Genomic DNA, 72,089 nt, shown 5'->3' with positions numbered 1-72,089 from the left:
GATTAGAGATTTAATCTCAGCTATTGAAGACTCAACAGAAAAAGTATAAGAGGAGGCTTGAGGGTCAATTGGAGGCACACCAAGTTGATCAGTCAGTTCGATTTTCTGGAGCGGGGTTTGCTGAGAGAAATCGAACCAGTGATCTGAGTTGTAGTGAGGGGCAGTGAGTGCATAGCAGATAGGCAGAGATAGTGCTGGAAGACCAGCACAGAGGCAGAGAAGGCTACATAGAGGTAGCAGGAGCCACAGAGAGGGCTAGAGTGACTACGCAAAGGGCGAGGGGGTCTGCGTGGGTGATGCAGAGGGCTAGGGAGCTAGCGGAGAGCATCTGTAGGCTGACGCAGAGGGTTCTAGGCTGACACAAAGGCCAGTAGGGTTGACGTAGAGCCTCAGGGAGGTGTTAGAGTGATTTTCGTGGATGAGACTTGCCGAATATCTGCTTTCGAAGAGAGATATTACTGCCAGATTGATTTCTCTGTCTGGTGAGCCAGTTTGACACCCAGTTGTATTCAAGAAATCTACATAATAATAAAACCCTCAGAATTGTTGCACGGGTTTTTCTGGGGACGATTGTCCAAAAATAATTGTGCCCCTTGTGTGTTTGTCTATTTCTTTCAGTTGATGATGTGTAGATGGTTGAGACTGCATTTGTGTTTATTTCAATATTTATATGGGTAAATAACTTGTTCAATAATTAAACAAGTAGGTGAAATAAACCAGATAGTTCAGGAAAATTTCTAACGAGTTAGACCTAGAAATTTCAACATGGTATTGGTGAATTGCAGATCACAGGAGAGTTGAAGGCACCTTCTGAATCAGAGAATTTGCAGTAGAAACAACCGTTCCGAGAGATAGTTATTCCTAGGCAGAAAGCAGCAGAAAAGGAGTGACACAGAGGGCCTGCATCATCATTCCGAGCCAGAGAAAGGGTCAATGCAAAAGTAGTGAGGGGCTCACAAAGTGTTACGTCATCGTGCTTAGCCAGGTAGGAGTGACGCAGTTGGCTAAAAATGCGATTCAGCCACCGACGGGATTGCGCAGAGCTAAGAGGCTGAGTTTCTTCAGTTGCTGGGGCACAGGAAGCTGTGGGCAAATTGTGGATTGTGAAGCTGGTGGGGTGTTGTTGCTGTCGAAACAGAATAGTACTTAACGGGACAGAACCAAGGTAAAGGGAGTCGCTACCTAGGCAGATTTCCAGCCTAGAAATCCAGATCAGTATTGCAAGAGCAAATGGATTGGAGAGGAGTAGTTCGTCAGTTGGCAAAAGAACTTCTAGGAGGGAAGTAGAGACTTAGAGGGAATCGAAGAGAACTTGAAGGAGGGAAGTAGAGACTTAGAGGGAGTCGAAAAGAAGAGCAGAGATGGAAATGAACGGATTGAGGGATCAAGACAGGTTGGACGGAGCATCCAACTTTTTCATCTGGAAGGCTAGGATCCTGTCTGTTTTGGATGGACATCGCATCAAGGCCTTCGCCTTGAGAACTGTGGCTATCCCAGTCGACTCAACTAATAACGAAAGGTATGAAGATGTGATGGCCAAGGCAAAATGCATAATCTTTGATGGGGTCAAGCATCATGTAGTGCAACATATTGCCGAGAAGAATACGGCAAAGGAAATGTGGGATACCTTGACGACATTGTATCAAGGCACTTCCGTGCAGAGGAAGATGCTATTGGAGAATCAACTGCGGTTGTATGAGATTAAGAAGGGGGAGCAGATAGAGCAGGTTGTAGGAGATTCGGGATCAACTTACATAGGGGCCACATCAGATCAGGGGTTAATGGTGAGGACCACCCTGAATGCAGTCTCCGAGGAGTAGGAGACGTTCGTCCAAAGCATTTTTGGCGGAGTAAATCTTCCGGGATGGGAAGATTGTGGGAAACTCTTCGTCAAGAAGAGATCAAATGGCTGACCAAGGCAGGAAGTAGCAGCAAAGGAGGTCGAATCAAGAAAGTGGAGGAAGAGGACGCGGCTTTGGCATCAACAGGGCAGCAAGGGAAGAGGAAGAAGAAGGACATCTCCAAGATAAAATGCTTCAACTGTGGGGAGCTGGGCCATTATACAACATAGTGTCCCAGAAAGAAGAATAAGGGAGAGGCTTCTGACTCCAAGGCAGCGCCAGCTAAGGCAGAGAAGGAGGTAGAGGGTGATGACGACTGTGCCATTAGTGCTCATGTACCTTTAGGGAAGAGGTGGAGAGACATTGAGATGTAGTCAAGAGGACTACAGGAGATGTGGGGCAGGATCCTTGAGGTACCCAAACTCTTGGTTCATATCCAGCTATGGGAGCCCTGAAGTGACAGTAGCAAGATGGCGATGTCAGTAGAAGTGGATGCGGATGACGTGGCAGAAAGTGCTAGAGTGCAGGGATCTGGAGCAGTGCAGTAGGAGTTGCATCAGTGTGAGAGGCACAAAGGAGGTTGCAGCAGTGTAGGAAGGCACAAAGGGTTTTGCAACAGTGCAAGAGGCACAAAGTTGTTGCAGCAGTGCAGAGTTAGTAGAGGGAGCATAGGATAGTAGCAGAGAGAGCTTCAACATCAGGAGGGTTTCTAGCCTGACAAGGATGTTAGTAGTTGGATAGATCAGTTACCATCGTCTGGGTAACTGAGTTGTAGTGTAACAGTGTTGGAATTTTTAATTCTAACTCGTTAGAAATTCTTTCTGTACTATCTGGTTTATTTCACCTACTTGTTTAATTACTTAACAAGTTATTTAAACATATAAATATTGAAAATAAACACAAGTACAGTCACAACATCTACAGATCATCAACTGAAAGAAAACAAGCACATAAGTGACATCGTTATTTTTGGACAAATGTCCTCAGAAAAACCCAATGTCGGAAAAGTGGTGCAGCTATTCAGAGGGTTATATTATTATGCAGTATTTCTGAGTACAATTGGGTGCCTAACCGGCTCACCTAACAGAGAAAAATACACGGCAACAATACCTCTATATTTGGAAATAGGTATTCAGAAAACTTGTCCCATGAAACCCTCTCCGACATAACTGAAGCTTAGCGCTGGCCCCTCTGGCCTCTGCATGAGCCTCCTGCTGACCTGCATCAACCCCAGGACCCTCTGTGTCAGCCCTCTAAGCCATTGTGCAGCCTCTGGGGCCCTCTGCGTCACTCCAACAGCCTCTGCGTGGATGACGCAATCCCTCTGGCCTTTGCGCTGTCTCTGCTGGGCTTTGCGTAGCCTGGACTGACTGCTGCTCTCGCTCTCTTTGCTTCTGCGCTGGTCTCTCAGTATTGTCTTTGCCTCTCTGCCTCGTACTCACTACCTCTTGCTGCTGATCACTAATTCAACTTTTCTTAGCAACCCCGCTCTAGTAAAATGAATGACTGATCATTCTAGTGTCTTCTCCAACAGACCCACAAGCCTCTTCTCATACTTTTCTCGTTGGTCCTTCAACGACCGAGATTAAATTTCTAATCAATGGCTAATATTATATTTGGCTTGATCCATGACTTTTGGAACCTTATAACCCAGTTCTATATTAATACCCATTAACATTTTATTTTTCCTAAGTTTAGACTTAGGAACTCCATTAAAAATATTAATTATTTTAATATCTCCCAAACCGGGTACAATCTTTCCAAACCATTTATGGGTCTTGGAGATCTCATGTGCTTTAGCCTCTCCACCAATTTTCATGGCTAGAGCACATCCGATGCTACCCCAAATCAACAAGCAGTTGCAGTGGTAGTGCTATAGGCAGCACGATGCAGCATGACGAGAGAGGGCTGTAGTGCAGATGCAGTGTTGGGAGAAAGGACCAGCAGCAACACGGATGTAGAGGGAGCTGTCGTAAAGATGTAGCAGTGGTAGTGGTAGAGCCATGAGCATCATTATAGGATGCAACAGTGCAGAGGATGTTGGGCAGCAGGTCAAGCATCAGCATAGGTATCGGATGATCAGAGTGATGTTCAGTGGTTGAGCATTACTAGAGCACATTCCTCGCTAAGAGGGATTGTTGATTTCGGGTAGCATCGGATGTGATCTAGCCATGAAAATTGGTAGAGAGGCTAAAGCACATGAGATCTCTAAGACCCATAAATGGTTTGGGGAAATTCTACCCGTGAGAGAGATATTAAAATAATTAACATTTTTAATGGGTTCCTAAGTCTAAACTTAGGAAAATAAAAATATTAATGGGTATTAATATAACATTGGGTTAGAAGGTTCTAAATGACATGGATCAAGCCAAATCTAATCTTAGCCGTTGATTAGAGATTTAATCTTGGCTGTTGAAGGCTCAACAGAAAAAGTATAAGAGGAGGCTTGAGGGTCAGTCGGAGATACACCAAGTTGATTAGTCAGTTTGATTTTCTGGAGCGGGGTTTGCTGAGAGAAATCAAACCATTGATCTGAGTTGCAGCAAGGGGCAGTGAGTGCATAGTAGAGAGGCAAAGATAGTGCCAAAAGACCAGCGCAGAGACAAAGAAGGCTATGCAGAGGTAGAGAAGGCTACGCAGAGGCAGCAGGAGCCGCGCAGAGGGCCAAAGTGACTGCGTAGATGGCCTGCGTGGGTGACGCAGAGGGTGAGAGAGCCAACCCAGAGCATTTGTAGGCTGACGCAGAGGGTTCTAGGCTGACACAGATGCCAGGAGGGCTGACGCAGAGCCTTAGGGAGGCATTGGAGAATTTTCGTGGAGCAGACTTGCCGAATATCTGCTTTCGAAGAGAGGTATTATTGCCAGATTGATTTCTCTGTTGGGTGAGCTAGTTTGACAACCAGTTGTACTAAAGAAATCTGCATAATAATAAAACCCTCAGAACTGCTGCATCAGTTTTCCCAAGTTGGGTTTTTCCGGGGACGATTGTCCAAAAATAATGATATCCCTTGTGTGTTTGTCTATTTCTTTCAGTTGATGATCTGTAGATGGTTGAGACTGCATTTGTGTTTATTTCGGTATTTATATGGTTAAATAACTTGTTTAGTAATTAAACAAGTAGGTGAAATAAACCAGATAGTGCAGGAAAATTTCTAACGGGTTAGACTTAGAAATTTCAACAATACATATATGAAAGCTTAAACGATTTTCCACAGAACAAAAGTTATTTCGAACAGGGGCGAAGTAGGTCTATAATCATACAATATTTGTTTTGATGCATGATATTAACAATACTAATTAATATTCCATCAAACATTAGATAATATCCCTGTGTATATATTCAATAAACAATATTTACAACACCATTATACCAGGTTGGATAATGAAATCGTGCAAGTGCAGGTCCTTTCAAGATGTCATTGTTACATCTTTGAATTATTACAAGATGTCATTGTACATCTTGAATTATTACGATCACTTGATTCCAACATTTAATGAGCTTGCATAGTATGTAACAGAATCATATAACATTGCAATAATTAGTGGATTCATTTTTAATCTCAACCTATGTCCTTCCTTACCTGTCTGCATTTAGCTTGTTGAATATAGGCAAGATTTGTATTTTGTAGATGTGAGAAAGATTTGAGATCTATGAGCACATGTAATCAATGTGTCCATTAATTTTATCAAATTTTTCATGATGCATCTCACAATAGTATCAGTAGATTAAAATCCTTGGCTGTGTGGAGTCAAAGGAACCTTTTTTAGATATGCAAATACGCGAAAAACCAACAAAATGTTGAAATTTCTAAGTCTATCCGTTAGAAATTTAATCTATATTCTTCTGGTTTATTTCTTCTACTTGTTAATTATGAAAAAATTATTTAAGACGTAAATAACGAAATAAACACAACACAGTCTCAACATCTACATATCAACAGCTAAAAGAAAACAAACACACAAGTGACACTGTTCTTTTGGTCAACTCGTCCCCGGAAAAACCCAATGTGGGAAAACTGGTGCAACAATTATGAGGGTTTATTATTATGCAGTATTTCTTTGAGGAAACTTGGGTGCCAAACTGGATCACCCGACAAAGAAAAACAATCGGCAGTAATACCTCTCTATTCGGAAATAGGTATTCAGAAAACTTGTCCCACGAAACCCTCTCCAGCAACTTTGAAGCACTGTGTCAGCCTCCTTCTGCTTTGCGTCAACCCTCTGAGGTACTGCGCAGCCTCTGGGACCCTCTACGTCACTCCTGCTACCTTCTGCGTGGATGACGCAGGTCCTCTGGCCTTTGCGCTGTCTCTGCTGGGCTCTGCGTGGCTTGCTCTGGCTGTTGCTTCTCGCTCTCTACCTCTGCGTTGGTCTCTTGGCACTATCTCTACCTCTCTATTCGGTACTCACTGCCCCTCGCTGCTAATCACTGATTTGACTTTGCTTAGCAACCTTGCTTTAGCAAATCGAATGACTGATCACTCTGGTGTATTTTCCAACTGACCCTCAAGCCTCCTCTTATACTTTTCTTGTTGGTCCTTCAACGGCCGAGATTAAATCTCTAATCAATGACTAAGATTAGATTTGGCTTGATCCATGACTTTTGGAACCTTCTAACCCAGTTTTATATTAATACCCATTAATATTTTATTTTAGACTTAGGAACTCCATTAAAAATATTAATTATTTTAATATCTCCCAAACTAGTTAGAATCTGCCCAAACCATTTATGGGTCTTGGAGATCTCATGTGCTTTAACCTCTCCACTAATTTTCATGGCTAGATCACATCCGATGCTACCCTAAATCAACACTCCCTCTTAGCGAGGATTGTGCTCTAGTAGTACTCCAACTGAGCATCACTTTGATTATATGGCACTGGTACTTGTGCTGATGCTAGGCCTCCTCGCCCAACATCCTTTGCACTGCTACATCTTGTACTTCTATCCATGGCCCTGCCACTGCCACTACTGCATCCGTATGGCAGCTCCCTCTACATCCGTGCTTATATGGCACCGGTACTTGTGCTGATGCTAGGCCTCCTCGCCCAACATCCTTTGCACTGCTACATCTTGTACTTCTATCCATGGCCCTACCACTGCCACTACTGCATCCATATGGCAGCTCCCTCTACATCCGTGCTGCTGCTAGTCCTTTCTCCCAACACTGCATCTGCACTGCAACCCCCTCTCATCATGTTGCATCGTGCTACTGCATACTGCTACTGCACTGCAACTCAGTTACTGAGAAGTAAGTAACTGATCGTCCCAACTACTGACATCCTTGTCATGCTAGAAACACTCCCGATGTTGAAGCTCTCTGCCGCTAACAAGTGCTCCCTCTACTGACCTCTGCGCTGCTACAACAACTTCCTGCATCTCGCACCACTGCAAACCTCTCTATGCAACACTCTTCGTGCCTCTCGCATTGTTGCAGCCTGCTAGTCTCGCGCTGCCCGGGGACTCCTGCACTGTAGCACTCTCTGCCGCTTCATCCGCATCTGCCTCTACCGACATTCGCCAGTGCTGCTACTCTCTCTTTGGGGCTCCCATAGCAAGGTATAATCCAAGAGGTTGGGTACCTCAAGGAACCTGCCCCTCATCGCTTGTAGTCCTCTTGACTACAACTCAATGTCTCCCCACCTCTTCTCTAGAGGTATATGAGCACTCATGGCACAATCGTCATCCTCCTCAACCTCCTTCTCTGCCTTCACTGGTGCTGCCTTAGAGTCAGACGCCTCTCCCTTACTCTTCTTCCTCGAACACTGGTTCGCATAATGATCTAGTTCCCCATAGTGGAAGCACTTGACCTTGGAGAGGTCCTTTTTCTTCCTCTTCTCCTGCTTTCTCGCAGATGCCAGAGCTACATCCTCTTCCTCTTCCTTCTTGATCTAGACTCCTTTGCTGCTACTTCCCGTCTTGCTTAGCCTTCTGATCTCCTCTTGGTGCCCACAATTCTTCCCAATCTGGAAGATCCGCCCTGCCCAGTATGCTATGGACAAACGTCTCCCACTTGGAGATTGCGTTAAGTGTGGTCCTCACCAACATCTCCCCACCCGGCGAGGCCCCTATGGAAGTCAGTTGGTCCTAGATCTCCTTCAACTGATCGAGGAAGTGATCTATCTACTCCCCCTTCTGTATTTGGTATGACTACAGCTGATTCTCAAGTAACATCTTCCTCTACACGGAAGTATGCTTGTACAACTTCTTCAAGGTGTCCCACATTTCCTTTGCCGTCTCCTTCTCGGCAATATGTTGGACCACATGATCCTTGACCCCATCAAGGATGATGCATTTCACCTTGGCAATTGCCTCCTCGTACTTCTCATTATCAGTCGGGTCAACTAGGATCGCCATTGTTCTCAAGGCAAAGGCCTTGATGTGATGTTTATATAGAATGGACAGGATCCTGGCCTTCCAGACCACAAAGTTGGATGTCCTGTCCAGCCTGTCTTGATCCCTCAACCCATTCATGGCCATCTCTCTGCTCTTCTATCGACTCCTCTGAGTCTCTCTACTTCCCTCCGGAAGTTCTCTCTTCGACTCCTCTCTACTTCCCGCCTGGAAGTTCTCTGGTGGACTCCCTCTGAGTCCCAATTTCCCTTCTGGAAATCCTCCTGCCAATTGCCAAGTTGCACCTCTCCGATCTTCTGTGCACTTGCAACAATGATCCAGATTCCTTGACTAGAAATCCACCACGATAGCAACTCCCTCTACCTTGGTTGCCCTGTTAGGTACTGTTCTGCCCACAGTGCCCCACCTGCTTCGCTCCTGCAAACTGCCCACAGCTTCCTATTCCCCAGTGACTGAAGTACTGAGCCTATAGGCTCTGCGCAATCCCGACACTGGCAAAACAGCTCCCTCAGCCAACTGCATCAACCCTCCTGGTCTCTTCGTGGCTCTGTGTGAGCCTCTTTCTGCCCTCCTCAGCCTCTGCGCTAGCCTCTCTCTGGCCCAGATTGATGACACAGTCCCTCTGCGTCAACTCTTCTTCTGTTGCTTTCTGCAAGGATCAACTTTTGTCACTCGGGACAATTGATTCTGCTGCAAATGCTCTACTTAGCTGATGCCTTCAACTCTCCTGTGATCTGCAACCACGCTCTGATACCATGTTGAAATTTCTAAGTCTATCCATTAGAAATTTAATCTGTATTCTTTTGGTTTATTTCTTCTACTTGTTAATTTTGAACAAGTTATTTAAGACATATAAATAATGAAATAAACACAATACAGTCTCAAAATATACAGATCAACAATTGAAAGAAAAGAAACACACAAGTGACACCGTTATTTTTGGACAACTCGTCCCCAGAAAAACCTAATGCGGGAAAATCGGTGCAACAATTCTGAGGGTTTATTATTATGCAGTATTTCCTTGAGTACAACTGGGTGCCAAACTGGCTCACCCGATAGAGAAAAACAACCAATAGTAATACCTCTCTATTTGGAAGCAGGTATTCAGAAAACCTATCCCACGAAACCCTCTCCAGCAACTCTGAAGCACTGCGTCAGCCTCCTACTGCTCTGCATCCGCCTCAAAACCCTCTGCGTCAGCCCTCTGAGGCACTGCGCAACCTTTGGGACCTTTGCGTCACTCTTGGTGTTTTCTGCATTGAAGACGTTGGCCCTCTGGCCTCTATGCCGTCTCTGTTGGGCTTTGCGTGGCCTGCTCTGGCTGCTGCTTCTCGTTCTCTGCCTCTACGCTGGTCTCTCGGCACTATCTCTGCCTCTCTATCCAGTACTCATTGTCCCTCACTCCTAATCACTGATTCGACTTTGCTTAGCAACCCCACTCTAGCAAATTGAATTACTGATCACTCTGGTGTATTTTCCAATTGACCCTTAAGCCTCCTCTTATACTTTTCCTGTTGGTCCTTGAACGACCTAGATTAAATCTCTAATCAACAGCTAATATTAGTTTTGGCTTGATCCATGACTTTTGGAACCTTCTAACCTAGTTTATATTAATACCCATTAATATTTTATTTTTCCTATGTTTAGACTTAGGAACTCCATTAAAAATATTAATTATTTTAATATCTCCCAAACCAGTTAGAATCTGCCCAAACCATTTCTGGGTCTTGGAGATCTCATGTGCTTTAGCCTTTCCACCAGTTTGCATGTCTAGAGCACATCCGATGCTACCCCAAATCAACACATAATTGTTCCAGAACTTATACTACTCTACTGTTCATTTTACAAGATTCCATTCATTCGGATTTTTAACCAACTTCCAAAGCAATCGTGCTTCATAGAAGGCAATATATGATGAAATTCAATAACTTGTACAGAAAATACTAAAATGCACGTATTGGCAGAAATTATATGGGAAAGAAAAAGTCTCAAATCCAAGGAAAAATAGGTCCACGATGGCATGAGCTAAATTGGGTTTGCATAAGCAATTATTAACAACTTGAGAAGTCATCCACAACACTAATTGCTATTATATTTGTACATATTTCACTTCATCAAGACTAGTAGTTAAACTCCACAAGAGTCAAAACCATAAGCACTAGGTCACTATTAAATGTTTAGAAGCCTAGCCTTAGGAAAGTCTGATACCAGCTTTATGAAATGCCTAGTCCCCATTCACAATTTATCTAGTGGGAGTGTTTTGGCCTATAAAATGATAGATTGCATTTTTAGCACACATTATTCCATCAGTTTACAACAACCTACCATGCATAGAGTTGGAACTTGGCACTCGTACCAACAATCCATGGATGTTTAGGTTATTACAGTCAATACACCATTCAGTACTGTGGAGATTTAGATGGGCACTGGGACATAATTAACGATTCACCTCCCAGCCATTGACAGATTGCCATTACAGTCATCACCCCCTAGCTAATGAAGACTGTCCCAATGACTATACCTCCAGGGATTCCAGAGAATCCACTATGATCTACAACCTTTATTTATAGGTTAATACAGGGATTCCAAAGGTAGACTTCCTCCACCCATCAGTTATTAAGGGGTTCTAGAGGCAAGATCCTCCACCCTTAGGTTGACTACAGCAGTAACTCCACCCTACACAGGGGACCCAAAGTTTAATGAGGTCTGAGTACTCATCAAGGAAGGCTAATTTCAGGGCAACCAAAGGCCTCCACCCATTGGCCAATGAGGGGTTCTAGAGGTAAGGCCTCCACCCTCATTCAGTTTTGGGCCTACTAATCCACTAGTCATAAGTTAACCCATCTTATTTTAGCAAGTAATGCCCAGATTAGGAGATATAGTTTCTCTAACATTCACTTTCATAGATACCATTATGAAACTCAGTCAAACTGCCTTATTTGAAATCAATGCACATAGTACTAGCCTAAAATACCAACTACTACAGTGAATAGGTTTATATAGTTATTTGGCTCTACAGTCTTGTATTCCAATGATGCCTCCAAAAGGAAACAAAGCAAAAACTAACTTAGGGTTTCACCAGTGGCTTCCTAAATCAAGAATTTCTATAAGTACCCCATTCCTGGCCCCAAACTGGTATTGCTTAAGAGGGCCACTTGCACATGGAAAATAGGTGTTGCCCCAACTAATACTTTGCTGAGTTCGTTATGCCCACACACTTATAGGCACAGAGGTCACAATCACTTCCTTGTTGGGAAACATGTCTGCTGGCAACTTGTAGACAATAATCATAGGATCAAAGATGAAAAGAAGGGTTTATGACATTGCAGCCCTGGTAAGCCTGTTTTTGCCTCCTATAGGAAGAAAAACAACATTTTAATAATAACAGATTGAATACACCCAGAATCAAGGCAACTTAACAGCATAAATTGATATCATAAGTTATAAAATGACCCTCTGTCAAGCTAATTCCACACATACCTTGCCTATTCGATGCACACTAAGACTGATATCTTCAATAGTGCAAACAGAGAATTAAGTTGTTGGGCATAGATTACAAGTGAATCATAGTGACTAACCTTCAGCTCTAAGCCTGTTGAGGTGAAGATGGTTCACCCTTCTCTCTTTGTGTTGCAACACGCTTGATTCTGCTGTGAATGTGCCCTTTCTCCTGTGCTCCTTGTTTCAATTTTTCTTCTCCAATGCCCCTTTTCCGCTAACTTCCTTCCCTTTCTACTATTCGAATCAGACTTCTTGGTTAGTTAGGGTTCCTAGGTAATTAGGGCCAGCCCAACGGTCTCGCATGAAAACCCCGTAGGCAAATGAAGTCTTCAAATAACCAAGTGCAATCATTTTCTGGAAGTTTCCAATGGTCACATATATAAATAGACATATTTATACATTCACAATAGCCATATGAGATCCAAATGCATTTACATTAGCCATATATAATCTAAAATAACCAACTGCATTCACATTAGCTACTTGTGAAATATGAAGTCACCAAATACATACATTTTCTTGAAATAGTTATATAGGGTTTATAAAAGCCATGTACATGCCTTATATGTATTCACATTATTTCCAATTAATAACTTGGCATTTAAGCATGTTCATACATACACATATGGATAGGCACGTTTACTAACTGACAACTGAATAATTACAATGATTCTACCAATGCAAGGTGATCAAATAAATGTACCATGACCGAGACCATCAACACAACTTCTACCTAATTGTAAGATAACTGGGGTCATCACAAAAATGCACTCCTTTCAATTGCAAACACATGTTGAAACATATGTCAACCTAATCCTACAATGATTTCAATTAGAGATGCCCATGAAGAGCCTCCAAAATTCCAACTAAGATTGCAAAATGACATTTCTTTATTGGTAGTGCACGCTTCAGAAACAAAATGCAAGCTATGCATTGCAAAAAGATAACCAAGTTCCTGAATTTGGCAAGGATGTTCTTCTTTACCAAATGAACCATGGACTCCCTTCATCTATAAAAAATAATTTAAGTATAATTTTTGCATCCAATTTTGGTTTTCACCATCACTTTATCTTGGAAATCCTTGAAATTCAGGATTGCAATTTCAAGGGATAATATTGGCTTCGTTTGTTGAAAACATCCCCCATGTGGGGTGCATGAGAACCTCAGGATATCCAATCATATATCAAAAACTAATTACCAAATCTTCTTTTGCACCAACCACATTTAGACAAATGTTGTTTTCCTTTTAAGTGTTGCTTTGGCCATGAAGGTACCATCCACAAGTATTCGTCCTTCATTGTTTGTAATTGTCACTTGTTGTCCATACATGAAGAGCATCCAAAGTCTGCTAACAACCTTCACCCCTTCCTTATTATCCTCCAAAGTGCTTTCTACCTTAATTTTTGCTAGGTGCAACGATGCATTCTATTGCCTCAAAATCTAGCAAGTCTTGTGAGAGGCCTCACAAGACAAGAACTAGACCAAGGGACAACACTTGAGGTGGAAGATCACTATCACCACAACACACTGCCTCCCACTCCTTAGTGGATTTTCACCACAAGGGAGTCATCCTGGTATTAGTCACTTAATAGGTATTCTAAGGCAAAGGTTCAAAGGTGATAGATGGGATTTGGCACCCATACATCTACATCCTTGAGTTAGGGCCAATTTTTTTTCCCTAGAGGTTGATGCAACTACAAGAAAGATAAAAGCATAAGATGGCCCCAAAAAAGGGGAAAGAAAAATCGAAATGCAAAATATGGCGATGACATAATTAGCGTGTGGGTAGAAGCCTAGCATGAGCTCTACCCCCCTCATTAGCCATCACACAGTTCCTGAGAACTAGACGTTTCATCATGTTGTAAGGAACCCTTGCATGTCTCAACATTGATGAGCAAGAAATCGACTCATCCTTATAGGGTAAATAAATGCTATATCATAGAAGGAAAGCTTGGACATTTTAGCTATGCTACATATGAAAGCATTATCGAAAAGAAGTAAAAGGAGGGGTAGAAAAAGCAGGCCAAGGAAAGGGGTAACTCATGCCTCCATGATTTCTACCACCATACACCTATACACTCAGGATGGGGACCTCCATCAGCTAGTCCCATGACCATGGTACTTTGCCATGAAGTTTTTCCCCTCCATTGCCATTATTATCACTAACAACTATGAATTTAAGGATTTACCTTGGACATGTCACCTCCCCTTAGGGGATGGAAGAACCTAATAGGGTTAATTACCTAGCAAACTCTAACAAGTTAGGGAACACTTTTGTGTGACTTGGTCTCATTAGATATTTGAAGGTGATCCCAGCTTGAAATCTTACTATGCCCTTAACAATTAAGAATGGTCCACTATGATGCATCTATGGCCATTGTCTCTAATGAGTAATTTCTTTCACTTGAGTTTGAGATGGTTCTGCTAGGTGGTTCTTCACAGAGCATCAGAGGCCTTCAGGGCACACTCATTCCATGCCTACTCCACATGACGCCTAAGCTGCAGTACACTTTTGGAGAGTAGTGGTGACCTTGCGGATGTAGTGTTTTCCCTATATAGTAGAGGGCACACTCATTCCATGCCTACTCCACATGATGGCCATGTCGTACTACAATTTCAGAGAGTAGTGATGACCTTGCAAATATAGTGTTGCCTATCATATCCCCAATAATTAAATTTTGGAGAGTAGTGACGACCATGCAATAGGAAAAGAAGGCAACTTAGGAAAGGTGGGTCAAAAATTAAAAGGGATGAATGTGGGGGCCACACAAAAAGGAAAATCAAACCCATAGGAGGAATTTGACCCACATGGAGTGAAAGCACTCAAAGGGGGCTCGATTTGGTGGGGATCACAGGGGGACGAAGAGAGCAACTACAAAAAGCAAAGGCAAGATCATTTTTGGGGTTCCTTGTTCATTCATCTAGCTTGAGAGTTTGCTTGTGTTGATAGCCAAGTCAACTGAGGCTTTGAGCACAAGAATTTCCAAGGAGAAATTCCAGCCTCTCTTTTGGTGGACTTCGAGTGCCACCCTAAGGAGGAATTTCAAAATTTAGTAGGAGGTGAATTGGATGGAGTTTGTGGTATATTTCAGCTCTTTTCTAAGCCAGTTCGAACTTCTAGGGGACATAGGAGTCAAATTCGTACCACCGAGTTGAGGGAGATTCAAGGGGTATTTTGACCAGAGAATTTAGCTTAAAAATTCACTCAGGTTGGACCAACAATTGTGAAGGTTTCCAGGGGTGGGAGTTGCTGCTTTTGAGAGAGCCAAACACGAAATTTTAGGGCCTATGCAGTAGCATTTCTGGGTAAAATTCATGGGGCTGGATTCATCCCACTTGGGTTGGATTTTGGAAGGAGATTCATGTGAAAATTTCTGAATCTACACATCATAAATCCTACTGCAATCACTGGTTTATCATATCCTACTTGTTTTTACATTCAACAAGTTATTTAATTAATTAACCATTGATGAAAAACATTACTGCAAACTACACTGACATACAAATCTTAAATTGAAATAGATATGAGACAAACACACAAGGGACATCGTTATTTTTGGACAATGTCCCCGGGAAAACCCAATGCGTGAAAACCGGTGCAACAACTCTGAGGGTTTTCTATTATTAAGCAGTAGTTCTGAATACAACTCTGGATGCCCTCTCATTTATCTAGTTATAGAGATAAAATATACAGGCAAAAACCTAAGTGAGATTACCTCACTTCACCTGGCAAAATATCTCCGATTCGGTAACTGGAATGACTATCCCCTGATACAACTGCGCTGCCCCTTCATAGTAGCCGCGTGGGCCTGCGTGGAGCACTATGAGACTCTGCGTCAGCTCTGCGCTGCCTCCTCTACCTCCTGGAGCTCTGACATCAGACTTCTCGGCTGATCCTACTGCTCCCCAGCTGAATTCAGACTTCTGCAGAAGGGAAGCTCTTCCCATGCACTGGCACTGCGTCAAGCAATGAGTGGGCCCTCCTGGCCCAGCATCAGTCTCCCTTGGTCTGCACTGCCTCCTCTAGCTTATCTCTGCCTCTCTCTACTGTGTATTCGGGGTCCCAGAGAAGATCCTCCAACCCCAACTATCCCCACCCTTCTACTGCAACTCAGATCACCTGTTCGATTTTCTCAGCAAACCACGCCCCAGAAAAATCAAATTTTTTTTTATCACTTGGTGTATCTCCAACTGATCCTCAAGCCTCCTCTTATACTTTTCCTATTGATGAATCAACGACCGAGATTAAGTCCCTAATCAACAACTAAGATTAAAATAGACTTGGTCCTCGTCACTGAGAAGTTTCTCACCCATATTCTTATTACTACCCCTTAATATTTTTATTTTCCTAAGTTTAGACTTAGGAACACCATTAAAAATATTAATTATTTTAATAACTCCTCATTCGGGTGGAATTTCTCCAAACAATTTATGGGTCTTGGAGATCTCATGTGTTTTAGTGCCTCCACAAAATTTCGGAGCTAGAGCGCATCCAATGCTGCCCAAAATCAATAATTCACTCAATTCTTTCGACAGAATTTTTCAGGGCACTCCCACAGCTATTTGAGGAGTGGAAGTAACATATTCAACAATTTCAGTTGTGGAGGACACAAAAATTTGCGAGGGAGGGTGTAGCACCAAATTTAGGTAATTCTGGGAGGTTGGAATTAGCCCAAATCATTTCCGAGTTTTGTTGGACTAGCCACAAGGAGTATACTCCTAATTTTTCAGAATTTTTGAAGGTGGTCTGGACCCTCAAACTTCAGTTCACCTACTACAGCAATGCAAAAAATTTTCTGGGTAAAATGCACGACTTGGAGGAGCCATTTGGGAGGAGATTTCCAGCTATTATCACCTAAGTATTTGCTTGCTTCCACAGCAAGCTGAGGTGCACACTTTCTATCCCCCATTTTAATCAAATTCCATGGTTTATCAATAAAATGGCCCAGAATCATTGTTGTTGCCCAATGGAGTTTTAATTTGTTGTTGCATGTGTTATTTCTAGGATTTTTATGGTTGTTCATATGTTGTAGCTAGTGCATGTCTTTGGTATTCTACCGTAAATTTCTGTTAGGAATATTACAGTGGTATCAGAGCATGTTCCTAACTAGTGTGGGGAACAAGAGCAAGTGATGCCACCCAGATATCAAGGGGTTGTTTTTCAGAGGGGTTGTGGAAGAGGAAGAGGCAGGGGCCAAGGTAGAGAGGAAGCACTAGACCCATTTTGTGATACAAAGGTGGAAAACATAAGGGGGCACATGGATAACCAGGAGGACAACGAACAACCCATACAGGGAGGTCAAAGCCAAATCCTGGAGGAGTTGCTGAGAATGAACCAGCCGATGTTGAGACAGGGGCAACTTATGATGGACATGATGTAGCAAGTGATAGGTTTGTAGGTAAATGGGAGGCTAGAGGTAGAGCCCCAAAGTGATGGGGGTTCCAAAGCAGGGGGAGGAAGTTGTACATATTAGCCCATTCACACCCCTCTGTGTGGCCAGACATGTTGTCCCACGATGCCTCATTTATGGATGAGCCAAAGCAGGAGAGGGAACCTGACCTGGTTGTAGATTTGGTCAACTCGGTTGCATCAGGTATTGATGAGTATGAGGGAGTAGACCCCAGGACCAAGAGAGTGATGTCCTTTGGGGAATATATTCACCTCAAGGAGAGGCGTACCACAGGGACAGAGACACACTATAGAGGGGGAGAGTCTAGTCAGGAGGTGAAAAAGATAGCGAGGAAGGTCACACTCCCCAATTATGGTGGTCCGGCCAAGAGTTCAACTAGGGCATGGGTTCAAAAGCTAGATACTTACTTTCACCTGAACGCCATGCAAGAGACAGAGACAATCCGGTTTGCTACACTACATCTAGAGGGGGGTGCACAGGAGTGGTGGTCCACGGGTTAATTACGTTGGGGCACATTCACGTCACCTCTTACACTGAGTTCACCCAACGACTGATTGAGAGGTTCGAGAGGAAGGCTCATGAGTTACATTTCAAGGATTTGGCCCACTTGAGGTAGACAGGCATCACAAAGGTCTACATTTCAGAGTTCTAGAGGTTGGCCGTGATGGTATCAGATATCTCGGAGGCCCGATTGATTATGTTGTTTGTGGAGGGGCTAGCTAAGCCATTGCGTGGTTGCGTGAGGGCCTACAAGCCCACGTCCTTTTTGGACACTATTTCTAGGACCCAGGACATAACGCAGTAACCAAGACTAGGGCCTTGGTGCCCACCAGACTTACTGCCTCACAGGGGAGTCGAGACATTTACCCACCTCAGAGGGAGAGTGGACGTGGCCATTTGGATGAGGAGACTAGGAGGGATCTTAAGAGGAGGAAGTTATGCTTCACGTGCTAGGAGCCTTGGGCACCAGGGCACAAGTGCACCAAGGGCAAGGCCCATTACATTGAGGTGTATTCAGACAGTGAGCCGGATGAGGAGGTCGAGCTAGGGGCATACCAGGGAGATGAAGGGGCACAGTCATCAGGGGGAGCACCACCACCACCTCATGGAGAAGGACCATTCGCTCCATCTGGGGAAGTTCTAGCTTCACTTAGGGGAGTTTCAAAGTACTTGACACTCAGGATCAGAGGTATTGTACAGGGGCAGCGTGTGTCAGTCCTAGTAGACAGTGGGGCCACCCACAACTTTATCGACACCCAGATGGTGGAGCAAAGGGGCATTCACACATAGATATTTGAAGGGTTCTTAGTGCTGGTGCTAGGAGATTGGACGATGCAGTGCACGAAGTATGTCCCCAGCTTGACTCTGGCGATGGGGAACTATTCTGTCATTGCCCATTTCTTTGTGGTCGATGTTTTGGACACCAATGTGGTGTTGGGCATCCATTGGTTGTACTCATTGGGGATGATCACCATTGATTGGCAAAAGTTGGTGATGGAGTTTACGGGCCCAGATGGGAAGCCGGTAGTGCTAAGGGGAATCAACTCCTACCCACCCCAGACAGTCTCCGCTCATTGGATGGAGGTAGATTTGTGACATGGGGACATAGAGTGGGCAGTGGAACTAAGGATTTCAGAGATAGGGACTCAGACACAACCAGTTCATCTAGACATATTAGCCTTGCTTGAGAGGCATCAATGGCTTTTTGGGGAGATTCCTCTAAGCAGACCATCAAACAAAGTGTTCGTTCACACGATTGAGCTGGAAGAGGGGGTGCACGCAGTCATTACTACTCCCTACAAGCACCCTAAAGCCTATCGGGATGAGATCGAGAGGGCGATACAAGAGTTACTGGGATTGTGGCACATCAGGCCTAGTTCGAGTCCCTTTTATTCTTCCATGGTGTTGGTGAAGAAGAAGGATGGGACCCTCCGCATGTGTATAGACTATAGGGCCCTCAACAAGAAGACGTTGAAGAATAGATATCCCATCCCGCGCATTGATGAGATGATGGACAAGCTTAGAGGAGCAAAATACTTCACTAAGATAGACTTACACTCGAGGTATCACCACATCCGGGTGAGGGAGCAAGACATCCCAAGACTGCCTTTCACTGTCACTCTGGGCACTTTGAGTTTTTGGTGATGCCCTTCGGGCTAACCAACGCACCAGCCACATTTCGGTCTTGTCTAAACCATGTATTCCATGGGTAGTTGTAGCATTATGTTCTTGTCTTCTTTGACGACATTCTTATCTATAGACAGACTTGGGAGGAGCACCTCCAACACCTAGAGGAGGTACTGCGCATACTAGAGGAGCAACAACTGTATGCGAAGATGTCCAAGTGTGAGTTTGGATTGACTGAGATGTTGTACCTTGGGCATGTGATAGGGGAGGATGGAGTGAAGGTACACCAGGAGAAGATTAGGGCCATCCTGGATTGGCCTACGCCCAAGAATGTGACAGAGCTGAGAGGATTCTTGGGCATTTGCACATACTACAAGATGTTTGTGAGGGGATTCTCATAGCTGGTAGTGACCCTCACGGATTTGACGAAGAAGGGGGATTTCGAGTGGACACAAGTTGCATAGGAGGCATTTGAGCGCCTCAAGAAGGTAATGAGCAATTGTCCCTTTTTGGCTTTGCCGGATTTCACATGGCCATTTTTGCTGGAGTGTGATGCCAATGGTGAAGGGATTGGATCCGTATTAACGCGGGGAGGTCACCCCATAGTATTTGAGAGCAGGAAACTGCTTCCCCATGAGCATTTGTACTCTATTCATGATAAGGAGATGCTAGCACTAATGTATGCACTGGCCAAGTGCATGCAGTATCTACTGGGAAACCGGTTCAAGGTGAAGACTGACCACAATAGTCTTCGATTTTTCGTAGAGCAACAAACATTGCAGGAGAGGCATCAAAAATGTTGAGCAAAATGCAGGCATACAACTTTGAGATCGAGTATGTCAAGGGAAAACATAATGTGGTAGCAGATGTACTTTCCCGGAGGCCCGCGACACTCTCTGATGGACATAACATAGGACTGGAGGGCGCAGTTACTAGTGGACTACTCCAAGAATCGACATGCATGTGAGATCTTGGATGGTACCCATGGGGATGATAGGTACAGGGTGATGGATGAGATCATATACTACAAGGATAAGATCTATTTAGTACCAGGGTCGTAGCTAAGGGAGAAGATCCTATGAGCTGCACATGATTCACCCTTGGTAGGGCACCAGGGGTTCCTTAAGATGTATAGGATAGTTAGAGAGCATTTCACTTGGCGGGGGCTCAAGGAGGACGTCTTGAGGCATGTGCAAGAGTGCGATGCTTTCCAGAGGAACAAGGGAGATAACACACATCTAGTAGGGATTTTGCACCCTCTCCCCATTCTTGAGTAGAAGTGGGAGAGTGAATCGATGGATTTTATCACGGGGCAGCCAACCAGGGTCGAGATTGCATTTATGTGGTAGTGGATAGGCTGACGAAGTTCGCTCATTTCTTTGCCATTCTGGCCAAGTATTCAACTTTTCAGGTGGCTGAGTTATTTTTCAGGTAGGTGTTTAGGCTTCATTGGCTGCTTAAGACTATCGTCAACCATAGGGCTACTAGGTTCATGAGTAGGTTCTGGCAGGAGCTCTTTCGCTTAGTGGGTACTAAGCTCACCCCCAATATGAGTTACCATCCTAAAAAATGGTCATACAAAGATCGTGAACAAGTGGTTGGAGGGCTACCTTCACAACTATGTGACCGGGCAACAAAGAGCATGGGTGAAGTGGTTGTACCTTAGGGACTATTGCGTACCATAGGTCCATAGGTATGACGCCTTTCCATGCTCTTTACGATTATGATGCACTAACATTTGCTGATGTGATCTTTGGAGATAGCAGAGCCCCAGGGGCAAAGGATTGGGTGCAGGAAAGCCAAAATATCCTTAGAGCTCTTAAGGATAATTTACAGATTGCACAAAACCAACAAAAACTATATGTATACAGAGGCCGAGTGGAGAGGCAGTTTGAGGTGGGTGACTTGGTATTCTTGAGGTTGCAACCATATAAGCAGTGCACGTTCAAGCAAAAGCCCCGTTTCTATGGACCATACATGGTGACTAGGAGGGTAGGTGAGGTAGCATATGATTTGGAGCTACCAACCGGGAGCAAAGTGCACAACGTCTTACATGTTTCTTGCTTGAAGAAGGCCTTAGGACATGTCATAGCCACCTCAGAGTTATCGTCTCTAGATGATGAGGTGCACTTGGTTTTGACCCCGGAGACCATCTTGCAAGAGAGGGAAAGGAGATTCAAGAATAGAACTATCAAACAATCCCTATTGAGGTGGAATAATTTACCGGAGGAAGATGCCACGTGGGAAGGAGAACAAATTTTGCAGCATCCGACACTTTAGTTTCTTGAGGACAAGCAACATTTAGGAGGGGAGGACTATTATATCCCTAATAATTAAATTTTTGTCCAAGGAGCATTCCCAATTTTATAGTTTTGTTTTCTATTAAAATATTTTGGTGTTGGACTTAGGAGTTGGGTTAGAAGATTTAGAATTGAATTTTTTGCAAAAGGAAAAGAAGGAAACTTAGGAAAAGTGGGTAAAAAATTAAAAGGGATGAATCTGGGGGCCACACAAAAGGAAAATGGAATCCATAGGAGGAATTCGACCCACATGAAGGGAAATCACTCAAAGGGGGCTCGATTTGGTGGGGAACACATGGGGAAGAGGAGTGCAACTACAAAAAGCAAAGGTAAGCTCATTTTTGGGGTTCGTTGTTCATTCATCTAACTTGAGAGTTTGCTTGTGCTGATAGCCAAGTCAACTGGTGTTTTGAGCACAAGAATTTCCAAGGAGAAATTCCAGCCTCTCTTTTGGTGGACTTCGAGTGCCACCCTAAGGAGGAATTTCCGAATTCAGTGGGAAGTGAATTTGCTGGAGTTCGTGGTATATTTCAGCTCTTTTCCTAACTAGTTCAAACTTCCAGGGGGATGTAGGAGTCAAAGTTGTACACTGAGTTGAGGGAGATTCAAGGGATATTTTGGCTAGAGAATTTAGCAGAAATTTCACTCAAGTTGGACGAGAACTTGTGGAGGTTTTTAGGGATGGGAGTTGCTACTTTTGAGAGAGCCAAACATACCATTTTAGGGCTTGCGCATAGCATTTCTGGGTGAAATTATTGGGGCTGGATTCATCCCACTTGGGTTGGATTTTGGAAGGAGATTCACTCAATTCTTCCGGGGGAAATTTTCAGGGCATTCCTATAGTTGTTTGAGGAGTGGAAGTGACATATTCAACAGTTGTGGTTGAGGACATAGAAATCTGCCAGGGAGGTTGTGGCACCAAATTTGGGTAATTCTGGGAGTTCAGAATTAGCCTAAATCCTTTCTGGATTTTTTGGATTGGCAACAAGGATTATACTCCTAATTTTGCTGAATTTTTGAAGGTGGCTTGCGCCCTCAAACTTCAGTTCACCTACAATAGTAGTGCAAAAATTTTCTGGGTTAAACGCACAGCTTGGAGGAGCCATTTTGGGAGGAGATTTCCATCTATTCTCACTTGGGTATTTGCTTGCTTCCATAGCAAGCTCAGGTGCACACTTTTCATCCTCCATTGTAATCAAATACCATGGTTTATCAGTAAAATGGATCAGAATCATTGTTGCTGCCCAATGAAGTTTTAGTTTGTTGTTGCATGTGTTATTTCCAGAATTTTTATGGTTCATATGTTGTAGCTAGTGCATGTCTTTGGTATTCTACTGTAAATTTCTATTAGGAATATTACATTGCCCCTTTACAACAGAGAGTTGGGCACCTTGATGATCCCAACACTTGATTGACACCTCTAATCACCCTTAGATGCTGAAACGCTAAGCTCACTTTGCTTAGCATTGGAGATTCTTGAGTATGCACCCAATAGACCTAGCATTCCCCCAAGTTGGGCTTGACACTTTTTGATGGGAATGCATTGATTCAAAGTCCAAATGATGTTGATCATCCCTGGGATGATTAGGGAGGGCTTGTACCATCTCATGGAGCCCCAAAACTAGAGAGAGATTGCACCGCATTGTCTTGATGTCACCCATGTTGATGACACAGGGAACTCAAAGTTGGCTTTTGGACACATGGATATCTTTTAATGTTTGATTTGAGGAATATTCCTCAATTCATGGTTGATTATGATGGTTGGAGATGCATCCAACCCACTGTCTTGCATTTTTGGAACCTTATTACCCCTAAAAGGGCATGGTGTCATGATTGGATAGGATTTTCAATCAACGTGTGGGAAATTAGTGGCTTATTTTATTGTATTGAGCTATTGGGTTGGCTTGAAACCCATTTACTTCATGTTCACTCAAAATTAAACTTGTTATAGGGCTTTTAGGAAATTTAATGGATGTGATTGAGCCCATATAAATAGAGGATTGCTCCATTCTTATTTCTCATCATCATTTATGGATTTTGACCTCCTTTAGAGAGCTTGACTTAGCCTAGATGTAACTTGTTACTTGCGGAGATGTGATTTTTTTGGAGCTATTGCTATTGGAGAATGATTTATGTCTTTTAGGGATTGAAGAGAGATTTTTCATGGAAACATTGTAAGTGCAATTGCAATTTTTTATTGTTTTTTCATGTTATGAATGCATGCTAGGGTTTTTCTTATTCCATGTCTAAATGCATATATTTTACGGAAAATCTTGCTTGATCATTGCATGTTAAATTTGTATTGCTTGAATGCCATAGAAGACCTCCTAGAAGACTTTACTTAATTTCTCCCCTCATAAAAAGATAGCTAAGGTTTATCATGTGAAAACTAGGGTTTTCCCCTTACTCCAAGCATAAATTTATTTTATCTTAAGTTTGGCCCTAAAGACTGTTGGCATTATGGCACAGGTTTGGCACTATGGCACAGGTGTTGTCCTTGATGGCAACTCACTCAAAGGGAAAATCATAGTTCAGGCTCTCAGAATGAAAGAAAATGAGGTATACGCAGGTTCATCTTATTAAAGTTGCGTATACACGCGGGTTTACTGATCAAAAGGCGCGTATACGTATGCACGCACTTTCATGCAAAGAAAAGCGTGTACATGTGGGAAAACTTATGGTTGGTCCATGGTATTTAGTCTGACATATTTGAACCTATGGTTTTGGTCCTTGGTATTGCATTTAAAGTCCCTAGTATTAGTTCTCAATGGTTTTGGACCATGGTTTGAGGAAGGCCTAAGAATATAAAAACGGAAGGAAATCATTTGGCAAGGAAATCGACTCATGTGTTGAATATCTTGAGAGGAGCAAGATCTGGAATACTAGTGATTGGTTGGTGAGTTACAGCTGGATCTGAATCAAGGAGGAACCTGAGCATTACACGATGGTTAAGATCTATGGATGGGTCGAGATCTTAAGGCTTGAATAGTAGTATCATTGTGTGATTTTGATCTATTATATTTGGTGCATGATTAGATCTATAAATCTGATAATCTGGGTATAACTGATGTCTGATTAAGTAAAAGGATAAATTATCTTTTATAGATCTGTACGTAGGTTCGACGCAGAGGAGGCAGGTTAAGGAAGTGAAGACTACGTATACTCTGGTTGGCTTTGGCATAACTGCGTATATATGCATGTTTCTATTGATGAAGTAGCGTACATCTCTTGAAACGTGTTTTAGCTGCTTCTGTTTATTGCTGCAGTGTTCTGGGTTCAGAACTGGTGTCTGGTTACTGGTACTGTTTGCTGGTTACAGCATTCTGAAAAGTTATTGGTTGATTTAGTATTTGTACAAAGGAGATTGGTTGTTGCAGATCTACTTGATGTTTGATTGATATTCATGGATCCAGTCTGAAAATTTATGAAACGTGGTCCCTGGAAGAAAAGAGAAGGTTGAAGCCTTCTGTAGGTCAGCACCTACGTACTAGTACCTCAACTAGTACAAGAGCTAAGGGGGTTGTAGCTCCCTTCCAGGAGAAGCTGGAGAATGAGAGAAGGTTGTAGCCTTCTGCAAGTTGAAGCCTGCGTACTGGTATAAGACTACACCAGTACAGAATCATTGTAAAAAGAAGTTTCTAATTGAAAGAAGATAGAGACATATTGCAACAGGTGGTTTTCACCCACATTGGGTTTCCACCTTATATCTTGTGTTCCTTTGTGTGACTGTCTACTCTACTTTTCTGTTCCTGCTTACTGTTATATGGTTCTGACACACAGATTAATGTTCAACATCTGAAGAATAAATTAAATTATAAGTTTGGAAGTTATACGCGAGTTTCATTAGTCAGAGTTGCGTATATACGCTGTTTTCATTCACTGAAGTAGCGTATACAAATCTTTGTATAAGTTGAAAAAGAATCTGACATAATAATACTGATTCACCCCCCCCTCTCAGTATTATTTTCAACAATTGGTATCAGAGCAGGTCCTTCAGAAGAAGCTCGATCGCTTGAAGGAAGATCTATCATCATGAGCAACTACAAAAGAGAAGCATCAATCAGGCCACCAATTTTCGTTGGAAGCAACTTCGTCTATTGGAAGGTAAGAATCACTGCCTATCTTCAATCTCTTGGTATAGAAGTTTGGGATATTGTGGAAACAGGATACACTTTTCCATCAGCAACTCCTACAGATACGACTGGGAAGAAGCAATATGAAACAATGTTGCACGAAGCGGGAGCGAAGCGGAAGCGTTTTTGGAAGCGGAAGCGTCATTTTCCAAAAATCTAGGAAGCGAAGCGTCCGCGGAAGCGTCTGCTATATATATATATATATTTATATTTTTTTGCATTTATACTAAAAAAAAACATCCCAAATAGAAAATTAATTGTAGAAGACATGAAAACATGCATATTTTTGCATAAATCAAGATAGATATGGCATCCATGATTCCATTGTAGTTACGAGTATGTACAACAATCATCTATATTCTAGCTATTACAAACATACATCAAATTTTTAAGCATATTATAAAACATAAGACATTTAAGCATATTATAAAACATAAAACATAGAGCATATTATAATTTATCTGGCAAGTGAGCAACTATCAACATTTGTCATGTCCAAAATTTAAATAATAATGTTTAGAAAATATGTCACTTGGTCACCGCCAAGACAAAAAAGGTTCAAAATTCAAATTCACAAGCCTACAAGTCTAATGAGTAATCTATGACAAAAAGTAGTAGACTGTGAATATATCTACTAATCTCTCCTCCTTCCACCACGAACAGAACGTGTCGGCGGGCGGGGGCCTCCACGTGGTGGCAATAAAGAAGATGGTGCCGGTGGAAGTTGTGGAAGTGGCTCTGAAACTGATGAAGAAGAACCCCTTGCTGTTGGTGTTGAACCATGGAACCTAGGAACCAAGGGACCAGATGGGGGTGGGGGTGGCATATCAACACGATCATCATCATCCTGGAATCGCTCAAAAAATTCATGCCAAAAAAAAACACTAGTTAACAAAAAATTAAAAACATGAATTAGAGAAATGCTTTATAAGGAAAAATTGGAAAATTCATACCATAATGGACATACCTGGATAAGAGCATCCTCTAATTGCTCTAATCACAACACTCCATCCTCCAAATTGGGCTCCTTTGGATTCTTGTCCCAAATCAACAGGTCTTTATTAGACTTTGCATCTTCACAGTAATGGGACAACAATCGAAAGTTGTAATGAACATAAACCAAGCTCTCTGCCCGGTCTAAACTCAACCTGTTCCTTTTAACACTGTGGATGAAAGAATAAGAGCTCCAACACCTCTCTGTAGAAGAAGTGTTTACCACCTGTGATAGCACCTGCAATGCCAAAGCCTGTAGAAGTGGAGTACCCCCTCCATGCATGTTCCCCACTCGAGAGAAGAAAAAGTCTCTCGATCTTTAATTGCATGCATGCTCCTAAATGGACCAGTGTTAAGTGTATAGTTGCTCACCTGTCTCCGTACCAATGCAGCCTCCTCATCAGGGATTAATTTACTCAATGCAGCCATATATTTTTTGTGAACCTCTTGATCTTGGTGTGGTTTTCTCTTGCTTTCCCCCCTAGGTGCTGGTGTTGAAAGCCATGATGGATGATAGTATTTAGGTGTCAAAACATATGCTAATGCATGCAATGGAACATTTAGCATTTCCCATCAGTTTTGCACCTCTACACGAATATAATTGTACAAGGTGGTATCTCTAGGCTCAACAATGTCTTTAATCTGCCCCAACATGCTATCCATTTGCTCATACACCTCCCCAATTACTGGTCGTTCTGAATCTGCAAACTTGATCATGTAATAAATTGGTTTGGTGAATTGCAAAACATATTTAACCTGTGACCAAAAGTAACTGTCAAGAATAGTGTCCTTTACTGCATTAGCACCATCTATGTTAGTGTTAATTTCATCCCATGTTTCAGCACACACCAGATTAGTTAAAGCTTGTCTCACCTTCACTAGCCGCCTAAAGGTGAGGTAATAACTAGCAAATCTTGTCTTTGCAATTTTAAGCAACTGCAACTTGGAGTAAGTGCCATAGAAGTAGTTTACCCTTGTATGCCCTGTGATGAATTTAATGAGCTGCTTCCCTCTCCTGTAAAGCTCAGTAATCCACCCACATTCTTTGCGCTTCACAATGTCATGCATCAAAAGGTTCAATGTGTGAACTAGGCACCCAGACCAAAAGATGTGTGGATGAGTACGCTCAATAATTTTTCCTGTTGCCTTACAATTTGCTGCATTATCTGTGATCACTTGAACCACATTGTTCAGACCAACATCTTTGATTGATTTCAATAGGAGTTCTGCAATGTTTTGTGCAGATACAGTGATGGAGGAGGAGTCATGACATGTAATAAATACTGCACCACTAGAAGAAACACCAAGAACATTTATCAAATGTTGGTTTCTAATATTTGTCCACCCATCTGATACAATGGATACCCCAGAATCTACCCACTCATTTGTAAAACGTGTCAAATCTCTTTGAACCTTAGCTTTTTCTCTTTCTAATAACATTGTTCTAGCTTTCTCATAGTTGGGGGCCTTGTATCCTTTTGGGGCTTCATTGATGGCCTTTACCATTTCATGCCAATAGGGAGAGCGAAGCACATTGAATGGTACACCGCAAGCACAAAGAAAACGGACTATCTTTCCATCCACATCATCCCTCCCAGCAACATTAAGGAAATCCCCTATTGTTCTTCTACCTCCAAAGCTTGCAGAAGTACCATGAGGAGATGAGCAGCTACCAAATTTAGAGGTTGCACTTGATTCAGAATGAGTTCTTTGTTTCTTGTTTTTTTGTTGTGCAACCATATCTATTTGGATGTATTTTCTTCTTTTTTCAGCTGAAATGTTTGGGCAAATTTGTACCCCCATAGGACCCTTTTTTTCATCACTGTCCAGCACCCCACAAAGATGCCTCCTCAAACGGGTATATGAACCACAATATGGTTTTCCTTCATGACAACCATGAGGGCACACAAATTTGTAAGATCCACCACCCTTTCCCCCATCAAGTTTGGTCACATAGTTCCACAAGGGTGTTGATGTAGCTTTCCCATCTTGTGTTTCAGTGTCCTCTTCAGGTTCATCCCCTTCCTCCTCATCATACATTGGGTCACTCATATTGGGACCACTGTCCTCTTGTGTTTCATCCCTTCTATTTCTATTCCCCCTTGCCATCATTAAAACCAAGAGTGGAATGATACATATAAGCCAAAATAACACCATCTTGAAATATGGATATAGGTGGTGGACAGCCTGTAAGTAAAGGAGCAAATAGAAACAATGGGAAAGAGTAGGAGAGGGAGGAGAAAAATACAAAAAAATTGTCAAAAAAATAAGGGAGTTTGGGGTTTGAACTTACCTCTTTAGCTCTTGCAGATGAAGTCCTCCAAGCTCTTGCTCCAAGCTCCTCCTCCTTCTCCTAGCTCCTCCTCCTTCACTCCTCCAAGCTCTCCTCTCTTCTCCTCTCCTTTCCTCTCTTCTCTTCTCCTCTCCTCTCTTCTCTTCTCCAACTCTCATAAACTCAAAGTGAGAAAATGAGGAATGAATGGGGGCTTTATTCTTTTCATTCCTCACCTTAATCTCACTCTAACCTCACCCTAACCCACCCCCTTTATGTTAGCATAAATTAAAAAAAAAAAAAAAAAAAAAACGTTTTTTTTGCCTTGCGCGCGGCCTCCTTTCCGAAGCGTACGGAAGCATACGCTTCCTCCTCCAAAGCGCCACGCTTCTGAGGCCCGAAGCGCTGTACGAAGCGCGCTTCGGAGGCTTGGAAGCGCCGCTTTGGGCCACGCTTCCTAGGCGCTTCCGTACAGGACGCGCTTCGGGGCTTGGATCCGCCAGGGGGGGCGCTTCGTGCAACATTGATATGAAACAAATGCAAAGGCGGTCAATACTCTATTAGGGAGCCTATCTCAATCAGAATTCGTCAAGGTTATGCAGCTCAAAATCGCAAAAGAAATATGGGATAAGATCGTTCTGAGCTATGAAGGAGATGAACAGGTAAAACGAGCAAAACTACAAACTCTCAGAATTCAATATGAAAATCTCAGAATGTACAATGATGAAAGTGTGGCTAACTATTTCCTACGTATAGATGAGATTGTAAATTGTATGAAAAATTTGGGTGAAGAAATAAAAGAAGTCGTTCTGGTTGAAAAGGTTCTAAGATCTTTGTCTTCTAAGTTTGAATCAAAAGTTTCCGCCATAGAAGAAAAACAAAATCTACAGAGCCTTACCATGTCACAGCTACACGGAATCCTAATTGCTTACGAAATGAGAAAAGGGGGACCATCAGACAAGAGAGAAGCCGCATTCAAAACCTCAGGAAAAGGAGATTACAATGACTCAGGACATATGTCGGAAGAAGAGGAAGAATCAAATTTTGTCAAAAACCTTCAACGGGGTTCTGGAAGATTCAGAGGTAAGCTCCCTTTCAAATGTTTTGCTTGTGGAAGAGTCAGTCACTATGCTGCCAAGTGTCCTCATAAAGATAAGCTTGACAAAGGTAAGGAACTAGTTAGATGGAACAGAAAACAAAATGTAAGTAAGAAGAGCTATTACACACATGAAGACAGTGATGGACTTTCAAATAGCGACAAAGATGAACAAGGTAATGATTATAGACTTTTGATGGCTTTTGAAGATGATGATTTCTTGGATGCTATAGATGAAGAAAGTCTTTATGAAGAAATTTCTAAACTCAAAATTTGCTTAGAGGAAAAGAACATGATTATAGATACTCTGACATCCCAACTTGCTGAAATGGAGAAACACAATGAAAAGTTAGAATGTGAAATTGTGGGACTTAGAAAGGACATTGAAAAAACGAAAGCTCTTAATCTTAGATTTGCTAAAGGATCTGAAACTTTAGATGGAATTATCAAAGTACAACGTTCTCCTCTAATCAAGACAGGTCTTGGGTATACCAAAGAAAAATATCAAGCATAGAAGCCATCTACCTCCAAAAGTTATCTTGAAGCTGCAAGGAGAAGTGAGCAGGTTGATAATCGACAGCAAAGGCCCAATGGAGATCACCAGGGAAATCAGGGACAATTTACCTCAAGAATGAACAAAGACTACCAGGTAAATCAAGGGCAATCTGCTTCAAGGATGAACAGAAGCTACAACCCATCACAGGTAAATCATTCTCAATTTACCTCAAGAATGGATGTCAATAGAAACTACAATCATTTGGTTGGTAGCAATCGCAGGAGTTTCTTCAATGGCCAATGTTTCTCTTGTCATAACTTTGGTCACAAAGCAGCTCAATGTGTTGCCTATAAGACAATCATGACTAGAGAAGCTCAAAAACAAAGGAGTATGACTGGGATCATGAAAAGGACCTACAATAACTTTTCTGCTCTTGAGAATGAAATAGAATGTTCTATTTGTAACAAATTTGGTCATGAAGATTCTGAATGCAAGAGTAGGTTTCGACAAATAACTCAGAAGGAGCAAGCTTCATTAAGTCCCAAAACATGGAAAAAGAAAGAACCGCTACCAGAAAGATGTGGGATAGCCTTATATGTGGAAGGACAGGAAAATCAATGGTACATCGACAATGGATGCTCAAAACATATGACAGGTGATAAAGATAAACTTCAGTCATATAGTGCCTTAGAAAAGGAAAAGAAGGTCTCATTTGGAAATGACACCCCTGCACTCATAAAAGGTAAAGGTTCTGTTCTTTTGAAAGAAAAGGTCAAGGCTGGAAATGTTATGTATGTTGATGGCTTAAAGCATAATTTATTAAGTGTCAGTCAAATGTGTGATCAAGGAAATGAAGTAATATTTCGATCAAATGGATGCATTTTTCGTGAGCTTGATACAGGAGAAACAGTGATCAAAGGCATAAGAACTCCAAATAATTTATATATACTCAAGGGAGGACAACAACAATGCTATCTAAGCAAGAATGATGAACACTGGCTATGGCACAGAAGATCGGGGCATCTAAGCTTCTCACAGATAAGGAAAGCATGCAAATATCAAGCGGTTCATGATTTACTTGACATCAGAATTCCAGACAATACAATATGCAAATTATGTCAATTTGGTAAGCAAACCAGAACTAATTTCCCTGAGAAGGAACGATTAGCTAGCAGGCCACTTGAACTTGTCCACACTGATGTATGTGGTCCATCTAGGAAAAGGTCACCTTGAGTAGAAGAATACTTTATATTGTTCATTGACGACTTTTCCAGGATGTGTTGGATAGGACTTATGAAGCATGAAGATGAAGCTTTCGAACAGTTCAAATCATTCAAAGCCTTGGTGGAAAACGAATCAGATCGCAGAATCAAATGCCTCAGGTCTGATCGAGGAGAGGAATTTACCTCGAATGAGTTTTTCAATTTTGTGAAGAACATGGAATAAGAAGGGAATTCTCTACTGCAAGGACTCCTCAGCAAAATGGAGTAGTGGAAAGGATGAACAGAACGATTCAACAAATGGCTCGTGCTATGCTTGATGAGTCTGGAACTCCCGCAACCTTCTGGGGTGAAGTCGCATTTGCTGCAGTTACTATTCTCAACAAGACAAATGTCCGGGTAAACAACACTCAGACTCCTCACGAACTATGGTATGGTAAGACTCCCACAGTAAAATACTTCAAAATTTTTGGAAGCAAATGCTACATCAAGAAGACTGATGAAAATCTTGGCAAGTTTGAACCTAGAGCAGATGAAGGCATTCTCCTTGGTTACTCTCCCCACAGCAAAGCATACAAGTGTTACAATAAAACACTTGGAAAAATTGTTGAAAGTGTTGTAGTGGTTGATGAAGAAGGAAACACTCCTAGGCAGGTAAAATCTGAAGATTTCGAAGATGATGAGGACTATCCATCAACATCAAATTAGATTCATGATGAAGAAGAAACCCATGAGGCACTAGAAGAACAGATAAGGATAGAAGAAAAGACTCCATCCAGGTACATTCAAAAGAATCATCCAGGAACTCAAATTTTGGGGCAAAAGGAGGCAGGTGTACAAACAAGAAGAACCATTTCAGAAGCTTCAAGTTATCTAGCATTACTCTCCTCCACTGAACCACAAAATGTAAGAGAGGCATGCAAGGATGAATGCTGGGTCAAGGCCATGGAGGAAGAACTTGAGCAGATTGAAAAGAATAACACTTGGGAGTTGGTTCCTAGACCAAAAGATAAGAATGTCATAGGAACAAAATGGATATTCAAAAATAAGCTGAATGAAAATGGAGATGTGATTAGAAACAAGGCCAGACTTGTTTGCAAAGGGTATGCTCAACAAGAAGGGATAGACTTTGAAGAAACTTTTGCACCAGTTGCTAGACTTGAGGCCATAAGGATGTTCCTTGCCCTTTCTAGCTTTTAGAAGTTCAAAGTATTTCAAATGGACGTGAAGTCTGCTTTTCTAAATGGAGACTTGGATGAAGAAGTGTATATTGAGCAACCAGATGGGTTTATCCTTAGAAATGATCCAAAGCTTGTATGCAGACTCAAAAAGGCTCTATATGGCCTTAAATAGGCTCCCAGGGCTTGGTATTATCACTTGGATAAATACCTCCATCAACAAGGTTTCACAAAAGGTTCCACAGATAGCAATCTGTATATAAAAGTTGACAATGATATGTTGCTAATTCTTGTTGTGTATGTTGATGATATCATTTTTGGTAGCAATGAAGAAGACACGAGTCAAAATTTTGCCTTGGTGATGCAAAAAGAGTTTGAAATGTCTATGCTTGGTGAGCTCACATATTTTCTTGGTTTACAAGTCCAACAAAACAAAGACGACATTTTTCTATCACAAACCAAGTATCTCAAGCAGATCTTGAAGAAATATGGGATGGAGGATTCGAAACCAGTATGTACCCCTATGGTAACAGGATGCAGCCTCAGCGCAAATGATGAATCAGTAGCAGTGCATCAACCAACCTATAGATCCATGATTGGTAGTCTGCTCTATCTAACAGGTACCCGACCAGATATTATGCATGCAGTGGGAATAGTTGGAAGGTTTCAGGCAAATCCAAAGGAAACTCATCTTCAGGCAGTTAAGAGAATTTTTAAGTATCTTCAAGGAACTCAAAACTATGGCTTATGGTATCCTAGAAGTACAGATCTCACACTTCATGCATATACAGATGCAGATTGGGCAGGAAGTGTGGATGACAGAAAAAGCACTAGTGGTGGTGCATTCTTCATGGGTCCTAGGTTAGTATCTTGGTTCAGCAAGAAACAGAGTTCAATTGCATTATCTACAGCTGAAGCAGAATATGTAGCTGCTGCATCTTACTACACACAACTCCTCTGGATGATGCAGACATTACAAGACATGCAAATCACTTGTACTCCACCTATCCCCATTCTATGTGATAATACAAGTGCAATCAACATTTCAAAAAATCCAGTCATGCATTCAAAGACCAAGCACATACCTATCAAATATCATTTTCTTCGAGAAAAAGTGCTTGAACAAAAGGTCAAGTTGGAGTATGTTCCCTCTAGGGAACAAGTTGCTGATATCCTCACCAAACCATTGCCCAAAGAGACATTTGAATACCTCAGACAGAAGCTGGGAGTAGTTGATGCATCATCTTGCTGTTGAATCTTGTCTGTTTCAAAGAAAAGTGGTTGTACGTGAGTTGAATGAGGAGGATCCGCGTACATACACAGGTTTATTAAGGTACAGTCGCGTATATGTTGGTTTGAAGAAAAGCAGTGGGGCCAGGCTCAGGATGAAAAGAGTCTGATATGGGTCTGACAGAGACCATCTGGCACAGGTTCAGGGGGAGCATATATTCTTCTAATAATGCATTGTTGGCATTATCTTAGAAGATCACAATTGGTTTGATTTCAGGTGGAACAGGTGCAGAAGGAGAACATGGGTGCTGGTCTGAATAATGATTGACAAATGCTGCTGATGTTTGTTGTTGATAACTGTTAGAGTCTTGCTGTAGATATTTTGTCTCTATGTTTTATTTTTCTTTTATCAAGGGCATGTAACGGCCTATTTTGGTTTCCCCACTATACCTGGGATGAATGATGTAATGTTCTTCTTTTATCATGTATCCCCACTTGGTTGGGTGGATGAGTCAATACTGGTATATTCCCATTTGGATGGGAGATGGATGTATGTATGAGTCTTTGGTGATAGGAAGGTCATTTATGATGTATAAAGTCATGTTTCTTTTATAGAACATCTTCTTGCAGACCTTGCCTACAAGTCAGGGGGAGCTTGGACAACATAGCAGAGCAGAAATTTCAACATGGACTCAAGAGGAACATAACCCTTTTCCCTTGATGTCAAAGGGGGAGAATGTTTTTGGTTGACTTGGGGTTGCCATCAAGTCCAAAGGGGGAGATTGTTGGCATTATGGCACAGGTTTGGCACTATGGCACAGGTGTTGTCCTTGATGGCAACTCACTCAAAGGGCAGATCACAGTTTAGGCTCTCAGAATGAAAGAAAATGAGGTATATGTAGGTTCAGCTTATTAAAGTCGCGTATACACGCGAGTGTACCGATCAAAAGGCGTGTATACGTATGCACGCACTTTCATGCAAAGAAAAGCGCGTACATGTGGGAAAACTTATGGTTGGTCCATGGTATTTAGTTTGACATATTTGACCCTACGGTTTTGGTCCTTGGTATTGCATTTAAAGTCCCTAGTATTAGTTCTCAATGGTTTTGGACCATGGTTTGAGTAAGGCCTAGGAATATAAAAAGGGAAGGAGATCATTTGGCAAGGAAATCGACTCATGTGTTGAATATCTTGAGAGGAGCAAGATCTGGAATACTGGTGATTGGTTGGTGAGTTACAGCTGGATCTGAATCAAGGAGGAACCTGAGCATTACACGATGGTTAAGATCTATTGATGGGTCGATATCTCAAGGCTTGAATAGTAGTATCATTGTGTGATTTTGATCTATTATATTTGGTGCATGATTAGATCTATAAATCTGATAATCTGGGTATAACTAATGTCTAATTAAGTAAAAGGATAAATTATCTTTTATAGATCTGTACGCAGGTTCGACGCAGCGGAGGCGTGTATACACGCAGGTTAAGGAAGTGAAGACTGCGTATACGCTGGTTGGCTTTGGCATAGCTGCGTATATACGCATGTTTCTATTAATGAAGTAGCGTACGTCTCTTGAAACGTGTTTTAGTTGCTTCTGTTTATTGCTGCAGTGTTCTGGGTTCAGAAATGGTGTTTGGGTCCTGATACTATTTGCTGGTTACAACATTCTGAAAAGTTATTGGTTGATTCAGTATTTGTACAAAGGAGATTGTTTGTTGCAGATCTACTTGATGTTTGATTGATATTCATGGATCCAGTCTGAAAATTTATGAAACGTGGTCCCTGGAAGAAAAGAGAAGGTTGAAGCCTTCTGTAGGTCAGCACCTACGTACTAGTACCTCAACTAGTACAAGAGCTAAGGGGGTTGTAGCTCCCTTCCAGGAGAAGCTGGAGAACGAGAGAAGGTTGTAGCCTGCGTACTGGTATTAGATTGCACCAGTACAGAATCATTGTAAAAAGAAGTTTCTAATTGAAAGAAGATAGAGACATATTGCAGCAGGTGGTTTTCACCCACATTGGGTTTCCACCTTATATCTTGTGTTCCTTTGTGTGACTGTCTGCTCTACTTTTCTGTTCCTGCTTACTGTTATATGGTTCTGACACACAGATTAATGTTCAACATTTGAAGAATAAATTAAATTATAAGTCTGGAAGTTATACGCGAGTTTCATTAGTCAGAGTTGCGTATATACGTTGTTTTCATTCACTAAAGTAGCGTATACAAATCTTTGTATAAGTTGAAAAAGAATCTGACCTAATAATACTGATTCACCCCCCCCCCCTCTCAGTATTATTTTCAACAAAGACTCCATCACCCAAGTAGGTAAAGGCATTGAGAACCCTTGTAGTGGTCAAAAATCATAAAAACCTTACTTTTTCCTTCCTATTTATTTTTCCAAGCTCTTTAAGGAAAGCTGCTAGGGCTAGGGCATAGGGCCAAGTTTAATTAGGGCACACTTCATATGGCCTTTGAGGTTCTCATAGCTTGAATTCACCTTGATTGATCCTTTGCATTCAAAATCTAGCATTTTTCAAGGTTGTATTTTCCCTAATAGGGCTAATGTCATCTTCCCTAAGGAACCTTTACCCTAGAAAAGCCCTCAACTTTTGCTAAGTATTCAACTTGTGGCTTAAATTGAAGGTTTTCCCTCTCCTTTTGTTGATTAGATCATTTTTCTTGGTGCTTGAATTCCTAGGCATGCCTTTGTTGATCTACATCTTGAAACCCTAGGTGTCAAGTGCCTCTCTAAGGCTTGGTATATGGTACGCTACTCCTACATATAGAGAATTGTGCCCTTGTTCCTCCCAAATTACCCTACTTAGCCTTTGATTCATATCATCTTAAGCCAACTAATTTAGAATATCCTTCAGGTGAAAACTGGGAAGCCTCCCTTGTGAGGAAATCACACTAAAGTGCAGGGGTAGGATTGATAAGGTGATAGTAGAAATCCACCTCATTATCGCATCTAGATCTAGCCCTTGTCTTGTGAGGAATCTCCCAAGACCTACTATATTTTGAGGCAATAAGTATCACAACCTATTTTATCATTTACTTGCTAACTTGCATCATCCACTAAAACTGGAGGTTTCTTTGCAGAAAGCTTTCTCTTCTTTACCTCATTTAAGAATGTCAATATACTTGATGCTAAGAAATACTTCTCCACCTCTTCAAAATCCTTGTACGTAGCATAGATAACTTTCCTATTGACTTGTAGATTCAAATTTGCAATAGTTAAATCAAATCCCATTTGCAATGCCCATGGTAACTTTGGCCAAAAGGGTTTTGTTCTCCATGAATCCTTTCATGAACTTAGAGCCCCACTTGTGGTCATCTCTAAGTAATGTTGATCAAGGGTGAGGTGGAAAGTTTGAATTAGGGAAGTGATCTCAACTATGAGTTGGGGTTGGACTTTGTTGTCGCACAGAATGTCTGGGCACCACAACAACGGCTTAGATCGAGGGCTGTCACCCTGATTCCCAATCTCTCTGTTTAAGCTGTCTCCCTACAACAGGCTAAGGGAGGTAGACCCTATGGAAAAATGGAATGAAGAAGAACTAGTTGGGAACCAACCAGTTTGGGAGACACAGTGAAGCGATCAAGTATTTGATTAAGATTTAGCAAGACTTATAGGATTTGATTAGATTTTTAACGATTGATACCAGTGCCTTATGGAGTCAACGATCTTGCTAGCGAAATTAAGACCAAGTAATTGATTAGCAACTGCTGCTTAGATGAATGACTTACCTTATATGAAATGCAATTCCTAAAACTAATGTGAGATGCAAGAATCTTGGTTAATTTTAGTTAAATGCCTATTTAAATGTGAATCCTTCAATCCTTTCTGTGTTGAGCCTGATTTCGTAGTAATTGGTAGAGAGAAGATAAGGAGAATCACACTAAGGTGTGATTAACGATACCTCTCATGAAATTCTAACATACCCGGTGCCTCTGGCGCTGCAGAGAGCTGTGGCTTTGACGACTGCAAGGTCACCATTTTAAGTACTATTAAAACAGGCTTCTCAAGCAAAGATTGATGGATACCTATCTCTCTATCAATCAAGCTTATGCTTGGAAGTAAAATTTATTTATGCAAATGCACCAGATGATGAGAAGATGAGATGAAGCTAGATTCAAGGATGAAAAGATGCTTATGTCGCAAAAACTTCCAATACCCAAATGAAATGTTTGCTTTATTAAATGAAGACTCAAAATTAAACCCCTGAAGATATTATAATTAGAACACAAGCTTATTTCAAATCTTTCTGATACAGTTATAGCTCAAAGAGAACAAAAATTTCTTTATGAAACAAAGGATATGCATTTTATAACAATTCCATGACAGAGTACTTAATTTTCAGAAATTAATTTTTAGGACAGCAGTAAGAAAAACTTTATGACAGTAGCAATATGACAATGAAAACAGTAAGCTATCAATGATATCTTTATGCCAAAAATTTACCGAAATTTTTCCAAACTTTCCCACATGAATTATCAAAAATTTCAGCCTGTTGTGATGCGATTTCCGAAATTATATAAGATCTGATATAATTATTACAACCATCAATTAAAACATGAAATAAGCCTAATGATTAATGCCCAATTCAAAAAATTAATTCCTTAATGTATTAGACAACTTAGGAATTGATTTTAGGTTAATCCACATGAAATTTTTCCACTGTTATATTTCAGACTTCAGAAATAGAATTATTCAGAGATAACAGTGACCCAAAATGTAGATCTAGGCCAAATTCTTGATACACATCAAACATAAATGACTTATTAATGTATTTAGCAATTTTTTAGTTAATTTCAAACCACTTAGATGTGTTTTTCACCACTATTAGAAAGGTATATGACTGTTGTAGCAAACAGTGAGGAAAAAGATGGTTTAGAGATCAAACCCTTAGGCCTAGGCCTTGAAAATCACTTGCCCAAGTTGTCAAAAAAATTTCAATATCTGAAACACAAAGTTTTATCAATTTTTTTGCAAAAACTCACCAATGATTAGCTTCAGAAAATCAAATATTCAAATCAGATATGCAGCAAGGGAATCTAGGGCCAATGAGAGCTAGCACTAGGCCCAATAGAACTAGTGTTGGGCTAGGAGGAGGCAGATCTGGGCTTAGTAGCCCCAAAACTTGAAACCCTTGTTTTGAAAAAATGATTTTGCTTTAGATCTTCAGATTTATTACAAAATCTTTAATAGTTGGCCTTGTAAAAAGATTTGGGATAAGATATTGCCCTTTAGGGCCTAGATCTGTCTCAAAACCCCCAGATCTCCTTGAAAAAATCTCAGATCTAAAGATTTTACTTTGTTGATTTCTCAGATCTAATCCTGCAAACAATCTTTGAGCCCAGATCTTGCCCTCCAGGGTCTAGATCTAGCTCAGATTTGAAGATTTACTCAGCTGATTTCTCATATCTATTCCTGCAAACAATCTTTGAGCCCAGATCTTGCCCTCCAGGGTCTAGATCTAGCTCAAATCTGAAGATTTTCTTGGCTAATTTCTCAAATCTATTTCTGCACAAGTGAAAAGAGAAAAACCCAATACCCAATATGTACAAAAATAGAGAAACTCCCAAAAACCCAAGTGTTAAAATTCAAAATTATGTTACAAAATTTCAGATCTACACAAGTAAATAACATATCTATACAAATAATTTACAGATCTATCAAATCTGAGGAGTATGAGTCCAACTCCGCTCCCAGATCTGATAATCTAAGGCTCTTAATAGCCAGATCTATTAATATTTCAACAAAATATTTAAAAGATTTTGAAATTTTAGAGAGGTAGTAGCCCAAAAACACCCTGCAGAAAAAAGATTATAGTTACATAAATCTTGAGGTTTATATGAAGTAGGCTCTTTAGAAAATATGTGTTGAGAGTTGGCTGGTCTAACCGAGAACTATCCCCAAGCACTCAATGAGAACCCGAGAGATCTTCTGCAAACACTAGATCAACCATCAAATCAAGTAGAGAAATAGAACAACAATAAAATTTTGAAGAAATAGAGATATATGCTACTTCAATCAAAATTAAAAATGTTACCCTAGATCCAACAAACTGAATAAGATACCTGTATTCAGATTATTCTAAGAGAGCTATTGATTGATAGTTTTCACATAATATTAAGCAGAAATTAAAACAATGTTACCATAAATTCATGAAGAGGAACACTACAGCATGTTGAAACCCCAAAGACTTTTGCATTAATTCAAAAAAGTATACAAGAGAGCTTGAGAGCTTAGTACACAATCTAGAGATCGGATGATCTCAATTGACATCTGACCTCCTATTTAAAAATAAATCTTCCAATGGCTAGTTCAAGTGATCCTTGTCAAAGTAATCTCGACCGTTGATGAGGATCAAAATTTCTTTTAATCTCATCCGTCAAAATTTTAATTATTGAGGAAATTTCTAATTTTTCAATTAAATGCATTTTAATTAATTCAAAAATTCAATTTTTTAATTAATTTTCTCTAAATTTTGACTTTGACTTAACTCTAGGGACCAAAGGCTTAAAATTTAGCAAAACAATCAATTAACCTTAGTCTCTGGACCTCTTAATATTTAATTTTTAAAGGACCCACGAATTTTTCCTTTGGAAAATTTAAATTTACCTAGGACCTATAATTAATTAAATTTTGTCCAGAAAATTTAATTAATTAACCTATGAGGGGATAAATTATTTTTCTAACCGTCGAGACACTTTACATCATGATTTTCACATTTTTTACATCTCAAGGGGGAAAACCCATTTGGAAAAGACCCTCACAGACTACCCAGTTCTGCGACACAAATATAATCTAGCAGATCAAGCAATTTGTAATAAAATAACCTAACCAAATAGTTAAGATTATCCGCAAATCATTTTTACATAGACTCGATCTAGAACACTAGGACTCCCCTAAAATCCCAGTGACAAAATCCATTTCGGATTTGGGGTAAGGTTCAAGGAAAACTTTGCCAATCATTTGACAATGGATCGGAGAGACAAAAAACTCCTAGAATGTAGATTGTCACCAGAAAAATAGGTTTACCTAGGTGATTACATACACGACACGGATGTGTTGAGATTATTTACATCATACACATGTAGATTGGGTTTACATTATAAGATGATCCCCAGGCTGATGATGATAGCTAGATGGCAGGAACACATCGATCAGGTGCTATCCCTTTTATGAAAAAAGGGGGTGTATTGCTATGGGTCGTTGACACATAGTGGTCAACATCTAGCTCTACTTGTGGAACGATGCTACAACGGAGGAATGTGAGAATCCAGAATCTGCATCCATGCAACACACAATATAACATAAGTAGCGTCCATCTAGGAAATCATCATATAACGTTAAGCACAAGAAATATATAAGCTTTTCATTTATTAACTAGTCTAATAACATGAAAAACACAAATCTAACTACAAAATGAAACACTGAAATAACATGGCATAAGGTTAGGAATACAATACAAAGATGCCCATGGCATCAGATGCGTTCAATATAGTGCATACTGAGCATTTGCTTGCTTTCAAGCAAATCCGTCCGTTGTTTCTCGGATGTGCCATGTCCAATTTTGCATATGGTAGGACTTTTTCCTATCCGAAAATCAAGCTGCTAGTGACCATCTGATGCATCAAATCGCTTTCTCATTCTCTTTCTCTTGCACTTTTTTTTTGTGGCAGGCTGTATCACTGATGATGTGGAACATTCTGTTTCAAAACTCTCAGACGAAGTATGTAAGATATGCATGACCTGTCTCTCTTCATTCTGCATCCGCTCTATCAAGAATGGTGGATCAGTCTCACAAGTGTCATGAGTTATAACTTGATCTTCTATGGCTGGTGGATTAACCGTGTGAGCATCAACCTGATTATTAATTTCCATTTTATACAGGTCACCTTCAATTAGCCGCTTTTCAATGGAACAAAGGACCTCATAATAAGATGGAGCTTACTGCAGCAGATAGGGAGGCCTATGATCTGTTGACGTTTCCTTGTTTCTTTCATCCTCTGACTGATGCTGATGTTTCTGTACCTGTATTGTTATGGCATCCATCTGGTTAGAGTGTTCAACCTTCATAGCATTGACTTCCTTGGCATGGTCTTCCTCCATGCTCAATAAGTTATTCTAAAGACATATCTGACTAGCTTCCATATCTTTTATTACTTTGTCATTATCTGCTTTTATGGTCATCAAGCAATGTTGCATAGAGTTTATCTCTTTCTCATGATTTGCTTGTATGATAGCTAACTGATTATTATAATCGAATCTCATGATGGTCATTTCTTCATCCATAGTTGACAACTTGTTCTGAATCGCACTTATTTCTTCCTGATAACTTGCTTCCATGGCAGTCACTTGATTTGAATGATTGAATTCCATGATCATCATATTTTCCTCTAGGGATAATAACTTGTTTTGCATAGAATTAATTTCCCTGTCATGATTAGCTTTCATGGTTTCCATTTCCTTAGCATGCTGACTTTGCATGTCGGTGTATAAAGTTCTCATATCCCTGACGTAATCGGTTACAAATTTTTCTTGATTAAGCTCCATATTTTTTACCAGCTACGTTTGACTGAACTGCATGTCTCTAACCAACTACTTTAGTTCTTCTATAATTTGCTTATCATTTTCCCTTTCATTGTCGACACTGATTTGACAACTTGTCCTTGTTTTCCCACTATCATGGATTTGATCTGCAACGGTACAAGTGGACGACACATTCTGATATGGAGAATTGTCTTGAAATCTTTCATCGATAGTTGGATCCTTCACAAGATCACTTTCATTCTGTTGCATAAGTTTAGGGGCACAAGGCGAGCTATCTTGATAACCATATATATCTTTAAAATCATTGACGACGTCTTGTAAAGAAGCGAAAGAATCTTTAGGACAACTATTAAACCAATTCAAAGCATCACCCTCTAAAGAAAAGGAAAATAGACGCATTTTGACATCTTCATGATCATATTGGGGAGATAGATAATATCTGTGTATTGTATGAGTAAACCTGCATAGATGCTTTCTAACAACGACTGAATCACCACTCGAGAACAAAGAAAATTTATGAATGGCCACTTCAAAATATCATGGAGAACATCAGTAAAATGACACGAGGTAAATGAATCATCCATGATGACTTGCCTGAAGGAATAATGAGGGACCAAATGGATGCTAGAGAGAGTTCTCTGCTCAAGAAAATCAAGAGATCCACTAGAAGCGAGCTTCTAGTAGAAATTCTTGTAAGAAATGAAAGAAGTGGAGTCACCACTTGAACATGAATCTAACTCTAGGATCCAAAAGGCAACAAACAACTGGATATAAGGGAGGGCTTCCTGTTTGAGAAATAATAAATGGAATAAGTGGAGTCGCCACCTAAACAAGAAACGAACCGAAATGTCCAAGTGCTCAGATTGCACAAATGAAACAATTAATGAGATGACGAAAGGCAAGGTGATGAAAAGATCAAATGACGCCAGGAAATGTTGTGTCGTTTAACAGGTTAATGAATGGCGGAAAAGATGAGATGATTAAAATGATGTCGAAGAAACCAAGGACAAAAAAAACTCTATCCTCGGCAGTGGCGCCAAAAATGTTATCTTTGCTGGCCCAAATGAAAAGATGAGAAATGAAAAGTCGTTGAAACGCCGAGAATAAAATATCCCCTACAACGACGCCAAAAATGTTGTGGCACAAAATGTCTGGGCACCGCGACAACGGCTCAGATCGGGGGTTGTCACCCTGATCCCCAATTTCTCCGTTTAAGCTGTCTCCCTACAACAGGCTAAGGGGGGTAGACCCTATGGAAAAATGGAATGAAGAAGAACTAGTTGGGAACCAACCAGTTCGGGAGACACAGTGAAGCGATCAAGTACTTGATTAAGATTTAGCAAGACTTATAGGATTTGATTAGATTTTAAACGATTGATACTAGTGCCTTATGGAGTCAACGATCTTGCTAGGGAAATTAAGACCAAGTAATCGATTAGCAACTGCTTCTTAGATGAATGACTTATCTTATATGAAATGTAATTCCTAAAACTAATGTGAGATGCAAGAATCTTGGTTAATTTTAGTTAAATGCCTATTTAAATGTGAATCCTTCAATCCTTTTTGTGTTGAGCTTAATTTCGTAGTAATTAGCAGAGAGAAGATAAGGAGAAGCACACTAAGGTGTGATTAACGATACCTCTCGTGAAATTCTAACATACTTGGTACCTTCGGCGCTGTAGAGAGCTGTGGCTCTGACGAGTGCGAGGTCACCGTTTTAAGTACTATTAAAACAGGCTTCTCAAGCAAAGATTGATGGATACCTATGTCTCTATCGACCAAGCTTATGCTTGGACGTAAATTTTATTTATGCAAATGCACCAGATGATGAGAAGATGAGATGAAGCTAGATTCAAGGATGAAAAGATGCTTATGTCACAAAAACTTCCAATACCCAAATGAAATGTTTGCTTTATTAAATGAAGACTCCAAATTAAACCCCTGAAAATATTACAATTAGAACACAAGCTTATTTTAGATCTTTCTGATACAGTTATAGCTCAGAGAGAACAAAAACTTCTTTGCAATTAATATCAACAGATGCTAAAAAAATACTCAGCTTTATGAAACAAAGGATATGCATTTTATCACAATTCCATGACAGAGAACTTAATTTTCAGAAATTAAATTTTAGGACAGCGGTAAGAAAAACTTTATGACAACAGCAATATGACAATGAAAACAGTAAGCTATCAATGATATCTTTATGCCAAAAATTTACCGAAATTTTTCCAAACTTGCTCACATGAATTATCAAAATTTTTTAGCCTGTTGTGATGTGATTTCCGAAATTATATCAGATCTGATATAATTATTACATCCATCAATTAAAACATGAAATAAGCCTAATGATGAATGCCCAACTCAAGAAATTAATTCCCTAATGTATTAGACAACTTAGGCACTGATTTTAGGCTAACCCACATGAAATTTTTCCGCTGTTATATTTCAGACTTCAGAAACATAATTATTCAGAGATAATAGTGACCCAAAATGTAGATCTAGGCCAAATTCTTGATACACATCAAACATAAATGACTTATTAATGTATTTAGCAATTTTTTAGTTAATTTCAAACCACTTAGATGTGTTTTTCACCACTATTAGAAAGGTATATGACTGTTGTAGCAAATAGTGAGGAAAAAGATGGTTTAGAGATCAAACCCTTAGGCCCTAGGCCTTGAAGATCACTTGCCCAAGTTGCCAAAAAAATTTCAATATCTGAAACACAAATTTTTACCAAATTTTCTGCAAAACCCACCAATGATTAGCTTCAGAAAATCAAATATTCAAATCAGAAATACAACAAAGGAATCTAAGGCCAATGAGAGCTAGCACTAGGCCCAATAGAACTAGCGTTGGGCTAGGAGAAGGTAGATCTGGGCTTAGTAGCCCCAAAACTTGAAACCCTTGTTCTGAAAAAATTATTTTGTTTCAGATCTTCAGATTTATTGCAAAATCATTAATGGTTTGCCTGGTAAAAAGATTTGGGATAAGATATTGCCCTCCAGGGCCTAGGTCTGTCTCAAAACCCCCAGATCTACTTGAAAAAATCTCAGATCTGAAGATTTAATTGGTTGATTTCTCATATCTATTCCTGCAAATAATCTTTGAGCCCAAATCTTGCCCTCCAGGGTCTAGATCTAGCTCAGATCGAAAGATTTACTTGGCTGATTTCTCAGATCTATTCCTGCAAACAATCTTTGAGCCCAAATCTTGCCCTCCAGGGTCTAGATCTAGCTCAGATCTGAAGATTTTTTTGGTTGATTTCTCATATCTATTTCTGCATAAGTGAAAAGAGAAAAGCCCAATACCCAATATGTACAAAAATAGAGAAAATCCAAAAAACCCAAGTGTTAAAATTCAAAATTATGTTACAAAATTTCAGATCTACACAAATAAATAACAGATCTATACAAATAATTTACAGATCTATACAAATAATTTACAAGAGTATAAGTCCAACTCTGCTCTCAGATCTAATAATCTAAGGATCTTAATAGCCAGAATTTATTAAAATTTCCACAAAATATTTAAAAGATTTTGAAATTTTAGAGAGTTACTAGCCCAAAAACACCCTGCAGAAAAAATATTATCGTTAGATAAATCCTGAGGCTTACATGAAATAGGCTCTTTAGAAAATATGTGTTGAGAGTTGGCTGGTCCAACCGAGAACTATCTTCAAACACTCAATGAGAACCTGAGAGATCTTTTGCAAACACTAGATCAACCATCAAATCAAGTAGAGAAATAGAACAACAATAAAATTCTGAAGAAATATAGATACCTGCTACTTCAATCAAAATTAAAAATGTTACCCTAGATCCAACAAACTGAATAAGATACCTGTATTCAGATTATTCTAAGAGAGCTATTGATTGATAGTTTTCACATAATATTAAGTATAAATTAAAACAATGTTACCATAAATTCATGAACAGGAACATTACAACACGTTGAAACCCCAAAGACTTTTGCATTAATTCAAAAAAGTATACAAGAGAGCTTGAGAGCTTAGTACATGATTCAAAGATCGGATGATCTCAACTGACAACTGACCTCCTAATTAATGATAAATATTCCAATGCCTAATTTGAGTGATCCTTGTCAAAGTAATCTCGACCGTTGATGAGGAGGATCAAAATTTTTCTTAATCTCATCCGTCGAAATTTTAATTATTGAGGAAATTTCGAATTTTTCAATTAAATGCATTTTAATTAATTCAAAAATTAAAATTTTGAATTAATTTCCTCAAAATTTTGACTTTGACTTAACCCCAGGGACCAAAGGCTTAGAATTTAGCAAAATAATCAATTAACCTTAGTCTTTGGGCCTCTTAAAATTTAATTTTTAAAGGAGCCACTAATTTTGTCTTTGGAAAATTTAAATTTACCTAGGACCTATAATTAATTAAATTTCGGGCTTAGGATTTTAATTAATTTTGGCCAGAAAATTTATTTAATTAACCTATGAGGGGATAAATTATTTTTTTAACCCTCAAGACACTTTACATCATGGTTTTCACATTTTTTACATCTCAAGGGGGAAAACCCATTTGGAAAAGACCCTCACAGACTACCCAGTTCTGTGACACAAATATAATCTAGCAGATCAAGTAATTTGTAATAAAATAACCTAACTAAATAGTTAGGATTATCCCCAAATCACTTTTACATAGACTCGATCTAGAACACTAGGACTCCCCTAAGATCCCAGTGAGAAAATCCATTCCGGCTTTGGGGTAAGGTTGAAGGAAAACTCTATCGACCATCTGAGAATGGATCAGTGAGACAAAAAACCTCCAAAAATGTAGATTGTCACCAGAAAAATAGGTTTACCTAGGTGATTACATACACGACACATATCTGCTGAGATTATTTACATTATACACATGCAGACTGGGTTTACATTATAAGATGATCCTCAGGCTGATGATGATAGCTGGATGGCATGAACACATCGATCAGGTGCTATCCCTTTTGCGAAAAAAGGGGGTGTACTACTATGGGTCGTTGACACGTAGTGGTCAACAGACTTAATGCTTGTTTGTGTGTCAGGCATAATAGAAGAGGTCGTTCCATCTCTTCTTGAAGTAGAGGTTAGAAACGTGGTTTTAGGCTTTGAGCCATCTCTTACAAAGTTTGACAACTATACTGCGAGTTTTCTTATTGCAGTAGGTTGAGTGCATTACAAACACTACTTTGATCTTATCCTTGTCTTTGCCCACTTCTCCCATCATCCCATGATGAATCAATAACCTGACCTCAACTTCACACACATGCTTTGCTTGCTGCCTTCATAGATGGATTATTGAATCTCCATAGTTTATTCCCTAAAACACCAATAGATCCACCCATATCCAAGGTTCTTCATGGAAAATCTATCTTTGCTACCAATAGATCTGATAAATCTACATTTCACGTTGTAGATCTAGGCATCTCCTTGTAGATCCAAGCATGGATCTAAAAATCCACTTACAAATCCATCTACTTTTTTTTCATATCTAGGCATCCAAGAGGCTAATATTCATCATGTAAGATAATGATTGAGGGCTTATCTAGTAAGGAAACACCCAAGCCACTCTCGCTAGAGAATCTAGGACAACCACGCTCCGATACCAAATGTTAATTCTTGGAGAGAAAAATACTAAATGCAACACAAAATTGATGTAAATAGAAATACCAACAAGCATATAAAGCCAATATTTACCTTGGAAACATATTTCATTACCAACATCCTTCTTGCTCTAATTACAATTAGTCGAATAAGTACTCAACCGCGTATTTTTTCCTCATTGTGCTTTTGCTAGTGCTCCACATTAATCATTGTAATGCATTTCCATGTGCCATTTTACTATGGATCGTATGCATGTGAACCATTCTTCATTCTGTACCTTCCATGCTCTAAACACCATACACTATATATTCCTAATGGAAAAGTTAATAGTAAATACCAAAAAAATGAACTTGGAACAACAACTAAAATGAAGTAACAACAATCACACATTCAACGCACAGATGAGGCAACATAATATCTGAGCCATTCTATTAAATTGTGAATCTAAGTACATAAAGTGGAAAGGAACAATGGAATGTGGGGTTGCTAAGCAAGTCGAGCAAAACCCAAAAATATGTTGTTGTCCCACATGATGAAGAACTTAGAATGGCTAATGTAGAAGACCCAATGAATAAACTATTGCTGGCTGGCTACTGGAATGGTTATTTTTTATTTGAATAATGCTCGAATAACTAAGAAACTATTGTTATGGACTCCTCTCCAAAAATCCACAAAATCCCAGAAAGGGTTTGGTCTGTACCCAAGCAGTGATGAAGCCCTCCAACTAGTGCGAATGGCCCAATTGGACAACTGGTGTGTACTACTACAAAATCCTCTGTTGGAAATAGCCCTCAGCCCCGGAAATGAATAACTCCCAATTGATCTAAAATTTTCCTCCGAAAGGCCCTAATTCTTCAGCTCCTTAAGCTCCCAATTTGTCCAGCTAGTAGGCCTATGCCAACTTCCTCTAGTGAGGCCCACATACTACTAGAAAACACTGATTTTGACCCTCATAAATATACCGAAAACATCCTTGCAAATTACTATCGAAATTTTGGCTCAAGGATGTAGAAATTACTCCTACAATTCTCGCTCCCCAATTCTCTGAAGCTGACCCAATGAATAAACGCAACACACAACCTCTACACCCCAGAAAATGTGCACTGCTAACCCAAAGTGCTAAAGATGAAGCCTTGTGGAAGCCCTGAAATAGACTCCTTTGATTACAAGCTAGGGAGACATTCAAAATCCTCCGAAACCGGTCTGGATTCCCCCTGAAATCCCTGTGCTAAGACAATTTACAATATGTACTTTGAGGAAACAATGTGAATGGTAGAAGGACGAGATTTGCTCATCCCCTTTGTCACTAGCTATATCACTATCTACTCTAACCCTATCAATTTCCTACAGAAAGTTTCAACGCTATGGCTACAAGTCCAAAGTTTCTTGCTGCTTCCCCTCTCTCTTTCAATTTGGTTTCTATCCTAAACCTACTTTATTTTTAGATTTGGTACTCCATGCAATATTCTTAGTTCTTTTCAACTTCGTGGATTTAAATTGATGGTTATTGCACCATCTGCTTCCCTTCTTTCACCTACATCCTATTGTCAAAGTATATCCCTTCTTCAATTTTTGGGTTGATGGTTATCTCCTGTAGATGTCCTCTCTCGGTTGCTCTATTTGAATTCTCATATCAATCTAGTTAGCCTACAATGTAAGTAATCAACTAGAATTGAAGGATTATAAACGAGGTTCTTCTATTTCTTGTGGGCAGTGAGCATAAAATTTGTGTTTACTAAATCAGCTTTTGATGTGTGTAAATTTCAAATATTTCCTATATGCAGAAAAAATATTTATACTAGCTGCCGAAAAAGTCAAAATTGAAGGGCATATACAATGATATTTATATCCTCTTTCTTAAAGCAACTAAAGCACCTATAAAATCAGAATAAGAGGCATGGTATAATAATTTGGCATCCTTAATCAATAATGATCCTTTTCCCAGGAGTTGCAAATGTACCCCATCTCTCCATAAATAAAAAAAGCAATTGAAAAAATGAACTCATTTCCAAATACATATTGTAGTGGAGTTTCCAAAGAACATACAATGTGGAAACTATCAAACAATGCAAAATACCAACCAAAGAATCGTGAATCATAGATCTAGAGTCTCCCAAAAAATTTCTTTCAAATGCAATATTCCTAAAGAATAATTTCCAACTAAGATTGAAACCGAGCCCAACAAGACCTTGCAAAAGGGTTGTCCCATAGAATATGCTTCAGCAGAGACCATCAGAAAGGCTACTCTTTGCCAATTGAGGTTTGGAGGGGAGACACTAGTATATCACCAACCAATAAAACACAGAGTTTATAGGCAACCCTACTCAACCAAAATCCATATAACATTCAAATCCATGGTTCTCAATGTGAAAATTCCTAGATCTAACAATCTTAGGAATCTTACTGCAACCAACTGAATCTACTTCACCTAGATTGTAAATTACATTACAAGCTTATTTCAGATTTCTTCTTGAAATATTGAAGTAAATTACTAACGCAGCCTACACCAAATTAAATATGATTTTGAAACATAGAAACTGAGAAAGGAAAATACAAACACATAGGGCACCATTATTTTTGGACAAATGTCCCTGGAAAAACCCAATGCAGGAAAACTGATGCAACAACTCTGAGGGTTTTATTATTATGCAAGAGAAATTATAAGTACAATTCTAGGATGCTCAACTAGCAATCCGATACAGAGAGAATACTGGACAAAAGAATGGTGAAATGACCTCACCCTGTCACTGGGAGAATTAGTGACTAATCTTGCTGAACTGGAGCCTCTACGCAAAATTGCGTCGCTCCTACTGGGTATTACATTGCCCCTCTTCCGGATCCTCTACTGGCTGAGAAAATCGATCTTCTTCCTCCCGGACTCACACTCCGACTCCCGGCAACTGAAACTCGACTTTCCTTAGTAGGAAACTCAACTTCCCCTCAAGGATTGCGTTGCCACTGTGTGGGCCAGCGTCAACCTCTCTCTGGATGTCTTTTTGTCCTCCCTCTGCCTCGTACTCTCTGGAAATTCCTTCTTCCGGATTCTCATTGCCCCTCTACTGCAAAAGATCTCCTCAATCAGAACTTCCTCCTGAGATCTTCTCACCTCAGAAATTCGATCTCTTGATCTCTCGGTGTGTTTTTTCCAAATGACCCTCAAGCCCCTTCTTATATCTTCCTGTTGGACAACCAATGGCCTAGATTAACTCCTAATCAAAGGATCAGATCATTTTGACTTGATCTCCATCTTTTTCTAGAAGTTACACCCACAATTAGATTAATACCCATTAATATTTTAATTTTCCTAAGTTTAGACTTAAGAACTCCATTAAAAATATTAATTATTTTAATAAAATCATCTCTGGGTGGAATTTCCGAAAACGGTTTCTGGGTTCTTTGGAATGCATGTGCCAAAGCCTCCCTACAAAGTTTGAGGCCTAGAGCACATTTGATGCTACCCCAAATAAACACTTCCTCTTAGCGAGGAATGTGCTCTAGCAATATACTTATGTTGCATATTACTCTGACTCTGAAGCATCGTCCTCTGCGCTGCTGATGTCTGACATGCTGTCCACCAACTATTGTGCTGCTACTGCAACTGTACTGGCCTTTGACACTGCCACTGTCAATGCTACATCTGTACTACAACTCCCTCTCAAATGCTGCATCTGTTATGCTGCTAACTCTGCCACTGCTAACACTGCATCCGTACTGCAATTCAGTTGCTGAGAGAAGCAATTGAAAAACATCCAAAATTACTGAACTAACTATGTTCTATATGATACCATGTGAATGCTGGAACTGACTGCTGCTAGTCTCTGCGTTGACCCTCTAAATCTACTGCCCTACTGCTGATCTTTGCTCTGTGCCATTTGCATCGCTGCCAACTCTGCTCTATGCTACTCAGACTTTGGCACTCCTTGCCACTGCAGCTATCTCCCTGACACTCCTCGACACCATCTGACACTAGTGTTGATTTTTGGGTAGGATCGGATGTGCTCTAGCTCCGAAATTTTGTGGAGGGGCTAGAACACATGAGATCTCCAAGACCCAGAAATCATTTGGAGAAATTCCACCCGGATTGTATGTTATTAAAATAATTAATATTTTTAATGGGGTTCCTAAGTCTAAACTTAGGAAAATTACAATATTAATGGGTATTAATGAAAATATGGGTGAGAATCTTTTAAGAGACGAGGATCAAGTCTAATTTAATCTTAGCCCTTGATTAGAGACTTAATCTCGGTTGTTGATTTCTCAACAGGAAAAGTATAAATGGAGGCTTGGGGTTAGTTGGAGAAGACACAAAGAGATTAAGGAAATTCATTTTCTGAGGTGAGAAGTTCTCTGGAGGGAAATCGATTGGGGAGATCTTGTAGCTGAGGGGCAGTGATAGTTCGGGAATACAGAAAGAGAGGCAGAGAGAAGCTTGTGGAGGTAGCACAATAGCTAAGAGAGCTAACTCTAGGCTAGTCTGGGCGTAGAGCCAGAAGGGCCAGCATGGAGGGAGAGACCCCCCTTCCACAAAGAGAAACGAAACTATTTATTCATGAAGATTGTATGATTTTTTCACCTTGTCTTGAGGATGAACCACATAAGTTGGTTCGAAATGTTGACCAAATCCTAATGATGTGATTAATCCAAAAGATATTTATCTACAATATGGATCACAAAAGTCTCAGATCAAACAGTGTCGGAACTATCGGCACAGCTAGGGAAAGATGACGTAGTGGGCAGAAGAGTTGACGCAGAGCCTCATAGAGCTCCATGTAGGCCCACATAGTTACTATGAAGGGGCAGCACAATTGTACATTTCCTGTTGAGAGTGGTACAAATTATGTTTTTTCCTTTCTTTTTAGCTGCATCAACCTCCAAGGCATCGTTTTAGGCCCGACCTAAGGTGTGGACAAGGGGAGGGGGAGACTAACTCCTTGTGGACCCAATGGACAAATGTGGATCCGAATGGGAAATATGGTGAATGGGGTTATAATGAACGGAGGGGAGCGATGTATATGGTGTTAGGAAGCAGGACTACACAACCAAAATCAGGGTTTCCTTTGTAGTGCCACCCCTAAAGCTAGTAGTCGATAAAGGAGATCCCAGGGGACTAGGATACAAGGTTGACCATCAAATTGGATAGAGACAGGAGCACAAACCAAGCCCACTCTTTCCGCTGAATCCCCCCACTAATCCATGCCCAAAAGTGTCCATTACAAGTAAACGAAAATACCCATCTACACGATGAAAAACCATATCTTTGGGGTTGGAAGGCCCACCTTCAAACATATGATCATAGCAAATGGGCGAGGGAGCATATGGATGGCTTAGGTGGCGGAGATAGTGGCACATCAAGCTATCTGGTGGTTGCAAGGGGCTACCGGCTGAGGACCATCTAGGAGAAATTTTTTCTCCTATGAATATCACCCACAGGTGGTGGGTAACATCTGGCTCCAACTGGAACATGAGCTCTCAGAAAAGTGCACAAATGTACTCAAACGGGGAGGTCATGAGAACACCAAGAATCTCTTGGGACCCCAGACTTGTAACCTGCACATGTCAAAGACCAAGCACATAGGGAAGCATGTTTTTGCAGCGTCTTATGATTGCCCATGCTTGTATTAGACCATAAAAATCAACAGAAACTAATTTTTTATTCTAAATGCAATTCTAATCTAAATGCATGTAATCTAGCATGAGAACATAATATGATGATGTTAGCCATGTAAAATGCGAAGTAGAGTCATACAACAATGCAACCAACATATAATTAAGTCAATATAAAAGCAATTTCCCTTATGAACCATTGTGAGGTAGGGGACCCAAACATTATGCTTCCCATTGAAATATTTGCTTGATGAATGGTAAGGGTGGGGGGTGGGAACATTTGAGGACCATACATCAAGGGTCATGGATGAGGAGGGAAAGGAGGAATCCAACCTGTGAAACCTTTCTTGCAACAAGAATATGGAGTATTCAATGACCAAGCTCATAAACCTTTTATGAATAGCAAGCTCAGGCATATCCTCCTCATGGCATAAAGAGATAGATTACTCAGGAACATCCACAATCACGTTATCCTATTTATCAAGGAAGGAACAAGATGGAATACAATCATCATATCTTGGGAAGAACCACAACCCCCTTACAGGGCATTGGGAATGCTCCTCAATCTTATGGCTTCCAAGAGATCCATAAAGAGGGGTATCAAACTCTACTTGGTTATCATGATCATTGGATTGAGGGTTATGATCTTGAAACAAATAAAATATGCCTCTCCAATGATCCATTTATGCAAATCTTCATAATATTTTAGATATGGAGATGCTAGGGTGAACTTGAAGTGCCTTGAGAGATGATTGCTTCACCCTACAAGCATTGACTTTGAAGTTCAGTGAAGTACTAGGGCTTCATTCTTCTAATGGGACCGCCAAGAATGATATGTCAATATTGTCGTATGGGGAAAAATGACACACATCTCGTGTCCCTAACAACGATGCCAAAAATGTTACCGTTCAATCTAGCAGGGGTCCAAGGAAGTTTTCTTATAGAGTAACTACTAGGTCAAGTGGCAACAATGGAGCAATAGCCCACTGTCACCTCAGCTAAAGCTCCCTGATTTTTATGGACTTTCAACGATGGGAGGAGTCCCAATATTAGGGAAATCACTAAGAATAATGTGTAAATGGTGTGAAGGTTTCAAGAGCCTATTCAGAGGAGAGACTTTAATGATAGGGCTTGCTTGCTTTAGAAGAAATATGTGTGATCCTCCAAGAAGGGCTAGAGGGAGACTTAGACCTAGGGTCGAGGAGTATTCCTTGTTATGAAGTTCCCTAGACCTAGGAATCCTAGAAGAATAGGGTTTCCAAGCAATCCTCGTGAAATTGGAGTGACAAGGTTGTGGGACCACAAAGAAGCCCTAGTGGACCCACACAAGGTCAAGGGTGTGGGGTGAAACTTCAAACAAAGGATCTTGATCAAGTAAGTGAGAAGGAAAGAATCAACGTAATTATATTTGACTTGAAACTTCAATGCAATGATCCTTGATAAAGCCCTTAACCAAAGGAAACCTAGGGAGAATGCTCTTTGAGCTAGGGCTTGGCAAAACTTGAGATTCCACTGTCAGAATGGCTTCAAAATTGGAGGACCTCTCAAGGACACACCAGCGCAGTTCTAGACCAAGTTTCTTCAGTTTTGGATGGCTACAATTAATTTTTTTCGATGCCGTAGGAGACCCTAGGGTTAGGGCTTAGAAAAAGAGAAAGGGAGGTGAACAATAGTTTTGTTTAGGTGATCATCAAGGATTAGACCAATGCCTAGTCTATTGGGAGAATGGATTCAATGAAACTTTAATATTTAGAGTTTATTTTACCTAATCAAGGAGTTCCCCAACAACTTCGCATAGCCCTAAAGGTGACAATTAGGTCACTAAGAAAATTTATACTTAATGTTGCAATTAATGACTTATCAAGGAAATTATGAAGATTATATACCCCTAGGAACGTTCATTCACTATATGAAGCACGAAACGTATAAAAAATACTCACAAAATCAAGATTCAAATAATTCACATTCCCATTCCCATTAGGGCAACAACTCCAACTTCATGAGCAAAAATCTCATACATTATGCATTGACATGAAATAGAAAAATAAAAAATGAAAATGGCACTTACAAGTATAGCGGATATATCTAGTGATTAATAGAGACAAACATCAAATCTCCAAGACTAAGAAAAGATTTCCAAATATCAAAATGCATCAAAGATATCCAATTCGTCCTCCAATAGCTACAACAGAATTCTCAAGAAGTGATAAAGATCCAAATCGAAGTGATGATCAAATGAAATGATCATCACATCAATATATATCCACCTCAAGGGGTTCAATTTGCCTAATTAGGCTTAATGATGCCCCAACTAATAAAATAATGTGCAAAAATAACATTACTTGGTGACAAGCCCACCAAGATAGCTCCATAATACAAAATAAGCCTCTCAAGAGGTAAAAATGATAGATACAATAGGTTGAAGGGCCTTGAAGAGGCCTAGTGGAGTCCAATGTGTGCCCAAATGAATGGATGGGCTTCAAACATAGTGATAAATGGGGTGGCCCCTTGATATCCAAGCAAAGACCTGTGGTGCCTCCAAGTGGCTATGGGGGCACAAAACTTCCTCACGGGTCTCCAAGTGGATCAAACAAGTGTGTATCCCATCTGTAAGGGTTGAAATAATGATGCAAGCCCTACCATTATCTCCCATGGTGAGACACTAGGCACTGGATCAATTGCCAAGTGTGTGGTGTAAGAGTGTAGCTAGCTGGGCAAGGTGGTCCAGGTTCATCATCATCGTCAACTAAATGGAATGCGAGAAAACAATGAGTGGAAATAAAGGATCCCATGATGTGGAAATCTTCTCTTTGCTATGGTGGAGGCCCATGGTTCTCAACGCTCACCCTACAAATACCAATATGACCCCTTGGAGGGATTGGACCCTGTATAGGGAGACCAAACCCAAGACGACCATCCACCTGCAATATTGTATAAGATCCAATGCATCCCCTCACCTTCTAGAACAACAAATCATTAGTGTAATTGAGTAAATGAGCTTACAAATCATGGATCCAAGTGGACACTTCATATTGGCTTGCCATTCCATAGTGGGGTTTAGAACATACAAGTGTCTCCGAGGTCAAGAAGAAGGTTAACCAAGGACCCTATTAGGTGGTTTCAACCTCTAAGGGGAGTGACATGTCTATGGTACATCCATCAAATGGCAGGTGGCATGTGAAATAATGATGGAATAGAGTGGGGCATCAAGGGAAGGCTCCAAGCCACATGCCACAGTACAAGGGTAGCTATAATAAGGGAATGCCACACTTGGGTGTATTGATGTAGGAGGGAACAATCGTGATAGGAGAGAGTTACCACGACCTTTGGTTTTCCACCCTTCTTCATATGCCTTTTTCCTTTTATTGATTTTTCTTTTTTCTTGGCTTGTGTACAAGTTTGTAGAAGATAGATGTATCCCATCTCTGTGAAATCAAACAAAACTTCAGGAGAGCCACCATAAATATGACATTTTTATAACACTTACAAATGCAACATAGAAATTCCACCCTTAGAAGCTACCTCACATAATTGAAAAAGACCAACATCATTATTTTGTTTTTAACTTTTGCAAGGAGTGTCAACTGGCCAGGTAGACGTGTCAGATTTGTAATGTTAATAAGTTAAATTGAAAAAAATAAAAATGCTCAATCATAATAATTATAAAATATACCAATACAAATCTATCTTATTCCAATGTTTTAAATACTTATAGGTTTGTGCTTTGATTCTTCAAGGTACTTATCAGATCCAGGTTTAAGATGAATCTATGTTGATATAATTTGTTGTTAAGCTGGCATTTGTATCATTTTTCCAGAACTCTAGAGTGTGATGGTAATTGATATTGATTTAGCATCATTTTTTTGTGATTTGGTTACTAAATGTATGCAAATACAGATTTCAAAGAACTGAAGTTCTTAAGAAGCTTGTTTGTTTCTTCTTCTAGATTTGAAAGGAAAATGCAAGATACATGATAGTAGGGGAAATCAATCTTATCTAGGGATTGGTTTGTGTAGGTTCTTTCTGTGTTACAACTAGATAAGAAACGTCATATACCTGAAGGTTATGTTAATTCTTTCAAAGAAGCAAATGCGGTTTTCCATCATGCTCGAGTGTAAGTTCTCTAAAGGTACATCAGTCCCCATTTGAAGTGATATTTCTTTTCTTTGGTGCACAAATAAATGTGTCATAATATGAAAGCTGTCTCTGTTTGACAGGTATGATGCTGATATGAAATGCCTCTCATTTTTGAAGCCATTACCAGAAGGATTCTCTCAGGCATTTGATGGCAATCTTGATTTCCTTGGTCCATATCCTTAGTTTGGTTTCGATACATTTTTAGTGGTTTTTCAAATGATCTATAAATCTTGTCATCCACATTACATAAATGTTGGATGGCCCAAATTACTGGTAGCCTCTAGAATTTTTTCACATTGTAGAGATGTTCAAAATTTGCCATAACAGATATTCAGAGAATTGCCACTGTCAATGGTAATTTCCATTGCTGAAGGACAATTGGATCAAATAATAATGGAAGCTTTTGATGAATTTCCACAAATCCCTTCATCACTAGAACATCAAGAAGTCTATGCAAATGAGAGAGTGATCTTACAAAATCAATCAAGAATATCAAAGGCCAGAGAATACAGCAGTCTATTTGTCTTGTTATCTGAGAAAACTCAAGTGCTACATGTGTAGCTAATTCCATTTTAGAATGCCTTTATTTGTAGATATATTATTGTGCAATTTCTAGTTGAGAAGTTGAACATTATTGGGTTTTATTTTTTTATTTTTTCTGGTACATTATAATGCTATACAGTTTTTCCTACATATAGGTTGAGTTTAGGTTGGGATCAGTTTTAACTTTTTTTTAATGGAACCTCCAATTCTTTTATGGAAAATGATTTGTGAATTGAATATCCTGTCACCAGGATTCTATGAGGTTCTAGTTTGGTCAAGTAATCTTGAGTATTTTTGGGATTATTTATTCTCTCCAATTGACTTCCATCCTCAGCCCCTCCCATGAGATTTGAATCTAAAACTGAATGAGACTAAACCCCTCATTTATTTAGTTCAAAGTTGCTAATATTTTAGCTGTATGAGCTTTATTGATGATTTTGTATGCCATAGGTTCATCATTTGCATTCTATCATGGTGTTGGCATTCCAGAGTCCAGACTCCAGACAGATGACCATGTAGATGGAAAGTTCGTGCATGTTATTTTCGAAATTTCCATACCAAAAACTTGTTTTTGTTTTCTGATTTCTAGAACGAGTTTTGTATACAGAGTGGAGAGGAGCCTTTGCAAGAAGTAACATACACAGCACACAGGAAGGAAGGCAAGTTAAAAAGCAGCTTCCAAAGTTTTTACACTTCTTTGAAAAAACTGATATATTAGTCCAGGATTAGAAATGGCCCAGAAATGGGTCCCAAACAAAAATTGCCATTTGGGCAGGCCCATTTCATTTTGGATGGGTCCTTTGGCTCCTGTTTCTTGAGAAACCACCAAAGAACCTTGGCGGCTTATAGGGGAAGAAGGTCATTACTGCAGTGAAAATCTAGGTGGTCGGTGGGTTCTGACATGGATGATTATTAGCCTAATTCTATGCTTGTTGGTTTGTCGCAGCCCTACAGTCTACTTGATCATGGATGAATGGTCACTAACAACTCATATTTAGTTGATGTATTTGTACACATTACAATCTATGAACCAATTTGCATGAAAACTTCCATTAGTACATGACAATGATTTTTAATCAATCTATCATGCCTTTGGCTCTTTATCATAAAATTTTAGTAGGAGGAACTCGTAATTCCACGCTAAAATATGAAAAACGGATGCCTACACATGAACACACAATAGTCTCACTACTCTTGACTTCCAATGCCTATAATTCCTATGATCTAGATCCTCGGTGCTTGGGCTATTTTCAAAGCATATTATCTCTACTCCCACTGCACTCTACCTTGCTTTCCCTGTGTGCAGATTTTCTATTGAAAAGCATGGGTATACAAGGGCTTCTCAAGGTCATGAAGCCTTACATTGAGGTTGTCCACATTAGAAAATATGCAGGAAAATGAGTAAGCATGATGCCATTTTAATATAATCTCTGCAATCCCCAATGCCTACAGTCAGCTGAAATGGTTACTTTTACTTATTCCTAAATGGCGTTTCCTGTGTTTTTTTTGTCAGGTGGGCATCAATGCTTACTCATGGCTTCATAAGGGAGGTAAGCCCATTTCTGCACATAAGTTAAACATCTATATTTTTTGGGTGTATTTTTAGTAGGCATGAGGCTGACCTTTTCCTAAACCAGCCTATTCATGCAGTATGGAGCTCTGTCAGCAAGCTCTGAATACTAGAAAATCCAAGCTCCCCTACTTGCAGTATTGCATGCATAGGATCAACATGCTTCAGTACTACAGTGTGACTCCAGTAGTTGTGATCGATGGTGGTCATCTCCCATCAAAAGCAACAACAAAAGAAGAACGCCAGAGGTCTGTTTATTCTCACAAATCTGGGGTTTTTTGTTATTATTGAGAAGCTCATACTAGAAATGTACGTGTTGTATACATGCTCTGGGGAAACTACTCGACCATTTTTTGCTAATGGATTAACTTTCGGGTCCCTTATCAATATCATATTTGATAAAAAGAGGTTTTGTTGTTATTTTCATTGGGGAAAATCTAACATTTATATTAGTGGCATTACAATCTTGTAATATCCCTAAGGGGAATTTACAATGATAACAAAGCAAACATAGAAAAAGCACAAAAATTTCACACAATATTAAACACCCAGAAAATGCCAAAATTTGCCCTGGGCTGAGCCATTTTATTAAGATAAATCATGGAGTACAATATGAGATCAGAAGGCATGCACCTAGGCTTGCCCAAGGCAAGCTAGAAAATCCCAAGTGATGAAAACAAGTGCCCCAACTGCTGCGTAGCTATTCCCTCTATGGCTCTGCGCTGATCACCCAAAAAACTGAACTGTTGGCTGAGAAGAATGGCTGATTGACCCCCTTCCGGTGGTCAAAAAATTGTGGAAAATTAACCCCGGTCTCTCCTCCAATAACCCACCAAAACCTAGAAATTGGCAACTAGGGCCAAACTCCATGTGGGTCATCTTATTTATGGCAGCTGATATTTTTCTTGTATTCCTCTCGTCAAGAGGTGTAGGATTGATCTCATGATTATCCGATTCCGACAAGTATGTATGGAGATATGAATTTATTTGTATTTACTTGACAAATTGTCAAGGTCGGCCAGCAGCTAAATGTGTGGCGCACATGCTCAACATTTCATATAAATACAAGATAGGTTGAGGCATTATTCATTCATCTCATCTCATCTTACATTCTTCTCCCTCTGTCTCCTTTCTTGATTGGGTATACAAGGATCAGCATGTCTCACGTGGGAGAAGGACGCAACAAGGAAGGAAGAAGCAACTAGGAGGAGGACGGAGGTCTGTTCCAACGTTGACTGTGGTTGACCTAGGAGCAACAAGCTAAGGGTGACTGTAATGACCCACTTATAATAAATTAAAATTTATGAAATGAAATAAAATTAATTAAATTAAGAATTATAAATTAAATAAATTAAAATTAAATCAGGAGACATCCGATAAACATAGGAACTCAACTAAATTTGAGCACAGTATATCATCTTGAAACTAATGGGCAAACAGAAAGGGTAAATCAAGTACTTGAAGATATGTTGAGGATGTATGTTATGGATCAGCAATCACACTAGGAAAAGTACTTATCCTTAGTCGAATTTGCATATAATAACAGTTACAACAGCTCAATTGGAATGCCTCCATTTGAAGCATTATATGGCAGACCTTGTAGAACACCATTAAGTTGGGACAGATTAGAAGATCAGGTGATAGTAGGACCAGAATTAATCCAAGAAATGGAGGGACAGGTAAAACAAATTAGGCAACGGTTAAAAGTAGCACAGGATAGACAAAAGAGTTATATTGATGCTCACAGAACTGATAGGAAGTATGAAGTAGGGGATCAGGTTTTCATCCACATCAAACTGAATAAAAGTACTATTCGATTCGAAAAAGGGACAAAGTTATCACCCCGATTTATTGCACCATTTAAAGTCATGGAAAGAGTTGGACCTATTGCCTATCATCTTGCACTGCCACTTAACTTGCATAAAGTTCATAATATATTTCATGTGTCTATATTAAGACATTACATAGCTGACCGATCTCATAACCTTCAATGGAAGGAACTGCAGGTATCGGACGAAGGAACCATATCGGTCGAACCATTACGTATACTGGAACGTAGGGTTCGACAGCTCAGGAATCATCTGGTAGACCAAGTTAAGGTCTAGTGGGACAAGTATAGTCCTGGATCAGCTACTTGGGAAGATACGGAAATCATATGTCAAAAATACCCCAACTTGTGTCAATTTTGAAGAACTTTAAACCATGTTTTGTATATATTTACTTTACTTTAAATCAGAGACTCAGAACCATTTTGAAATGATCATATATAAACGTGAATTTTTATGACATAATATCTGTTTAATTCCGCTAGTACATGGATACCAAGACAGAATATGTTATTGATCTTACTAAATTATAGTTATCAAAGTAAAGTTTAAATATTTGAGTAATTTTGCTTCTGATGAGAATTAAGATATTATAATTTTGTTTCATTTATGCATATCAATATGATTGATGAGATAGAAATCAAAGAATGATTACATTTTAATATGAAAGCTAATGACATGAATAGATTATGGCAAAGTATGTTATACTGTAGTTGACATGTATGAAATATACATAAGCTATGTGTTTTTGAATATGTTAATGCACATTTTATAAATGCATGGACAAGTGTTTATGATTGCAGATAATATCCATTACCAAAATGACCACGGGATGACAGAAACCTCAGAACAATTAAGGCTCAAAGAGATTCCATGATAGGGTATTAACCCTGATTCTACTGGGAGGGGTGGAGGTGTTGCCCACCGTTTATTCTCCGAACCCTAGAGTCATGGGAGGACTGTGTGAGTCACACTCCCCTAGACGTGTGATGATGACTGTCGGATGCTTACTAGAGATTAGGTTGGTATAGCCGACGCTGTCATCCTTGGAGTTTATGAATGGTTAGGTCAGTATAACTGACGCCATGGCATACTCCAGTAGAGGGCGGATAGGATGGGAGCGGAAGAGATTAGGAAGGATATGATGATTATAGAATAGCTGAAAACCAACTGAGGCAGAACATGGATATTATAGTTGTAAAATATTAAAAATATTAAAGAAAACAAATTCAATTTTGTAATATAAAGACCTATATACTCATAATAATCATTAATATATTTTAGAAACCCTAACTTTGGGATGAAGTTTTTGGAAGGAGGGATGTATGTAATGACCCACTTATAATAAATTAAAATTTATGAAATTAAATAAAATTAATTAAATTAAAAATTAAAAATTAAATAAATTAAAATTAAATCATTACAATAAATAAATAAATAAACTTTATTTCGAATTAAGATATTCAAATAAAATAAAATCAGATTTTTTTTATAAAAATCAACACGTATCATAATTTGGACACGGAGATGGACGAAGTTGGTAAATGGAGACTTATAAGAAGGAAAGGACGGTTGGAGGCAGGGGAGAAAGAGGAGGAAGATTTGTACACAGATTTTATCATCAGTAACAATTGAGCCTTACTTGTTCTGAGGTTTCTAGGCATGAGGGAACAGTCTGCTTCAACTGAGAAGCTTACTGGACTGAGTAGCGAGATTCTTCTCAGTTTGGTTGGGTGATTTCGGTCTTTTGGTAACCGAAGCAGGAGTAGCTTGAGGCATCATCAACTGCAGGAATACAGGTAGGTACTCTCATCAATTCTGTCAATTAAATTTGTAAAATTTCAGGAAATTTTATCACAGGCTCATGATATTTTTTTAACAAACCCTTTACTGCTTTTATATTGAATGTACAGTCTTTACAGTGATTGCATTGACCAACGAGGAAGGTGTTTTGACTTCCGCCTAGTGTGAGGAGTCTCCAACAAGCAAGCCGCAGATCTGATCAACCATCCGTTGACCTGATTTGAACACTGAATTGACCAGCGCTGACTGGTTATGTTTGACTGCATGGCTGCTAATGCGTTGACCTGTTTTGACCATTTCTTTTGGGTTGTTTTAGGTTGACCTTCATTGTTGTTGAAGGCCGAGTTGACCAAGGTTGACTCAAGGTCATTTGTGGACTATTTGACCATCTTTGCAAGTGTTGGTTAGGGTTTCTATCACTACTATCATAAAATTACAGAGTTGTACATTTGTACTAACTCTCTCTCTGCTGAACTATTGAAGATTATAGAAGAATTGATCAAAGGGTTTCCCCGCATTGGGGTTTGTCCCTAGCTAGCCGCCACATCTGGTGTCTCTTGTCTTGGCTTGTTTTCTGTCAATCTATTAATGTTCTATCAGCATTTTACTTAATGTTAATGTGATTGCTAAACAATGGCTAATAAGAAGAAATTGAAGTAAACTGCTCTAAGCATAGAACATACCATAAATTAACATGGTATCGAAGCTAAGGTGAAGACAAAGCCCAAGCAAGAGCAAGAGAAACAACAATCACCAAAGGCTGTTGAAGCAATCTTAAAAACTTCATGGGGTCCTCATCACACTTCCCCGTTGAAGACAAGCTCTATGAGAAGTTTGACTATCATGGATGGAAGATGTCTCTCGATTTAATATTGGAAGAGCAAAAAGTGTTGGACCATGTGAGAGGTAGAATCATTGAGCCTCCATCAAATACATCTGTTACTACAAGGAACAAGTGGACCAAGGGAGAAGTCAAATCAAAGAAGATCATCTGGGACTCTATCGACAAGTGCCTGGTGGCCTACGTTTCCGAGCTGAACACCTCCAAGGAAATCTACGATAGACTGGTAAGCCTGTTTAAAGTTAGTGATGCAAATCAAGTTTTGTTCCTTAAGAATAAGCTAAAGGAAATTAAGAAGGGCAAAGATGAGAATATGCAAGCCTACTTCTTAAGGATCACCGAGATCAAGAATGATCTCCTATCGATTCGGTAAGTCATTCCTGACAGGGAACTAACCATCACAACTCTTGGAGGGCTCCCATCCGAATGGTATGTATTCAAAACCACTCTTCTCAACAATAATGTAATTCCAGGATTTGAGGAATTGATGGTGAGACGCATTCAAGAAGAGACAAGGATGGAAGAGTAGGAAATTACTGCATTTAGAGGCAATCTCGCTGCTTTCTCCTCCCATGCTAAAAGGAGAAATAATTCCGGGGCAAAATCTAAGGGAAAGGCCAGACCGAAAGGTGGAAGGAAAGGAAGATGTTTCATTTGCAACAAAATTAGCCACTATGCGAGGGAGTGTCTTGATAGAAAGGACACATCTCATGACGATGATCAAAATCACTCCCGAGGCAATTCCAACAATAATCAAAGGAGGGGCAGGTTCAATGGCAAAGGAAACAGGAATGCTGGAAATCAAGGAAGTGGTCAACCCTCCAAGAAGGCAAGAAACTCCAAGTATGAATCTAACGTTGTTAACAATAAGCAAGATGAATATTATCTGATATTGGCCCTCTCTACTACTTCTCCTCCGGATTCGTTGGGCAATTGGCTTATTGATAGTGGTGCCTCGAGGAACTTCACTAGTAACAAAGAAGCTCTCTCTAATCTAATAGAGAAGGAGACCAACCTGGAAATTATTCCTGTAGACAACTCCAAATATCCCGTGAAAGGCATAGGGAATGTCTCTCTTCAATTGAATCAGGGTAACACAATTCATTTGCAAGAAGTTCTATATGTACCTGATCTCAAGAAGAACCTGGTGTCCATTTCGGCAATGGAAGACAAAGGCTACAAGGTGGCCTTCATCGATGGCAAGGTACATGTATGGAAAAAGAATTTTAAAGATGCTTTCACTCTTGGGTTTCAAGTTGACTCTTTATATCAAGTCGGAGGAAGTCCGCTAGGTGTCATGTCTTGTGACACATCTCTTCAGTCCGAACTATGGCACTGGAGGTTTGCTCAGCTTCATTATAAAGCTCTACCCGATGTGAAACAATTGGGGACTAGGATGCCTGAGTTCAAAGTAGAGCAAGAAGGTGTATTTCTGGGGTGTGCCAAGGAAAACTCAAAAGGGGACCGTTCTCCTCAAGCCATAGCAAGACCTCTGGTATATTACAGTTGGTTCACTCCGACATATCTGGTATGATGCTTGTGAATTCCTTGGGAGGATATTTATATTACCTCACTTTTATGGATTATTATTCTTGCAAGACTTGGATATACTTCTTGAAAAAGAAGGATGAAATGTTCTCCTGGTTCCGTCACTTCAAAGCCTTGATCGAGAATCAAACTGAGAAGAAGATCAAGATCTTAAGGTCTGATAATGGGACCGAGTATGAATCCAATGAGTTCCATGGCTTTTGTAAGGAAACTGGCATTAAGAGGGAGACAACAACACCATACACTCTTGAGCAGAGTGGTGTGGCGGAAAGGAAGGATCATACGATTATGGAAGTTGTTCGTTCCATGCTCCATGATGAAAGGCTTCTGAAGTTTCTATGGGCCGGAGCTGCAAATACCGCCATATATGTTCAAAACCGATGCCCTCACCAAGCATTGGATTCTAGGATTCCCGAAGAGATGTTCACTGGTAAGAAACCTGATGTATCTCGTTTTAGAATTTTTGGAAGTCCTTTTTATTTTCATGTGCCGAAAGAGAAAAGGAATAAATTGGGTGCATCTGGAAAGAAGGGAATCTTCGCGGGCTATAGCGAAAATACTAAGGGCTATAAAATCTATGTGGCTGGTCAAAGTGCAGTGGAGATTAGCCATGATGTCACCGTTGATGAAGATATGGCTCTTAGCAAAGTTGACAATATTCCAATACTAAGGAAATATGGAGTAGCTGACACCAGCAAACTGGAGGAAAAGAAAGATGAAATGATGCCCGAAGTGGAAGAACCTATGGACCCTATTGATCCCCCTCTGCAAGAGCCTTCCTCTTCTAGGAAGAGGCCCTCATGGCTTAGGGGGACACTTGATGATGCTGAAGGACACATTGCACCCAGAGGGACTTTCTGGGAAAGTAAGAAGCCAACCAGGTATCATGGATACTTGACCATTATGAGCACGATCATTCAAAATGATCCCTCATCGTTCGCAGAAGCTGTGAAGCATCAAGTATGGAAGGATGCTATGACTGAGGAATACAAGTCCATCATGAAGAACGATGTCTGGGATGTGGTCCCCAGACCCCAGGACAAACCTGTTGTCACTTCGAAATGGCTTTACAAGATAAAGCATGCAGCTGATGGAAGTGCTGAAAAGTACAAGGCTCGTTTTGTTGCTCGTGGCCTTTCTCAAAAGGAAGGTATAGACTATGACGAGATATTTTCACCTATTGCCCGATATACCACCATCCGCTTGATCATAGCCCTTGCTGCTTCGCAAGGATGGAACCTACATCAGATGGATGTCAAGACCGCGTTCTTGCATGGTTCGATCAAAGAGGAAGTCTATGTGGAACAACCCGAAGGATTTGAGATTCATGATCGAGAATCTCACGTATGCAGGTTGAAGAAAGCCCTCTATGGGTTGAAGCAAGCACCCTGAGCTTGGTATGAGAGAATCAATAGCTACTTGATGAAGTTGGGATTCACTAGGAGTGTAGCCGACCCTAACCTTTACTTTAAGGCTGAAGATGATAAACCTCTCATATTGGTGCTGTATGTTGACGACCTCTTTTTGACAGGTGCAAACCCTCTCATTCAAAAATGTAAGAGGGAGTTGGCTTTCGAGTTTGAGATGAAAGGCCTAGGACTAATGCACTATTTCCTAGGACTGGAAGTTTGGCAGAAGCCAGGGAAGATTTTCCTATCTCAAGGAAAATATGTGGTGAAGATATTGGAGAGATTCGGTATGGTGGACTGCAAGCCCATGACTACCCCGATGGAGCTTGACTTCAAGAAGTTAAGCGGTAGTGCTGCCGGACCTGTTTTGCAAAATGCTACTGAGTATCGTCAACTCATTGGAGCATTGATGTTCTTGGTGAACTCTCATCCGGATATATGTTTTGCAGTCAACACGTTGAGTCAACATATGGTTGAGCCTCACCACTCACATTAGATTGGTGCCAAGAATTTGTTGAGATACCTTCGTGGCACAATCACTCATGGGTTGAGATACACTATCGGAGATGTGAGACTGCATGAATATACCGATGTTGATTAGGCAGGCAGTGTGGTGGACCGAAAGAGCACTTTTGGGTGTTGTTTCTCTTTGGGATCTGCCTCGATATCCTAGATGAGCAGGAAGCAAAAGTCGGTGGCTTTGAGCACCGCTGAGGCAGAGTACATTGTTGCGAGTATGGCCTCTTGTGAGGTTGTTTGGTTGCGAAAGCTCTTTAGTGAGCTGTTTGGATTTACATTGGATACTACCGTGATCCTGTGTGACAACCAGAGTGGGATTCGTTTATCAGAGAATCTCGTATTTCATGATCGCTCCAAACATATCGATATCAGGTACTTTTTTATCTGGGATATGGTACAACGGGAAGCAATAAGGCTCCAACATATCAGTACAGATGAGCAGGTCGCCGATATTCTGACGAAGCCCCTGGGAAAGGTCAAATTCTTGACTTTCCAAGAACGACTTGGAGTCGTTGAGAGACCCTCTTATGAGGGTCCTGCGTGAGGCATGCATGGAGCTCTGGGAGCTCCAGGGGGCTTGGGGTACTTCTTGGAGTGACAAGTGACCATATGGTGACTCACCCTCCCCTAGTGATGCGCTATGTACAGGGTGAAAGGTTTAGCCTTCCCCTGTGATACCCCGTGGTGTCTTAGGGACAGGATGAGTGGTTCTCCTATCAAGGCATCCTACCCATGTAGTCTGGGACTCATGGGAAGTACCTCTCATCTGTCCAATGAGTAGGGAAATGGGGTTAGGGACCATAGTAGTACTATCGATGAACGCGTCATTGTATCTACCATACTCCCTATGCTAGGATGACCTCCATTGATCTGGGATTAGTATGGGTGGTTTGAGACACTCTCTTTTGGCACTGATCTGGGATCAGTAAGAGTGGTATGACACACTCTCTGGGATCAACTTCGGGTCAGTGGAGGATGATATGACACATACTTGATCATATCTTCTTCTTCATAGTTCAACAGAGCTGAGTAGAGAAGAGCAGAGTTGAGTCGAGTTGTGCAAGGTAGTGCATTTGATGGTAGAGATAGTATCGACGGTTAGATGGATTAGCAAATGGAGTTCTCCCTAGTTGAGAGGGAGTGTTAAAATTGGAAACTAGGGCCAAACTCCATATGGGTCATCTTACTTATGGCAACTGACATTTTTCTTGGATTCCTCTCATCGAGAGGTGTAGGATTGATCTAATGATCATCCGATTCCGACAAGTATTTATGGAGATATGAATTTATTTGTATTTACTTGACAAATTATCAAGGCCGGCCAACAACTAAATGTGTGGCACACATGTACAGCGTTTCATATAAATACAAGATAGGTTTAGGCATTATTCACTCATCTCATATCTTCTTACATTCTTCTCTCTCTCTCCTTTCTTGATTGGGTATACAAGGAGCAGCATCTCTCACGTGGGAGAAGAAGGACGCAACAAGGAAGGAAGACGCAGCTAGGAGGAGGATGCAGGTCTGTTTTAGCGTTGATTGTGGTTGACCTAGGAGCAGCAAGCTAAGGGTGATTGCGTTGACCAACGAGGAAGGTGTTTTGACTTTGGCCTAGTGTAAGGAGTCTCCAACAAGCAAGTCGCAAATCTAATCAGTCATCCGTTGACCTGATTTGACCACCGAATTGACCAGCGCTAACTGGTTAGGGTTGACTGCATGGCTGCTAATGCGTTGACCTATTTTGACCATTTCTTTTGGGCTGTTTTGGGTTGACCTTCATTGTTGTTGAAGGTCGAGTTGACCAAGGTTGACTCAAGGTCATTTGTGGATTGTTTGACCATCTTTGCAAGTGTTGGTTAGGGTTTCTATTACTACTGTCATAAAATTACAGAACTGTACATTTGTACTAATTCTCTCTCTGCTGAACTATTGAAGATTATAGAAGAATTGATCAAAGGGTTTCTCCACGTTAGGGTTTGTCCCTGGCTAGCCGCCACATCTGGTCTCTTATCTTGGCTTGTTTTCTGTCAATCTATTAATGTTCTATCAACATATTTTACTTAATGTTAATGTGATTTCTAAACAGTGGCTAATAAGAAGAAATTGAAGTAAACTGCTCTAAGCATAGAACATACCGTAAATTAACAATATGAGATCAGAAGGCATGCACCTAGGCTTGCCCAAGGCAAGCTAGAAAATCCCAAGTGATGAAAACAAGTGCTCCAACTGCTGCGTAGCTATTCCCTCTGGCTCTATGTTGATCACCCATAAAACTAAATTAATGGCCGAGAAGAATGGCTAATTCACCTGCTTCTGGTGGTTAGAAAATTTCGGAAAATTAACCCCGGTCTCTCCTCCAATAACCCACCAAAACCTAGAAAGGGTTTGGCCAAACGCTGACCCTAGAATTTCGGCCAAATTTCTCCTAGTTCCCTTGCTTCTCAGTATTTTGGCCCACCTGTAAATTCCACTGTTGAAGGCCCCCAAAATTGCTGAGATATTCAACAAATCCCCTTTCGGAACTCCCCCACAAGTCTCAGCTCTGAAATCCTCTTCCTCCAGTGCCCCAGGTATGGCACGAAAAAGGTACTGTGTAGGGCCACACAATCTTTGCTGAACGAACTCCACTAACACACTAAAAAAGGGATTCTATGGGGCATAGTAATAACAATATGGGGATAATAGGGGCACAACAATATTAATAAGGGATGCAACTACAATAGTAATGGGGTAATTACTAGTATTATAGGGACCCAACAATTATCTTCTTCTCTTCTCTTTTCCTGACAATTTTTAGATGGTCCCACCCAAAGGGGCCACATGCCTAGCCAATTCAACATAATTAGCCTAACTCTGATGGACCCAAAGATAACTAAACCCACACCTCATGATAGAGGGCCAAAAACTTGGTCGAGGCTTAAACAACTTGGCCTACCCATCAAAGCTATGTAATTCTTAACAATTGTGCAAACAAATAGAGTGTCTCTAAATTGAGATCCAGTTGATAAGGCAAACCAAAACAATTTAACTCTATCCTCCGATTTATCCCAACATATTATCCTTAGCTCTTCTCGATAAATTATCGAATTGAAAACTAGATTGCAATTAACCTTACACATAATTCAAATTTTGTATATGATTCTATAAAAATATATACACACACTTGATTGTATGGTTCAATCCCTATTATTTGACACCTTTAGAGATCAACCTTTAAAATCCCTTGGTTAACATTGTGATGAGTCACCAAGATAGTCCTTTTGGATTTCAGTTAGAAGCAAGATCGACTGTGTGTGTAATCACAGTTGTCACTCGAACTGATCTAGTTATACAAGGATTAGCGTTGAACCAATACCTCGATCATTATCCATATTTGGATACAGTTAATACTTCCCTAAGATAAAAAGAAATGTCAAAATAACATTTTTCAAATTCAGACTTAGTATAATGATCTTATCTCAACCCATCCAAGTTTGTGATTCTGATGATATGAATATAGAGAATTTTTGTCTTGTTGAAGTGGAATCAATTAAAACAATGGTTAACACCCCAGTGAACTTAAATAATCTCATTTGCTGGAAATTATTTAATTTAGTGGATGAGAGATGACATCAACATTTGTGGACCCATCAATTTGAGCATCATTTTAGTTCGATTTCTTTGCCAAACCATCACTTGTGAAGGTAAGTAGTTTTTTTGTAAACAATTACTAGAGATTTAAACAAGTGACCTTTTCATAGGGAGTGCCTTAATAGAATACACATTCACTATCAATCTAAATATCTATGGGCAAGTTCACTCACTTAATCTAAACTTGATCATTACATTTATCGTCAACAAAGTCTAATTTCTACTTGTGTGATAGATGTTCTTCAACTTTAACCCGAATTTCCTTATAGAGAGGCTATCTTCACGATTGAACCATGTGTCAAGGAAAATAACGTTGTGACATCTATTAGTACTT

The sequence above is a fragment of the Pinus tabuliformis genome, chromosome 2_1, assembly GCF_031772625.1.
Source record: "Pinus tabuliformis cultivar Carrire ecotype Pingquan chromosome 2_1, CPIR1, whole genome shotgun sequence".
In the NCBI taxonomy this organism is placed as follows: domain Eukaryota; kingdom Viridiplantae; phylum Streptophyta; class Pinopsida; order Pinales; family Pinaceae; genus Pinus; species Pinus tabuliformis.
Note: the sequence above shows the minus strand (reverse complement) of the source record.